At 46.8% G+C, this 71,515-nt stretch overlaps 2 protein-coding genes across 2 annotated transcripts in view; both read left to right on the forward strand.

The window, feature by feature from the left end:
• The first annotated feature begins 588 nt into the window (after nt 1-588).
• HTR3B (5-hydroxytryptamine receptor 3B) lies at nt 589-44,647 on the forward strand. The gene is made up of 10 exons (XM_070427066.1): nt 589-655; nt 9,839-9,898; nt 14,088-14,248; nt 32,140-32,184; nt 32,507-32,616; nt 33,254-33,423; nt 33,907-34,064; nt 43,011-43,221; nt 43,355-43,537; nt 44,355-44,647. Exons 1-10 carry the CDS (start codon nt 589-591, stop codon nt 44,588-44,590), a joined length of 1,401 nt encoding a protein of 466 aa, XP_070283167.1. The 3' UTR covers nt 44,591-44,647.
• Nucleotides 44,648-66,713: 22,066 nt separating this feature from the next.
• HTR3A (5-hydroxytryptamine receptor 3A) overlaps nt 66,714-71,515 on the forward strand; it is a 12,925-nt gene continuing 8,123 nt past the window's right edge. The window contains exons 1-3 of the mRNA XM_070426951.1: nt 66,714-66,780; nt 68,754-68,920; nt 70,182-70,226. Of these exons, the coding sequence (XP_070283052.1) occupies nt 66,714-66,780; nt 68,754-68,920; nt 70,182-70,226 (279 nt within the window). The remainder of the gene's footprint in view (nt 66,781-68,753; nt 68,921-70,181; nt 70,227-71,515) is intronic.

Below are 71,515 nucleotides of genomic sequence, written 5' to 3' on the forward strand. Positions count from 1 at the left end.
GCCAGTCTGTGAGGCCGCAAGCACGCTGCCTGCCTGGCTTCCGTGTAGCACTGCTGGGTGGCCCAGAGGCCCACGGTGTGCCCTGGCTTGCAGCATCTGGCCACGCTCACTGCATCTCTGTGTGGGGACTCCGGCACCATGACTCAGGCAGTGGGGGGTACACAGGGGTCCATGGGCCCAGGTGCTGCCCAGGGCCCAACGGTCAGCTGGGACTTGCCTTTCCACACCAGATGCTCGTGCTTTAATCACCAGCCAGGCCTAGACACCGCACCCATGCATGTATTTTGTGCACCAGGCCTCTAGTAGGTATAACATTGATTTCTTCACACTGGACAGCTATTGCTGTTTTGGCTGTTGTCATTTATTTTATCTAAAAATCTAAGGAAAGAGAGGTCAATGTTGCTGACTAAATAGTCAGGTATTGCATGTGGGACACCAGTTGAAAATCACTGATATAATCCTATATAATAAAAGCCTAATATGCAAATTGTCCCCTCAGGCAGTGGTTTGACCGGGAGTTCGACCGGGAGACCAGGAGTTTGACTGCTTGCTATGACGTGCACTGATCACCAGGGGGTGGCGCAGAACATGGCGGGCATTGGTGACGCGGCGCTGGCAGCAGGCGGCAGTGCAGGTGCTGCTGGCCCTTATGAGAGTGGGCCTGCAGTGGGATGGTGGAGCAGGTGAGTGGGCGGCACCAGGCCAAGGTGGGTGCAAGCAGAGGCCCGATCACTCCACAGACAGTGATCAGCAGCGGCAGGGGGCGGGGCCGCCTCCTGTCTCCCAGGTGTTGAGAGAGAAAGGGCAAATAGCAATATTAAAATATTTCTTCTTGCCAAAACCGGTTTGGCTCAGTGGATAGAGCGTCAGCCTGCGGACTGAAAGGTCCCAGGTTCGATTCCGGTCAAGGGCATGTACCTGGGTTGCGGGCACATCCCCAGTAGGAGATGTGCAGGAGGCAGCTGATCGATGTCTCTCTCTCATCGATGTTTCTAACTCTCTATCTCTCTCCCTTCCTCTCTGTAAAAAATCAATAAAATATATTAAAAAAAAAAAAAAAAAAAAAAAAAAAGAGAAAGGCGTTGCATTTAAAAAAAAAAAAAAATATTTCTTCTAATTATTTCCCTTTCAATGTGCACAAATCCGTGCACCGGACCACTAGTAAAATATAAACTACATTGTTTTCTGGGGCTGCAGGCACGACAGCTGCCACAAGGCGGCGCTCTGACTACATTCACTTTGTTTCCACCGAGCTTTCCACTTCCCCACTCTGCTTGCAGTCATTAAGGGCTCTAACTAGAGGTCTGTCACCCTTCAGCCATAGTCAGCCAACCTGTTATTAGTGCCAAGCTTTCCTCCTGGAGCAATGACAGTGTGAATCTCAGCAATGGCAGGAAGGGGACAAATACAGCTGCTGTGCATTTGAGAGTAATTGCTGCAGGCCATTGGGGGACAGCTTTATAATCACAGCACTTACACAGACACAGACAGTATTTCACTTTTCTATTTATTTCCCTCAACACTTGGTAACATGAACTTGTTAATCCACTCAACTCATGTCCATCTGGAGTTACCTGCTCCCCTCACCCCCCAATTTTCCAAAGTGAGGCTTGCCAGTCTCCTGGAGGTGCGATGCTCTCCTCTCACCATCCTGCCTTTTCACACGCTATTCCTGCTGCCAGAGCTCCCCTCTCCCTCTCCTCACCTCGGGTTTCTCTTTACCAAGCACAGCTTCCCCTCACCTGCCCCAAGCCTGGGCTCCTTTTCTTTGACCCTCATCTTCCCCGGGTCGCTCACCTGCTGGCATTTACCTCGCTGTGTTCTAAGCATTTCCTGTCCGTCACCTCCGCCCCCGGCTCCTTTAGCTTTCTTATCTTTACATATCCCCAGTGTCTACCACAATGCCCCACACAGTGAGCGGATGAATGAATAAATAAATGCATCAAGCTCGAAAGGATCAAAGAGTGTGCCCCATCTTAAGTCCACAGCTGAGATGGAAATATCCAGAACTGCAGACCTGGACCAGAATATCTTATTGGCTGCTGTGGTTGACAGTATCCAGGCCTCTCCAGAGACAACTCCTAAATGGGCCTAATGGCCCTGGGCCCTGCAGTGCGCACTGAGAGGGATGAGCCCCAGCACTGGCACAGCAAGGCCCGCCGGCCTGCGATCTGTGCAGGGGCCTGAGCAGCACAGTTCACTGGGTAGGACTGGCTGCCTCGGTTGCAGCCTAAGCACTTTGCTGAACGGATACAGTGGGAGGCGTAAACAGAAGCAGGAAGCCCACGTCCCTGTTCCTCTGGCTTTCGGGGGGACATCTCACTCCAGGCAGCTATGAGATCCACACCCTCAGAGAGAACCAGAGAGGCAGGAACTGCTGGTTTCTGTGTCCCATGTTTGTCCTTTGCACTGCTTGCTGGCTGGCTGTGCAGCAACCCACACAAGAGCAGTCTGGCTCTGAACCCAGGCTGTCATGCTCACCCGGCCTTTGGGAGAACGGTGGTGAAAGGAAGGCGTGTTGCATGTGGCCGTGGGAAAGCTAGACCCTTCATTCAGCGGGCATCTTTCGTGCATAAACCAAAGTTCCTTCCTGCCCATTTAATTACTCCATCCCTCCCTTCCTTCTATTCTTCTCAAACATTCAGTGGGCACTCACCAGGTACCGAGCCCCGGGCTGCAGATACGAAGATGAGTAAGATACAGTGCTCTCCCTTCAAGGAATTCACATGGCAGAGCTGGGAAAGTAAACACAGTCACAACGCACTTGAATGCGTGCAATAATCGGGGTGCCCCCGAGACCTGGTGCTTTCCAGGAGTGACCAAGGTGTGCTGCAGATGGTTAGTGAGCAGGGGCTGGAGCGGCCCGATGCGTAGTGCTTTCCGATTTCCGTGTGGCACATACTCCCATCATGGCTGACTCCAAGCTGCCCCCCTGTTGTCCCTGAGCACACTCGGGAGGGGTGGGCACCAGCTCACCACGTGGCTTCTGCCTCCGGAGACCCGCACAGAGGCCCACCCGTGCTGTGCCTGGGCTCGGGCCCTCAGAACGGGGAGCTGATGCTTGAGTTCAGCTGCTAGGAGTGTGGCAACTCATTATGCAGCCATAAGCAATGAACCAGAGCCTGTGGCACTCTTTTTACAGGTGTGAAAACCAAGGCTTAGAAACAGTAAGCAATTTGACCAAAGCCATGAGCACCTAACAGTGAGCTGGCAGGGAAAACCAAGTGTGTCTGACTTTAAAGCCTGGGACCCCAGCTCCTGTGTCCTGGGACCTCTCCCAGAACATGCGTCATGTAGACCCTGAGGGTCAGAGTCACGGGGGCTCTATTTGTACACTTATTTTTATTTTTTTAGGGACCAAAAAATGTGCATTATTATTATTAATGAAATTCTGAGTCAGAAGAAAATCAAATATTGAGTGTGGCTTTGGACTTGAAGTGCTGCCCGTGGTTACCTGGGTGTTTATTTCAGAAGACAATGCTATGGAGGAGAAGGAATTTCACATGGGGCTCTCCTCATTAGTCATTTGAGTTTGGCGAGAGGGTCCATGTCTGCCTTTTTCCTCTGGCCTGACCAGATGTGCTCAGAAAATCTGGTTCCCTCCGAGTATGTACATCTGTCAAAATCTCTGTCACTTTGAGCAGGGCTGCCAAGGGAGCAGACAAAGAGAGCTGGCGATTAACTTCAAAGAACTTTGTTGGAGAGGAATAGAGATATTTAAAGGCCTATTTTATGAACTAATTGCATTTGCATATTTATAGGATTTACTGATATAGCAGTAATTAAAAACTATTTAGTAGTCTTAAAGGACACATAACTCAGTTGCTGTTTGCATAATAAACACTTCCTTATTATATTTGCATAATAAACCCTCTTCCTCTGCTTCCTCCAAAAGACACTGCTCCATCTAAGGCAGCGGTTCTCAACCTGTGGGTTGCGACCCCTTTCGCGGTTGAATGACCCTTTCACAGGGGTCGCCTAAGACCATCCTGCATATCAGATATTTACATTACGATTCATAACAGTAGCAACATTACAGTTATGAAGTAGCAACGAAAATAATTTTATGGTTGGGTCACAACATGAGGAACTGTATTTAAAGGGCCAGAAGGTTGAGAACCGCTGATCTAAGGGGTGCCATATCTTACTTGAAAGCGATGGAGAGCCCTAGCCGGTTTGGCTTAGTGGATAGAGCTTTGGACTGCGGACCAAAGGGTCCCGGGTTCGATTCCGGTCAGGGGCACGTGCCTCAGCTGCAGGCTCCTCCTTGGCCAGGCCCTGGTCGGGGGCACTTGTGGGAGGCAACCAATCGATGTCTCTTTCACATCGAAGTTTCTCTCTGTCTTTCCCTCTCTCTTCCACTTTCTCTAAAAATCAATGGAAAAATATCCTCGGGTGAGAATTAACAACAACAACAAAAAGAAACCAGTGCATGGGCTCACAGGTGTGTGTGTGGGGAGGAGGCGGGGGGACCGCAGAAAGAAGTTCGTACCAGGTACTCTCCTAATGACAGGCCTGTCCTGAACCATGGTCAGAGAAGGGCAGATCCAAACCTCAGATTAAGAAGTCTTTCTTTCTCCCAGGTGACAATTCTAGTTGTTTATTTAAACACTAATCTGCTTGAAGGACCCGAATGGAATTTCCCGCAACCCCAATATTCATGCTTCCTAAGGAGATGTATACGGTGTGTGTGTGTGTGTGTGTGTGTGTGTGTGTGTGTGTGAAATCTTTGACTAAGGGAGTATAAGAAACAGTGCGAGTTAAAAGTGCCATATTTAAGGAGTGAGAAACAACAATTTTCATGGAAAAGTGTAGGTTGAGCAGAGGAGAGATACCAAATTAAAAGGCACCCAGTAAACCAGCCACATGCAGACAGGATCGTAAGCTGGAAAAGGAAGACCTAAGCCTGGTTGTGTGGGGCAGGGTGGCTGAGGAAGGACCAGGAAGCATCTATATACAAAGCACTTTGAAGACAAGTCGCTCACACAAAGCCTTTCCCCTCTTGGCAGAACAATCAGTCAATAAGGCGCTATAATGGGCAGGAGCGCCAGACTGTTGTTAAATTAGCTAATGAAGGTCGTAATGTACCTGTATTACACATCATTAGCAAAGGCCTTCCCGTAACAGATGGGTGTGCGGGGAAGTGAGGAGAAATGGGAGGGTTTGATTTAGAGTCGTTCTTACTGGCGAGAACGTAGTGTCCATCATCGTCTCAATGAAACCTCTGCACAAAAGGCAAGCTTCTGTGCTTTCCCATGGTGCTGCCCGCATAAAAATGCTGCCTGCAGCTTGCCTTCCTCTGGTCCAGACTCATCTCATAGGTAGAAGCCAACAGTTCGGAGAACTGATGGGAAGTGCTGGGACTTTGATGGCCAGATCAATCCCTGGTGATCTTACCTCTTTTTTTTTTTTAATTTTGTTTTATTGCTTAAAATATTACAAAGAGTGGTACATATGTCTCCTTCCCCCCCCCCCCCGCCCTTGACCTTCCCCCAGCCTCCCCTACCCCCCAGTGTCTGTGTCCATTGGTTAAGCTTATATGCATGCATACAAGTTCTTTGGTTGATCTCTTACCCCCGCCCCCCTCCCCCAACCCTCCCTGGCCTTCCTGCTGTAGTTTGACAGTCTGTTCAATGCTGCTCTGCCTCTTATCTATTTTTGTTCATCAGTTTATAATGGTCTTTATTATCCACTAGAGGCCTGGTGCACAAAAATTTGTGCACTCAGGGTGGGGGGGGGGGGGGTCCCTCAGCCCGGCCTGTGCCCTCTTGCAGTCTGTAACCCCTCAGGAGATGACCACCTGCTGGCTTAGGCCTGCTCCGAGGGGGATTGGGCCTAAGCTGGCAATCAGACATCCCTCTGGCAGCCCGGCAGCCCTTGGGGAATGTCCACTTGCCAGCAGGAAGCAGGCCTAAACTGCAGTTGGACATCCTTAGTGCTACTGAGGAGGCAGGAGAGGCTCCCACCACCACTGCTGTATTGGCAGCCATCAGCCTGGCTTGTGGCTGAGCAGAGGTCCCCCATGTGGGAGCGCACTGACCACCTGAGGGCAGCTCCTGCATTGAGCGTCTGCCCCCTGGTGGTCAGTGTGCATCATAGTGACCAGTGATTCCCAGTTGTTCTGCTGTTAGGGTCAGTTTGCATATTACCCTTTTACTATATAGGATAGAGGCCTGGTGCACGGGTGGGGGCCAGCTGGTTTGCCCTGAAGGGTGTCCTGGATCAGGGTGGGGGTCCCGCTTGGGTGCCTGGCCAGCCTGGGTGAGGGGCTGATGGCTGTTTGCAGCTGGTCACACCCCCTTCAGGGTGGGGGTCCCCAATGGGGTGCCTGGCCAGTCTGGGTGAGGGGCTGAGGGCTGTTTTCAGGCTGGCCGGCAACTAAAGCTCCCAGCCTCTCCTTTTTTTCTTTTTTTTTTTTATTCTGAGATTTATTTACCTTCTATAATTGAAACTTTTTTGCCGTCCTGCTTGCTCCCAGCTCTGAGGCCACAGCTGGCTGAAAGCAGGTATCTGGGGTTTGTTTGGCTTCTATAATTGAAACTTTGTTGCTTTCAGAGCTCAGAGCTGGGCCGCGGCAGGCGGGGAACCTTGGCTTCCTCCATCACTGGAGCAAGCAAGCCTCCTGCTCGCTTCAGCTGTGTGGCTGCCAGCAGCCATCTTGTTTGGGTTAATTTGCATATCTTGCTGATTAGCCTATGGGAAGCGTAGTGGAGGTGTGGTTAATTACCCTTTTGTCTTTTATTAGATAGGATAAATGAGTGAGATTATTTGGTATTTTTCTTTCATTGACTGGCTTATTTCACTTAGCATAATGCTCTCCAGTTCCATCCATGCTGTTACAAAGGTAAGACTTCCTTCTTTTTTATAGCAGCATAGTATTCCATTGTGTAGATGTACCACAATTTTCTAATCCATTCATCTGTTGATGGGCACTTAGGCTGTTTCCAAATCTTAGCTATGGTAAATTGTGCTGCTATGAACATAGGGATGCATATATCCTTTCTGGTTGGTGTTTCTGGTTTCTTGGGATATAGTCCTAGAAGTGGGATCACTGGGTCAAATGGGAGTTCCATTTTTAACTTTTCGAGGAAACTCCACACTGTCTTCCATAATGGCTACACCAGTCTGCATTCCCACCAGCAGTGCACGAGGGTTCCTTTTTCTCTGCATCCTCTCCAGCACTTGTCGTTTGTTTGATCTTACCTCTTGATGAAGCCCCATTTACCTGGTCACCAGATGAATAAATCTAGAGATAAATATCTCTGATGAGTATTTCTCCAATAAACTTTCTATAACTTTGTATCAAAATTCCTCTACCAGGTAACATTTCATTTTGTTTCCTTCGGAAATACCTTCAAATGCACAGAACATTGGAAAAACAGTACACACCCCCACCTCTACCACCACCAACCACTTGAGAGTAAGTTGCCATCTGATGCCTTTTTGCCTGTCACGTAGCATTTTATTCTTACAGGCAAGAATATTTTTATATACTCTCAACATAATCAAAATCAGAATATCATTACTGTTATCTCAACCACAGATTCCATTTGAGTTTCACCAATTTCCCCCCAAATGTTCTTTATAATAACAGGATCCAATTCAGAGTCATACATTGCATTGAGTTGTCATGTACTTTTTGTTTTTTAAGGGAAAGTGAGTCATGATGGTTTTTAAAAAAATATATGTTTTATTGATTTCAGAGAGAGGAAGGGAGAGAGAGACAGAAACATTGATGAGAGAGAAACATCTCCCTGCTGGGGATCAAGCCACAACCCAGGCCTGTGCCTTGATTGGGAATTGTACCAGCGACATGGTTCAACACAGACAATGCCCAGCCAACCAAGCACACACACATGGGCCTGGCTGTCTTGTATCTTTAACCTGCTTTTGTTTGATGCGGTTTCTTAGTCTTTCCTTGACTTTCATAACTTAGGCTCTTTTGAAAATTACATTCCTGCTGCTTTGTAGTGTGTCCCACATCATGGGGTGTCTGGTATTTTCTCCTGGGTAGACTCAAGTTTATGAATTTTTAGCAGGAGAACGGAAGTGCAGCTGTGTCTTCTCCATTCCTCCTACCTCGTGGCACACCATTCCCACAACTGGTGATGTTCATTTTCATCACTTGATTAAGGTACTGCCTGCCAGATTTCTCCACTGGAAGGTCCGCCTCCCCCCCCCCCCCCCCCCCGCCCCAATCTTTGTAATTACTGTCTTGGGTAAATGTTCTGTTCCTCATCAAACTTTCCCCGACTAGTTTTTATCATTGGTGTTTCTTGAGTGAATTATTACTAGGAAGATCCATCATTCCTTCTACACTTACTAGTTGGCATTCTAATTTAAGAAAAGCCTTTCTTTCTTTCCATTTACTTATTTACTTAAATCAGTATGGACTTGTGGATTATTAGTTATTTAGCGCATTATGATTTTTCACCATCATTATTGATTTTGATGCTTGAAATGTCCCAGACTTGGCAATTGGGAGCCCCTTCAAGTTGGCTCCTATGTCCTTTTATCATGCCCCCATCATTCCTTTAGCATTTCTTTACTTTATGATACAACAAAATATTCTAGGCTCTTCTACCATCCCCTTCTCAGCCCTGGCATCCGTCGTTTCTCCATTTCTTCCTTTTAGGTGATATGGTATTTAGAAACTAAGATCTGGGGACTAGCTGTCCTCGTTGGGCTGTGTGTGTATGAGCATGTGTACACACACATTTACATTTGTATTTATTTCTATATTGAGCTACATATATTGAGAACCCTGAGTTCACACTGTTCTGCCCCAAACTGACTCAACACCACAGGGGTCATCCTAGTTTTCTCCTTTTCCATATTTGTAAGTCTTCACCAACAGGAGGAAACCCATCGGGCTCCATTTTATTGGTAAATGAAAATTAGGAAGAGAACTCCAAGGATTCTAAACAAAGGGACTGAATACTTAGGAGAACAGGGATCAGGTATACCAGGTATATCCCCCCCCACACCACCACCCCCGATTTGCTTGTAAAAACGTATCTCACACTTGTGCCTCTACAATCTCATTTATAGTAAAAAGAAGGCAGCTTTTGAAAAATGGTATGAAATGCAGTATTTGTTTCTAGAGCATCTAGGAGTCTACTACTGGAAGATAGAGATATTGTATAGAATTATGCAGCTTTTTTTAAATAATGAAGAGATAATGGGCACTCAATCAAAAAGTGAAGAAAAAAATATTAATGAAGTTAAACTTCAGCAGTTCTCATGTCCACTACGCCTAGACTGCCCTCTCTTACATAGTTACTTTCTGGATTGTGGGCAATGGGAATTTAGAAAGCACTCCCCCTTACCAAAAATCAACATCTCTCTTCATGAGAGGGGCTTAGGGAAAACAAAAGGCCCTTCACACTGCATGTCAGCAGCTGTTCTTCATGAGGCAGTACACCGAGGGCCGATAACCTTGCGAAGGCTGAAGATATTACTGCATATTTGGAACGGCGATTTGGGCCTCAGTTATTAATGAGATTAGTGTCCTGAATGTTAGCAAGAGCATTGCCTTAGGTAAAGGCTGCCAAGGAAATCATATTAGTGTGGAATTTCCCATCCTCAGGGGCTCCTCTTAGATTTCATTATTCACTTAGAAACCTCCTGTCGGGGGGAATGGCAGCGCTGGCCGTGATTGGATCCTAGGGCAGAACCGAGCGGAGAAGTTCAGGGCTATCGCGGTGGCACCAGTTCCCAAACATTTCTGTGGTGCTGGTACTGCCTCTGGTTTCCATTCGGTGTTTGCAAAGTAGCAGCAGCAGGGACAGCAGCAGAGAGCAGCCCAGTGGAGAGGAGCCCGCTCGGCAGGACTGAGTGCCATTCCTGGCAAGTGCGATGGCTCCTCTGTGGCCCTTCACCCTGGTGGCTGCGGCAGGTGAGTCCTCTGGGGATTTAACAGGGCGGGCACTAACTCTGAGGAACTAGAGACAACGTTTTCTACTTGTGCCATGTGACTACCTCATCTGCCACAGGCCGGTCCTGTGAAGCTCCATGGAGACCCTGCTCCTGCAATTACACACACGGGCACACACAGGACCCCACAGCCAGGCGTTCCCACAGAGCGAGCGTGGCCTCTGGGTGCCCTGTTTGCAGAATCTCTGCTGTCCTAGGACCCCTCTCTCTGCTGCAGTTTCCATGGAGCGTGTGGGGCGTTCTTTCTCAGGTTTGCTTTTGTGTCTGAAGGGAACATTTTTGTTATTCAAAATGGTCTTGGCGTCATCATAAGCTTCTAGTAACCTAGAGAGAGAGGCCCTTGGACGCACTGTGGCTACAGACGCCTGAAGACCATTTTGGTTTCAGGGGCTTCCATCCACCCACACAGTCTGTGCAGGCGAGTCTGCGTCCAAAGACCCGCGCTGTCAGCTCACATGTTTTGGGTGCACAATTCCTCTTAAGATTAGGAAACAACTCCTCTTAGAAGCTAACGTATTTTTCCCCCCCAAATTTTGGAACTGAACATCCACGGTGCCAGTATTAACTCTACTGGATTAAGCCATTTTAGTAGGACACAACTGATTCTTAGGAAACATGCACAAATAAAGAATTTATCTTGATGCTGCTGTTTCCCAATAGCCCCCTTTCTTGAGGGTTCTCCTAGAGCCCATATCTGAATTTCCATGCTTTAAAATATAACTGGAAGTGGAATGAGTCAATTATGGAGATGAGGAAGGAATTTGGTAGTCAAGAAGCTGGAAATGATTTTTTTATTCAGTGGAGGAAAAAAGTAGCCACTTATCATTAAAGTATAAAAATCCTGATTATTGAACTTAAAGGATAAAAGCCTATCTTAATTATAAAAATGAAAACAGAGGAAATTTCATTAAATGCCAAATGGGTTTCTTAGCAGAAAATAATTATGAGCATTAAACTAAGATAAAAAAGAAAAATGAAGGTAAGAAAACAGAAGAAATTCTTCTTAACAACGTCTCTTCCTAATGTTTTGTATTGTGCTTGATTTTTGTTCTGAATGTTGCAGACAAAGGTGTTTTAACAGTGTCTAGTAATCTGTGCTTGAACATAAATCCTACTGAGCACATTAGTTGCAGAAAAATCCACCCTCGGGAACTCTAACGGGTTAGTATCAAGAGGATTTGTAAATATGAGATCACGGAACTGGCCGCCACTTCATGGCTGCTGCTGGAGGCGGTGTGCTGGGCAGACGGATGAAGAGAGCCTGCTGGTTCCTGCTCCGCTCCTCACCAGCCAGTTGACCCTGACGAGTCAGTTAATCTCTTAGAGATTCAGTTTTCCTGCAAGTTAATGATTTAGTTTGTATGTTCATGAAGATCAGACAAGGCAGCATGGTGAACTGGAAGGTGCAACGCAAACAGAAGCTATGATTGGCCTGAAAACACATTCGCAAAAAAATTACAAGGGGCTGTTTCTGCTCAACAGTGTACAATGCAATGCATCGGTCTCTCTTTGCAAAGGCTACTCACCGCGGTGGCTAATCTTTTCAGGAAGCTGGGCCACAGATCAGTTGTGGTTAAATCCCAGCCTCTTTGCTTGCAAGCTCTATGACCGCGGGCGGTACTAACGTCACCAAGGCCGTAGCCCTTCACCTGTAATAATTGTGATGCACAGGGCTGGAGAGCATGTATCTCACAGGCTGTGGCAAATGTCAAATGAGAGACTTCATGGGAAACACCTTTAGCCTAGTGCCTGACATATGCAAGTATTCAATCAGTATTAGGTATTCCATGGAAACACACACCTAAACTTCTATTTCCTTGTAACCTCTCAGATGTATGTATACTTTGCAGAATCCTAAAGGTGGTATACTCACTAAAGCCAGAATAGCTCTTCTAATCAAAATGCAGAACACTGTAAGATAGGTGTGTGTCAGAGAAACTCGTTCAAATAAGAAAAACAAAGGAATTATTCTACTGTATTCTTATCTTTTAAAAAAACCCCTCTCTTCACCTAAAAGTGTTTCATATCTCAGTTCCTATCACATTCCCCCTTCCCGCGATCTTGAGTGAGTTATTTGAAGCTGGTTGTTAGGAGGCGGTGCTAGGAGCACTCTGCTCGGTGTCTGCCAAGAGAGTCCATCAGTGTCTGTTGAAACATCACTTCACTGTGAGTCATTTAGCGCTCGTGTGAATGTCACATTAGCTTTCAAGGGGCATAATTTACTGTTAATTAATGGTCACTTAGATCCTTAATCTCCCTCCTGTTACAGATCTTTCTCCTCAGGCAAATTTGCATCCATCATAGAAATGTAATTTATTATTTCTTCCCATTTTAAACAAAGAACCCTTTCCTCTTACAGTTTATGTAAGCCGGCTTCCTTTTGCTTCTTCTGTTTCTCCTATCAACGCTCGTTTCTCTTTTGTTCCTAGTTCTGGCTTCCAGAATTTGCTCTTGTTACCCAAAGACCTTGACATGCTCTGGGAAATATGTGTTTATCCAAGGGGACCTGTCAATTGCCTCCTAGAAAAGACAGTAGCGGGGAATCTGAGTCTTTGTGAGCAGAGGGTGTAGGGAACACACGCTCATTTCTCAGAACTGTTTCAATTCTGTCTCGGGCAGTTGACTGTGTTGAAACATGCGATTTCAGTATTTCCCCAACTGGGACTGGAACTGGGAGCTTCCGAGCGAGGTAAAAGTGAGGTCGCCCACAGCAGAGTTCGCAGGGAAAGCACCAGACCAGCTTGTCTCTGTGCTTCTGACTTCCGTCCCCTGGGGTATGCCAGCAAGAGATGGCTTCAGGTGGAGAGAGTCACAGCGCATTCTTTGACAATCAGAGTTCACCAAACACCCTAAACATGATGCCTGATGCGAGCCACGCACCTGGGTCTGCGCGCCTGAATAGCTCATTGCCACTCCAGGCACCTCTCAGGTGAGCAGTTAGGGAGTTAATATTCTCATTAGGCTCCCAGTTCCGCGGGTAATGAAAGTGAATATTCCACTGCCCGCGAGGAGTCTGGAATTGCACCTCCAGCATCGTCGTTAGCATTTTGGTCACAATGACATTGATAAATCATAGAGATTGCTGCCTGTGGCTGCAAGTGACATGACATCATTCATAGAGAAATGGGTATAAACAGGATTGTCGCGCAGGGAGAAGATATCTCATTTACAGTTTCCTGCTGGATCCTGCACACCTTCGGCAGCTCATCAAAATAGCCATCAAAACCGCTGAGCGCCCGCGAATTCACAGGCAGGACACTGCAGATAGGTTTCACTCACGCGCTGTGGCAGGAGGCGCGCAATTTGCTTCAGTCCAATGACTTAGCGAGGCTTTGAATCCCCCGAGGGCTGGCAAAGCTTGTGAACAAAATATCTTTCTGCAATTCAGAGAAAACCCTCACAAATTTGTCACCTCCAATTGTTAATGCTCATTTCTCTTGCTTCTTTTCCCCTGGACTCCCCTCCCCCAACACCAATCCCTGCTCCTCCACAAATCAAGATTCCTGGGCCGTAGGAAATGGGTGCTCCCTGGAACTAGAGAGAATTTCCCCAAATGAAGATCTCATTTTCTGACAAGTGCATTTTATTTAAAGACAGACCGAGTGAGAGAAGTGATTTCTTTTTTAGGAGAAAGGAATTGGAATCTCATTAATCCCATTATTTAGAAATCCACACAGCTCTTTGGGTTCATTGGTTGGTCCATGTTTTTGCCTGGGTTTTCTGTTTTAACTGTTGAATTAAAAATGGAAAATCAAAAGAAAATCCGGGGGGGGGGGGGGGAGTTCAGTTTTGACTAAGTGTGCAGGAAGGTTGTCTCATGTACAGGGAGAGGCGGTACAGGAGCAAGGAAAGGAATCGTCTCCAAGATGCACGATTGCTTAAAACTGAAATTGTGGGTGCAGCTTGGCTTCCTTGAAGATGGAGTTGATTTATTTATCTTTGCAATGAGATTTCCCTATTGGGCACAGAGGCCATCAGCTTACTGACATCAGTTGTTTAAAACTGTCTTCCAAAAAAACTACCAGCCGGCTATGGACTGATCGGGGTGAGCTGAGGCTATATTCTGCTAGGAGTTTAGAATAGTCTGAACTCTCCTAAAGATGCTGAGTTCCTCTGATTTTCAACTTCACAATGATCGTTTTCTTGTTCAGGAATCCTAGCCATAGATACATCTCATCCCAGGAATTCTGCTCTGTACCATCTCACCAAGCAGCTACTGCAGAAATATCAGAAGGATGTGAGACCAGTTCACGACTGGACGGAGGCCACCACTGTCTACCTGGATGTGTTTGTCCGTGCGGTCCTGGATGTGGTAAGGACCACCTACCCTCCCCTGTTCCTGCTGCCCCGGTGTGAAGGGACTTGCGGTTTTCACAGGAGCTTAAGAATATCATTTTGTTCTTGAGACTCTTAGTTGAAATGGTAGGGGGGTTGTGCTAGGCTCAGTTTTGCAGTGAGCATGAGGTGGAATATTTATTAGGAAAATCATGCTTTCTAGCCCCCAACTTACACGTGAGGGGGCAGATAATCTAGTAATATGTATTTCACAGAACAAGATGTTTCAAGAATTCTGGTCATAGATCTGGTGCATATTTTATGAGTATTGCTGAAACAAAGAATGGTAATAGGTATTCCAACCCCGCCCTGTGGTTCACATTTCTTAGTGATAGTATTCCCTGAAAATTTAAAAAGAGAAAAAGGTGCTTTGGTGTTGAGTGTCTAAGGGGACTTATACCTAAGGTTTTTGCTAAGGCTGGTGGGAGAAGATTTGTTTATTAAAGCACGTCTTTCCTACCATAACTGAAAAATGAAAACTCAAACATGAGGGAATTCATGTGGGAATGAGAAAAAATCATGTGAATAAATGATGGTCTTGATGATTATTTTTGCTTCCTCTTTCTCCTTTTTTTTTAAAAAAACAACAACATATTTTTTATTGATTTCAGAGAGGAAGGGAGAGGGAGAGAGAGATAGAAACATCAATGATGAGTGAGAATCATTGATCAACTATCTCTTGCATGCCCCCCACTGCAACAGGAAATTGAACCGTGACCTCTGGGTTCATAGGTGGATGCTCAACCACTGAGCCACTCCAGCTTGGCTCTTTCTCCTTTTTCTTAATTACAAAGTCTTCAATACCAGTAGGTCCCAGATTTATTTTTCTCTTATTTTAATTTATGTTTTCAATACAGTTGACATTCAATATTAAATTATTTTCAAGTGTACACCATAGTGATTAGACATTCGTGTATCTTATGAAGTGATCCACCCTGATAAGTCTAGTACCCCTCTAGCACCATACATTGATTTATCTTATAAGCAGACTTTTATTGAGCTTGTTTTGTTAAAGTAGTTTAATGATTTTTTTTTCAATTTACTTCTAAAAACTATTTTTTTCTAATTGAAATATAAGATACATATATTGAAATGCATAGATCTTAAGTGTACAATTCAATGAGGTTTGATAACTGTGTGCACCCATATAATCCATACCTATCAATTATCAAACATTTTCATCACCCCAGAAAGATCCCTCATTTCCTTCCCAGTCAATCCCCATTCCCTCCATCCATAGAAACAACCACTATTCTGATTTCTTTCGTCATAGATTATTTTTGCCATATTTAGAACATCATATGAATGAAATTTTATTCATCTATTGCAGTGGTTTTCAACCTTCCTAATACTGCGACCCTTTAATACAGTTCCTCATGTTGTGGTGACCCCCAACCATAAAATTATTTTCATTGCTACTTCATAACTGTAATTTTGCTACTGTTATGAATCATAATGTAAACATCTGATATGCAGGATGTATTTTCTCTTTTTTTTTAATTAAATCTTTATTGTTCAGATTACATTTGTTCCTCTTTTCCCCCCCCCCCTATAAAGCTCCTCCTCCCAGTTCCCGCCCCACCCTCCGCCCTCACTCCCCACCCACTGTCCTCATCCATAGGTGCACGATTTCTGTCCAGTCTCTTCCCGCATCTCCCATTCCCCTTCCCCCCGCAAGAATAGTCAGTCCATTCCCTTTCTATGTCCCTGATTCATTGTAATCACCAGTTCATTCTGTACATCAGATTATTTATTCACTTGATTCTTAGATTCACTTGTTGATAGATGCATGTTTGTTGTTCACAATTTGTATCTTTACCTTTTTCTTCTTCCTCTTCTTAAAGGATACCTTTCAGCATTTCGTATAGTACTGATTTAGTGGTGATGAACTCCTTTAGCTTTTCCTTATCTGTGAAGCTCTTTATCTGACCTTCAATTCTGAATGATAGCTTTGCTGGATAAAGTACTCTTGGTTGTAGGTTCTTGGTATTCAGCACTTTGAATATTTCTTGCCATTCCCTTCTGGCCTGCAAAGTTTCTGTTGAGAAATCAGCTGACAGTCGTATGGGTATTCTCTTGTAGGTAATTGAGTCTCTTTCTCTTGCTGCTTTTAAGATTCTCTCTTTGTCTTTTGCTCTTGGCATTTTAATTATGATGTGTCTTGGTGTGGTCCTCTTTGGATTCCTTTTGTTTGGGGTTCTCTGCGCTTCTTGGACCTGTAAGTCCATTTCTTTCACCAGGTGGGGGAAGTTTTCTGCCATTATTTCTTCAAATAGGTTTTCAATATCTTGCTGTCTCTCATCTTCTGGCACCCCAATAATTCTGATATTAGTGTGCTTGAAGCTGTCCCAGAGACTCCTTACACTATCTTCATATTTTTGGATTCTTTTTTCATTTTGCTTTTCCAGTTGGGTGTTTTTTGCTTCTTCGCATTTCAAATCTTTGACTTGATTCTTGCGCTCCTCTGGTCTGCTATTGGGTGTCTGTATAATATTCTTTATTTCAGTCAGTGTATGCTTAATCTCTAGTTGGTTCTTTATCATAACATCGAGGGTCTCATTAGATTTCGTGAGGGTCTCATTACATTTCGTGAGGCTCTCAAGTTTATTGGCAGCTTGTAGCACATTATTGGAAGCCCTCAAAATTGCGTTTTTTAGCTCTATATCCTCCATTTCTGTCATGTTTTTTGTCTCCGCATTTTTTATGCTTTCTTGGTGCACCCCCTTGTGGTCTTTGTACGCAGTCTTGTTCTAGTTAAGCCTTGATTATTGTAGTTAATACTAGAGGGATTTGACCACCAGGCTGACTGGCTGTGAGAATCAGCTGTGTGGAAAACTTCTGTCCTCTGGGGAGGTGCTAATCTAGCCTTTGCCTGAGGCGATCCGGCAAATGGCTCTGCGCAGGGCTTGGGCAGGGCGGGGTCAACAGGGCAGGCGGAGAGAGCAGTTATGGCTGCTCTCAGTCCCGTTCCTAGAGGCTCTGCTTCTCAGAACCCCGGCAGCCGCTGCAAACCTCGGAGAGAAAGCTGCCCTCAGATTCCAACTGATGTCGGACAATCCCGCTTCTCCCGTCTGAGTCTGAGTCCCTAGAGACTCGCCCAGATCTGGAGCCCAGAGTCTGAGACTCACTCCTGACTGAAAATGACAACCGCACCCTCAGCCACCAGCCCGCTTTGCGCGTGCACCTCTGCACCTTTAAATTTTCCACACTGCGCCTCCTCTAAGCCTCGGCACGCTGCTGTCTTTCCTTCTAGTTGAAGCCTCTCTCCTCAGCCAGCCTTCCTGTGGTTCTGGGTGATGTCCGTTCCGTCTTTTAGTTGTATTTTTGAAGTGGTTGTTTGCGGCAGCAGTCTCCGGTGTTTACCTATGCCGCCGTCTTGGTCTTCTCCGCTCTGCAGGATGTATTTTCATTGTTACAAATTGAACATAATTAAAGCATAGTGATTAATCGCAAAAACAATATGTAATTATATATGTGTTTTCCGATGGTCTTAGGTGACCCCTGTGAAAGGGTCTTTCGACCCCCAGAGGGGTCTCGACCCACAGGTTGAGAACCACTGATCTATTGTGTCTGGATTTTTCCCTGAGTGTAATGTTTTTGAGGTTTACTCATGTTGTTGTTAAGCAGTATTTGGCTATGGCTATACCATGATTTATGTATGTACTCTTCTGTTGATAAGCATTTAGGTTGTGTCCAGTTTTAGGATATTATTAATGAAGCTGATATGAACATTCTTGTACACGTCTTTTGCGTTCAAATGTTTTCATTTCTCTTAGGTAAAACCTAGAAGTGGAATAACTGAGAAGCTGCCAGGCTGATTTACAGAATGGTTGTCATTTTACTCTCCGACCAGTCAGCACTGAGAGTTCTCATTGCTCCACATCCTCATCAACATTTGATACTATCAACTTTTAACTTTTAGCTACTCTGGTAGGGTGTGGTGGTATATTATTGTGGTTTTACTTTACATTTCCTTGGCGGCTGATTTGGGGCTCTTTTTCATGTGCTTATTGGCTACTTACATAGCTTCTTTGTAAAGTATCTATTTAATTATTTTCCTTATTTTTATTTGGCTATTGGTCTTTTTATTATAGACTAGAGGCCTGGTACATGGATTCAGGTACCAGTGGGGTCCTTTGGCCTCGCCTGTAAGGATCAGGTCACAACCAGCTCTCCGACATCCCCTGAGGGGTCTTGGATTGTGAGAGGATGCAGGCCAGGCCGAGGGACTCCACCAGCACATGATGGGGGCTGGGGAGAGACTGCAGGAGGGCTCCAGGACATGTCCAGCCATCACGCTCAGTCAGGATTGGCCAGACCTCAGCAGCAAGTAACCTACCATTTGGAGTGTCTGCCCCCTAGTGGTCAGTGCATGTCATAGTGACTGGTCGAAAGGTCAAACAAACAGTTGGACACTTAGCATATTAGGCTTTTATCATGTAGGATTTATTGGAGTTGTTTACATATTCTGGACACAAGTTCTTTGTCATATATGTACTGTGAATGTTTAGTCCCAGTCCGCAGCACATTGACTCATCCCTTAATGGGTCTTATGACAAACAGAAATTTTTAATTTAGTGAAGCCTATTTCTATCAATTATTTATTTATGGTTAGTGCTTTCAGGTACCAAGAAACCTTTGTTACTCCAAATTCATGAAAATATTTTCTTCCAGAAGGTTTATAGTTTTTAGCTCCTTAGATTTAGTTCTATGATCTATTGAGAATTAATTTTTGTGATGCTATGAGGTATGGGTCAAGGTTTTTGATGTTGTTTTTGTGAGGGTTTTTTGTTTTGTATTTCTCTTGAAATAAGATAATATAAGTCCTTGGATTTTGTTCTTTGTTTTTAAGATAGTTTGGCTCTTATGACATTAGTATTTCTTCATACATTTTATAGTCATCTTGTCTAACATTCTCTCTCTCTCTCTCTCTCTCTCTCTCTATATATATATATATATATATATATGATAAAGTTTATTTAGAAAGTTTCAGAGGTAGAAAAGGTGAGCCAGCTGGGCTGTGTGGCCTCAGGAAACAAGTTATAGAGGCAAAGGAAGGACCTTTGAAGCTTAAGAAAAAGAAAGGCAGACAGAAGGAGCCTGGGGAAGGAGAAAGGTGTGGGTGTGCTTCAGAGAGAAGCCGCCATCCATTTCTATTTAAACATTAAAAAAACACACACCCTGCTTAGAGTTTGTTTAAAATGATGTGGGATCTACAAAGATATTTAAGGAAGGATTGATTTTTTCCATTGATTTTTAAAGGACGGGGAGAGACAAAGACACACACACACACACACACACACACACACACACACACACACACACGATGTGAGAGAGAGAGACATCGATTGGTTGCCTCCTGCATACATTCTAACCAGGGATTGAAGCCACAACTGGGGTATGTGCCCTGAGCAGAATCGAACTGCCACCTTGTGGTGTATGGAACGATGCTCCAACCAACCAGCCTGGGTTATGATATTGCTTTTTTATTCTTTTAGTGTCCATGGTGATATTGTCTTTTACATTTCTCATATGAGTAATTTGTGTTTTCTCTTATTTTTCTTTGGCCAGTATTTCCAAAGGTTTATCAATTTTTATTTATTTTTTTCATTGATATCTGCTCATATCTTTTTTTCTTTTGCATTTAATTTTTCTTCATCTAGTTGTTTTTAAAGTAGAAACTTATTGATTTTGATCCTTTTTCTTTTCTAATTTTGCATTGAAAGTTATAATTTTCCCTCTAACCACTTCTTTTGTTGCATCTTACAAAATTTTGAAACATTTAGAACTGAGGTATAAATTACACAAAGTGAAATTCATCTTTCTTAAGCAAATCTCTTCCTTCTTTCCTCAGTCTCTGGAAGTGACTGAGCTGTTTTTCTCATTATAATGTTGCCTTTCCAGAATGCTGTATAAATTAAATCATACGGCATTTTCCACTTTGTTTTTGGCTTCTTTCACTTAGCATAATGCTATTGAGATTCGTCCATGTTGTGTTGTTGCATATATCAACGGTAGTATTCCACTGTACAGATGTACTGCGATTTGTTTATCTATTTAACAGTTGTTGGATATGTGGGCTGCTTCCAACTTGTGCCTATTATGAATATAGCCACTATAAACATTTGCATATGTTTTCACTTCTGTTAGATAAATACTTAGGTATGGGATTGCTGCCTTGTATGATAAGTCTATATTTAACTGCATAAAGGTCTGCTAACTGTTTTCCAAAGTGACTGTATCATTTTACAATCCACCTGCAATGTATTAGAGTTTCAGTTCCTCACATGATGACCAGCATTTGATGTTGTCAGTCTTTTAACATTTTAGCGGTTCTGGTAGATTTGTAGTGGTGGCTCATGTGGTTTTTAACTTTCATTTGACTACAGACTAATGATATTGAGCATCTTTTTGTGAGCTAATTTGCCAATTGTGTGTTTTGGTGGGTAAAGTATTTGTTAAAATCTTTTACCCATTTTTAAAATAGGGTTGCTTATTATCTTATTGAGTTACAAGCATTGTTTACATGTACTTTGGGTCTATTTCTGTCCTGTATTCTGTACAACTGTTCAATATGTTCCTCCTTACACTAGTACACTGTCAATTACCGTAGCATTCCAGAAATCGTAAAATCAGGTAATGTGTCTTACAACCTTGTTCTTCTGTTTCAAAACTCTTTTGACTCTTCTACATCCTTTGTATTTCCATATAAACTTTAGAATCAATTCATCAATTTCTAGTGGAAAGAAACCTGATAGAATTTCTATTGGGATTACATTAAATCTACAGATCAATTTGAGGGGAATTGACATCTTAATAGTCTTCAATCCATGAATACAGTGGACTAGTATCTCATTTGTTTATTTCTTCTTTGATTTCTCCTGGTAATATTTTGTAGTTTTCAGTGTTTTGTACATATTTGATTAAGTTTATTCATAAGTAGTTTATATTTTTAATGCTATTATGGATGGTATTTTAAACGGAGTCTCCATTTGTTGCTAGCATACAAACAAAACAAAACAAAACAAAAAAAACCCAACAATTGATTTGTACATTTTGGCCTTGGATCTTATGATTCTACCATCTCTTATTAGTTTCAGAGGCTTTTTTGGTAGATGCTTTCAGATTGTCTATGTAGAAGACCATGTTGTCTGTGAATAGAGATAGTTTTACTTCTTTATTTCTGCTTTTTAAACCTTTCCTTTTATTATTGCCTATTGCATTGGCTTGAACTTTCAGTACAGTGCTGAATAAAAGGATATACTGTTCTATAAATATCAATTTAATAAATATGTTTGATAGCATTGTTAAAGTCTCTTCTAACTTTTAAAAAATTTTGTTGTTGTTCCATTAATTTTATAGTGAGGAACGTTAAAATCTCCAGCCCTAATTGTGGTTTGTCTATTGTCTGCTCGGTCCGTGGGTGCATACACATATAGGGTTTCATCTATTCTTGACGAACAGACCCTTTGATCATTATGAAATGCCCCTCTTCATCTCTGGTAATATTCATTTTTCTTCAAGTTTTTCTTATGCTAACTTTTGCATGGTATATACAGGGATAGGCAAAATTAGGTTTACAGTTGTGAGTACATGAAGCACAGAGTTAATAAAGCTATTGTAATAATCATAATCTGCATGTCTTTTTCCATATGAACAACTGAAAACCTACTTTTGCCCCACCATGTATATTGCCATTCTTTTATTTTCAGTCTTGCTGTGTCATATTCGAAGTCATTTCTTGGTGACAGCATGTAGTGGGTCTTGATTTTTTCCCAACTTTTTATTTTGAAATAATTATAAATTTATAGGAAGTTGTAAATCAATTTACAGGGAGGTTTCGTGCATCCTTCACCCAATGTCTCCCAATAGTAACATCTTGCATTAATATAGTACAGTGTCAATACTAGAAAAATAACATTTGTGCAATCCACAGAGCTCATTCAGGTTTCTCCAGTTTTACATGTATTCAAATTGGTGTGTGTGCTTCTACGTAATTTTATCATAGTGTAGTCACCATCACCACCACTTCAAGCTATGCCGTCGCCACCACAGGGCTTCCTGGTACTGCTCCTTCCCAGCCCCGGCCCTTTCTCCTCCCAATCCTTAACCACTGGCAACCAGTCAATATTTTCTCTCTTTATAACTATATTTTCAAGTTATAAAGAGTTATAACTATATTATAATGGAACCACTCAGTATGTAACCTTCAAGACTGAGTTTGTTCATTCAGTCTAATTCCCTTACTGTTCTTCGAAGCTGTTGTGCGTATCAATAGTTCATTCCTGTAACTAAGCAGTAGTCCAGGGTATTGCTTTTTTAAACCGTCAATCTATGCATTTTTATTGAAGTGTTTCACCCATTTACCAATGCCATCTTGTTATTTGTTTTCTAGTTGTCCCATCTGTTTTGTTTTATGTTCTTCTTTTTCTCATATTCAACCTTATTTTAGGTAAATTTAAAAATTTTTTTTTTAATATTTTAATAATTTTTATTTCTTAAAGTATTACAAAGAGTATTACATATGTCTCCTTTTTTCCCCCCCTTGACATTCCCCCGGCCCCTATCCCCCGCCCCCCCCCGCCCCGTGTCTTGTGTCCATTGGTTAATCTTATATGCATGCATATAAGTCCTTCAGTTGGTCTCTTAATCCCCCCCCCCCCAACCCTTCCCAGGCTTCCCACTGTAGTTTAACATTCTGTTCAATGTTGCTCTGCTTCTGTATCTACCCCTGTTCATCAGTCCATACTGGTCCCCTTTATTTGTCCCAACCTCACTGGAGTAGTCTCAACCTCACCAGGGCCGTCTGAGCCTCACCAGGGCCGTTTCAACCTCACCGGGGTCGTCCCTACCTCACGGGGGCCGTTTCAACCTCACCGGGGTCGTCCCTACCTCACGGGGGCCGTTTCGACCTGACCGGGGTTGTCAAATTTAAAAATTTTAATATTCAATTTTAGTTCTTCTATTGGCCTTTTAGTACTCTTCTTTATATTGTTTTATTTTCCAATGTTGGCTTACAGAGTTCCAGATCCATTATTCACTTAATATAATGTACTTAGAATTAATGTTATTACATTTCACATAAAATGTACAAGACTTACAGCAGTAAAATTCCATTTACCTGCTCCCCATCCTTGGTACTACTTTTGCCCTCAATTTTACATTTACATACATAATATGCCTCACAATTCAGTGTTATTGTTTTAATGTACTTATATTGAATTAAGTTAAAATAACAATAATTCCTCTTTAAATTATTTTAATGGAAGTGTTTTTCTCTCTTTTCTTTAAATTTTATTTTTCAATTACAGTTTACATTCAATGTCATTTTGTATTAGTTTCAGGTGTAACAGCATAGTGGTTAGACAACCATATACTTTACAAAGAGGTCCTCCCAATATTTCAAATACCCACCTGACACCATACATAGTTATTACAATATTAATGACTATATTCCCTATGTTGTACTCTACAACCCTGTGACTATTCCCTAACTACCAATTTGTTCTTCTCAGTCCCTTCACCTTTTTTACCCAGTCCCCCCAACAGCCTTCCTCCCCTTAGGCAACCATCAGTCTGTTCTCTATGAGTCTTTTTATGTTCTGCTTGTTCGTTTATTTTGCTCTTTAGATTCCACATATGAGTTAAATCATATGGTATTTGTCTTTCTCTGTCTGACTTATTTCACTTAGCATAATGCCCTCTAGGTCAACCCACTTGTCTACTGATGGGCACTTAGGTTGCTTCCCTATCTTGGCTATTGTAAATAATGCTACAATGAACATATGGCATATATTTGCATATATTCTTTCAAATTAGTGTTTGGGGCCTCTTTGGCTATATACCCAGGAGTGGAAACACTGGATCATAAGGCAGTTCCATATTTAAGCTTTTGAGGAACCCATGGAGGTGGTTTCTAGGTAAATATCTGACTGCTATGCTATGCATTACAGACTCTGATTTTCTGATTAAGAATTAGACATTGCAATTGATAAAAATAATTTGAAACTAAAAGTATAATGGATATGTTATAACAGGGTTTAAATGATTATTTTTGTCTGATGCAAGTTATTATAGAATATTTTCCTCCAGCTTATATCCCCTGTAGTCATTATTTCTTTACAAACAGGAAAGCTAAACTAATAAAAAAAATCCCCCTTTTAGCAACCAATTTTACTTTTCCTAGCTTTATTTTCTCATTCACACTAGTGAAAGTACTGGATCTAAGATCCTAGAAAATGTTGTTTAATTAAATGCCAGGAAACACCCACCTCTGCTCCAAAAGGCCTCCTGTTACACAAACTCCAACAGAAAACTTCTTTAAATCTCTTTCCTAATTGGATATTGAGTTAGAATTTTGGAAACAATTTCCTGGGGCTATATCCTTACCTACTTGAGAAATATTAGTCCTTGCTGCTTAGTTGTCAGTGGGTTATTATCAGACACCATACAATGAAAAAAGCATGATTTGAATAGACACATGATGTGAACCATGTGATGTGAAACCTCGGGGCAGAGGAATAACCAGCCTTGAGTAGGGGATTAAGTACCTTCTAGATCTCTCTTCCTCCTACTTTTTAAATTGATTCATATAGAGTAAAATTGCTCAGACTTTCCTTTAGAGGCTTTTTGGAGGTAAATATAGAAAAGGAGAATGGTTTTTACATAAATACCCAACGCCGCTGTGCTCACCAGCTGTCAGCCCAGCTTCTGGCTGAGCAGTGCTCCCCCTGTAGGAGCACACTGACCACCAGGGGCAGGTCCTGTGTTGAGCATCTGCCCCCTGATGGTCAGTGTGCATCATAGTGACCAGTCATTCCGCTGTTCAGTCGATTTGCATATTAGCCTTTTATTATATAGGATTTCCCCTTAGAACAAACATATCAAATTGAAAACTTTTACGTAACTCTTTCTTCCTACCTTAATAAGAAAAATGAAATCAGATTCCTTATGGCAACTAAGGAGAACACCATTATTTTTTCAAAGGTGTGTTTTTCTCCACTGTTGTGGAATATATTAATTTTTTACTAGAATAGTTAGACATATCATATTATTGGGCATGGTAATCTTCCCTTATATCCCTTTCCTCTATTTTTATCCCTATCTGCTGTCTTAGCTTTATCATCTACATGTGCTCAAGACTACATTGCAACTGAACCCCTTGTTGTTTCCTGTTTGTATGCCATTCATTCTGCTATTTTCTCCACGAAATGTCTTCTTTTCATTCTCCATCTGCAGAATAGTATAGTCCTTCAAATCTTAGCACCTAGTGTAATTTCCCCTCAATTCTCCAAGCTGACAGCAGTGTCTCCTTTCTTTAAATCCACTGAAGTCTGTGTATTTCTCAATGCACATAGTTGTTAAAATGTCACATACCCTAATTTATTAATAAACTACTTGAGGGAAGGACTTTCTTACTCATATTTCCCCCAATATGCAACACTATATCTTTTTTAAAATTTAAATATATTTGTATTGATTTCAGAGAGGATGGGGGAGGGAGAGAGAGAGAGAGAGAAACATCAATGATGAGAGAGAATCACTGATCACTGCCTCTTGCATGCCCCCCACCAGGGATCAAGCCCACAGCCTGGGCATGTGCCCTTACTGGTAATGGAATCCATGACCTCCAGGTTCATAGGTTGACGCTCAACCACTGAGCCACACCTGCCAGGCAACACAATATATCTTACTTCAAAGATAGTGGATAGATGTTTGCCTAAAAAACTAATTAATTACAATGTATAACTACAAATTCTAGGATTGCTTTCATGACTAATATGCTTGGCAAATGTCTTTATGACATTCAGTTGGGCTCAACCTAAAGTTCATTCCAGAGTCAAGGCCAGGTTTGAAGGACTTGATCAGATTACGCACAGATTCAGCTCAAACAAGGACACTCCCAACGTGAACAGATAACTTGTTGGATGCATCTGCCGGCAGCTGAACTGCTGTCAACTTTTGTTCGGAGAAAGAGCTTCCAGCCCGGTTTTCATCATAACACCTCGCTTTCATTATAATGTTCTTCCTCTTGTTCTGTTTCTATGAAAGATTACAGACTCATCTTAGAATTTCTGGGTATTATGAGTACCTTAGGGAAATCTGATTATAGAGATAATCTACTCAACAGTGAAAAGTTTCCATTTGTTTCTATTGAGTTTTGTCAATTCAGAATCCCAGATACCTTTGTATTCCAGTACACTGAGTAGAGCCTCCCAGCCAGACGCTGAGGCATCTGTTTCTATAGTCTTCGGGACTGGGAAAGAGAAATAAGAATGTGAGGGAATTATCTATATATTTGCTAACCACCAATTTAGATCTAAATAGACTCCCTCTGTTAGGAAGACTAATGAATTCCAATTCTCTGAAATATCCTCTGCTTTTAACAAGCAAGATGGAAGTTATCTGAAGAGAAAGAGAGAGAGAGAGACAGAGGGAAAAGCTGTGAATAATGCCACTAGAGAACCAATTATGTTCACCAGCTGGCATTGAGAAACTTGTTTCCTTTGACAAAAAAGATTTCAGTTTCAGCCTCAGACTCCTTTTTGACATTGTGTTCTTTAGGGCTGAATGACGAATCCTCCCACACACCCCCAGAAGATGTTAGAGAAGAAATTCTGAACACTAGTATTATATATCATATGACAAAGCAATGGGTAAGCAGAGAAAAATGAGCTAAGGTTTCAACATGGTACTTAATAAGAATCAACCAGAAATAAAAAGTAAAGTGAAAACCATAGAGACCTTCTCCCAGCTACATGACTCAGTCAACAAGATTCCTGACTTGGCATGGCGGTGATAAAGAAACTGCTGAAGGCATTTCCTAGATGTAGAAGTGTATTTGTGGTAAAAGAGTAGTTAAGAGCTGTATTTCTCAGTGAAATGAACTGCACTTGGACTTGCTTTTTCCCCTGTTAGTGGGGAACCCTTGTTGATTGCAACTAAGCCTAGAGGCTTTTGTGCTTTCCTGGGTGAGACATGACTAATTTCAGGGTCTCTCAGCTGGTAAGACTGGAAGGAAGTGGAGTCACGTAACCTTGAGCTCTCCACAGAGGGCTTTTTTTTTTTTTTTACTACCAGGCCCCATGCATTGCTGATCTTGGCTGGGCATCCCCTCTGTTTCTCCTCCGAGCTGTTCCTTGTGGAAAACCTTGTGAATTCAGTTTTTTCACTTTGTATACTACTTTATAACCAGCCTTTTCCAAGTATCCATTTGGAAGTCCACAAAAATCTGTACAGCAAGTTCACTCAGGCTAGACCCTGTCAAGACCCATAAAACAGGGCTACCACATATCTGCTCACAATCCTTTCTTCTTTCTCAAGATGCCTAAAAATGCCTATTCATTAGCAACTTGCTTTCTTGATTGCATAAAGGGGGAGCTTTAATCTAAAAAGTTCATTGTTTCTCTTCCAAATGATGCCATCCTGTGCATGTCTGTATAGCCTGTGTACTGCACAATTCCAGGTACACCACCTGCATGGACTAAACAGCAATGGTATCTCCCTATCACCTACCAAACATAGACTGAAGAGAGTAGTGGTCTTGACCTGTGTACAAAAATTATACATTTTTGATGTGGTTGGATAATTTAATACATCCTGTTCTAGGAGGAAAATTGAGTTGCTATTTGCTTTTTGACACCAGTCCCCCAAACTCTATTATTTCAATAAAATTTGATATTTTACTAAATACTACACAAATACAAAGGATATCTAAATAACTTCTCAGCTCTGAACCTAAATCATCAAGGGAAACATTTTACACATTTTATTTCACATCTTCTGCTTGACTTTTCCATTTCTCTTTTTCTTGTTCTAAGAATGCAGTTTTTATACATGGATTAGTCAATCAGACTGCTGTAACAAATATCATAGACTGGGTGGCTTAAACAACAGGAGGCTGGGAAGTCCCAAGATCAAAATTCTAACCAATTTTGTTCCTGGTTAGAGTTGTCTTCCCAGCTTGTAGATGGCTGCCTTATCACTGTGTCCTCATGTGGAGGAGAGAGAGATCTTACTCTCTTTCTCTTCTTCTAAAGCCACCAATCTTATTGGGTTAGGGTCTTATCCTATGACCTTATTTAACCTCATTACCTCCTAAAGCCCTATCTCCAAATAGTCACAGGAACTTTGGAGGGACACAATTTGGTCTATAGTAGTGACGTTGATCATCTTCTCATGTGCTTATTAGCCATTTGTATAGTCACGTGCTGCATAACAATCTTCTGGTCAATGATGGACTGCATGGATGGTGGTGGTCCCATCCTATATAATAAAAATGTAATATGCAAATGGTCATTACACATAACAACTAGATCACGGATCAGTAGGAGGGTGGGGCAGTGAGCTACAAGCGGGCGGCAGAGAGCTACAGGAGGGAGCAGGGCAGCAAGCTATTAGGGGTGGCCGGGGTGAGGGGTGGGAGGAGCTACAGGAGGGTAGAGTAGCGGGCAGAGAGCTTCTGGCAAACTACTGGCGCAAGGATTCGTGTGCAGGGCTACTAGTAAGATTATAATGGGAGCTGAAAATTTTCTCTCGCCTAGTAATATCATAGCACAACCCATTACTCACGTGTCTGTGATGATGCTGGTGTAAATAAACTTACCGCACTGAGTCGTATAAAAGTATAGCACGTACAATATGTAGAGTACATAATACTTGACAATGATAATAAACAACTATGTTGCTGGTTTATGTATTTACTATATATACTTTTTATTGTTACTTTAAAGTATACTCTTTCTACTTATAAAAAAGTTTGCAGTAAAACTGTGTTATGCTGTGTTATGCCGGCAGCAGCCTCATACATCTCATGTTTACTGCATTTGATTGCATCATTTCCTCTTGTGTTTGATTTATTCTCCTGTTATTTTGTATAGTAACACGCTGGACAGGCTGTAGTCTAGGACCAATAGTCTATATCATAAGCCTAGGTGTGTAGCATGCTATACCACCTATGTTTGTGTAAGCGCACTCTATGATGTTTGCACTATGATAAAATCACCCAATGACACATTTCTCAGAAATTACCCAGTTATCATCAGCGTATGACTACATATATTCTTTGGAGAAATGTCTATTCAGTCCTTTGTCCATTTTTTTCTGTAAGGTATTTTCTCATAGAGAAATTAAATTTTGTCCTTACAGTTAAAAAGAAACCAGTTGGAATTGTGTATTTAACCAGGAAGCCAATAAACATTACATAAAGCACATAGCTTTCAAAGCCTTTGTAGATATTCTTTTGTGTGTTTTATTTTGAATGTTGAAATTTTCTTATGAAATACAAAATTTCAGATTATTTTTACTACAAAGCTTTCTCTTCAAATTGTTATATTGTTTATGGTCAAATTTAATTATCATTTGGAAAGCTAATGTTGTATTGTAAGTAGCTACTTACAATCAATGACTTAGAGTGCTTGCAAAAGCCCTTAAACATTTATTATGATTGAAAATCAAGTTGTTATTTTGTTTTCTTTTAAAAATATTTTACATTTTAATTTAATAAAACTAAAAACAAAACAAAACACCTCCCACTCTCTACCTCTTGCAACCACCAATCTGTTCTCTTTATCTATAAACTTGAATTTTGTTGTTGCTGTTTTTTATTTTTAGGTTCCACTTATAAGAGACATCATATGGTATTTGTCTTTCTCTGTCTAATTTATAACTTAGCATAATACACTCAGGGTTCATCCATGTTGTTACCAATGGCATGATTTTATTCTTTTATGGTGGAATAATATTCCATTATATATGTAACACAATTTTTTTATCCATTCATCCATTGGTTAACACTTAAGTTGTTTTCACAAATTGGCTATTGTAAATAAATGCTGCAATAAACATGGGGGTGCACATATATTTTTGAATTAATGTTTTCATTTTCTTTGAATAAATACCCAGAAGTGGAATTGCTGGACCATAGGGTAGTTTGATTTTTAATTTTTGAGGAAAGCCCATTCAGTTTTGCATAGTGGTTGCACCAATCTGCAGTCCCACCAACAGTGTACAAGGGTTGGTTCCCTTTTCTCCACATCCTTGTCAACGCTTGTTATTTCTTGTCCTCTGATAATAGCAATTTTAACAGGTGTGAGGTGATATTTCACTGTGGTTTTGATTGGCATTTACCTGATGATTAATGATGTTGAGCATTTTTTCATGTACTTATGTGTCTTCTTTGAAAAAATGTCTATGCAGATCTTCTGCCCACTTTTAATTAGATGTTTTTTGTTATTGAGTTATATACATTCTCTATATATTTTGGATATTCGACATTTATCAGACATATATCAGATATATATTTAATATTTAATAATTATATTCTTTCATTCAGTGGGTTGTCTTTTCAGTTTGTTGATGGTTTCCTTTGCTGTGTAAAAGCTTTTAATTTTGATGTAGTCCTGTTCCACTTGTTTATTTTTGCTTTTGTTGCTTTTTCTTTTGGTGTCAGGTTTTAAAAATCATTGCCAGGAACTATTTCAAGGACCTTACCACCTATATTTTCTTCTAGGAGTTTTATGGTTTCATTCTTTAACCCATTTTGAGTTCATTTTTGTGACTGGTATAAGATAGTGGCCCAGTTTCCTTCTTTTGCATGTGGCTGTCCAATTTTCCCAATGCCATTTATTGAAGAGACTATCCTTTCCCCACGGTATATTCTTGGCTCCTTCATTACAAATTAATTAATCATATATGTGTGGGTTTATTTCTGGGCTCCATAGTCTGTCCCATTGAAACATGTGTCTATTTTTATGCCAATACCATACTGTTTTAATTACTATAGCTTTGTAATATAGTTTGAAATCAGGGAGCATGATGCCTCCAGCTTTATTTTCCTTTCTCAAGATTGCTTTGGCACTTTGTCCATTTTTAATTTGGGTTGTCTGTTTTGTTGTTGTTGAGTTATGAGTTATTTATATATTCTAGATACAAGGCCCTCACCAGATAAATAATTTGCAGATAGTTTCTTCCTTTCTGTGAGCTGTCTTTTTACTTCTTGATGATGTCCTTTAAAATGCAAAAGCTTTTATTTTTGATAAAGTCTCATTTATTCTTTCTTTTGTTGTTTGTTCTTGTGGTGTCATATCTAAGAAGCCATTGCCTAATTCAGAGTCATGAAAGACGACTCCTGTGTTTTCTCTAAAGGTTTAATAGTTTTAGCTTTTAAATTAAGATTTATGATTCATTTCAAGTTCATTTTTATATGGTATAAAACTTTTAAATCTCTTAGGACATAGTAGTTATAGACTGTTTTTTACTAGATTAGATATAAAAATCAGTAAGGAGGTTTTATTTTGGTTGTTCTTTTTGGGGGTCTATTAAAAAATCACTGACTCATTGCAGACATGGGAAATCATCTATTTATATCATCAAAAATACCTCCTTTGCATATGCTCATTTAGTCTGTTTATAAGAATGGAAATCCAAACATAAGGTAACTGAGGAATGGCTGCCAATAGTGACTGAGATAACAGGCATTGAAAGGCATGAATAATATCTTGATTACAAATATAAGCTTGGTCTCATCCTTTTAGCCCAGAACTTACCACGACTACATATCGTTTTTTAGTCTGATTAATGGCAGAGTAACTAATTAGAGTGGGAAAGAGATTAGCAAATCATTCAAGATGTCAAGTGCAGTCAACGTGCCATTTTGTCATAGATAATATAGTAAAGCTCACAGTGACAGGTGTATGTAATAAATAGGAACTGAAAATACTCCGATCTTGAAGAGTCAAGATAATGTTTCTAAAATCAGCGTTATTTATTTACATTTGATTTTCTTCCTCTGAATTGTCGTGTTGTTGAACTGGGCTTTGATTTGCTGACATGCTAATATTTGGTGTGTATTTTCTTTGTGCTTTGCAGGATGCACAGAACCAAAAATTAAAGACAAATGTCTGGTACAGTGAGGTAAAGGACTGTTTCCTTCTGTGCATGCTGCCCTCCCGGTCTTGACCTGTTGAAACATGTTATTACTCTGAGGAATAGACATTATCTCTGTGTTTACAGTTCCTTAGATCTGCAGCAAACCTAACTTGTTAGAATCCATGTAAGTGGAGGCCATGTTTCCTGGTTAAGGCTACCATCTTTTGGTGTTGGATGGGAAGTCCTCTGCCCCAACAGTACCAACAGGCTGATCCGTTGGGTTATTTCTCCAAATCTTTTTTCGGTTCTTTGGTAAGGTTGATATTGCCCCTTTCTGATAAGTTTCCTTTCTGGCTGCTCCTAACAGGTTTGGGACGATGAGTTTTTATCATGGAACTCCAGCATGTTCGATGATATTAGCCAGATCTCCCTACCTCTAAGTGCCATCTGGGCCCCTGATATCATCATTAATGAATTGTAAGTGCCTTGGATGTATTTCTGTGGGGTATCGACGTCTTAGAATATTCAGGATAGTTTCTGCTTACATTCACTCATTGTTGCTATTTTTTGTTTCTGAACTTAAAGACCAGCATATTGTTGGGAATATTAGGTTAAAAGTACCATAAGTTGACATTGTTTTACAGCGGTTCTCAACCTGTGGGTCGAGACCCCTTTGACGGTCAAACGACCCTTTCACAGGGGTCGCCTAAGACCATCCTGCATATCAGATATTTACACTACGATTCATAACAGTAGCAACATTACAGTTATGAAGTAGCAACGAAAATAATTTTATGGTTGGGTCACAACATGAAGAACTGTATTTAAAGGGCCAGAAGGTTGAGAACCACTGGTTTAAGATATGGATTTGGTTGCTAATGCTTGAGGTTACTCGTGGAGTTTGTTTGTATCGTAATAGTAGCGAGTTAATTTATGAGGTGTCATTGCTGAATCCATCTTTGCTAGGGTGACTCATCTCGGGGAAAGTGACTCTGTCCTTGCGCTTCTAGGTTAGTCCTGGGTGTCGTCGTCACCACCATCTCACAATCATTTCTGCGCATTGGAATGACTAAAGCTCTCTCTCTAACAACAAATTCTCTTGCATTTCATACAGCGTGGACATTGAGAGACTCCCTGAGCTTCACTATGTGTATGTGAACTCATCTGGGACCATTAGGAACTCTAAGTCCATCCAGGTGGTCTCTGCCTGCAGTTTAGAGACATACGCTTTTCCATTTGATGTCCAGAATTGCAGCCTAACCTTCAACAGCATTCTGCACACAGGTAAGCTAGGAGGGGTGCAGCCTTCTCGGGGGGAGCATGCCTGTGCTGGCTTGTTGGCACACACCGGTGTAATGATATTATGCCACTCTTCAGGTCCATTTCATTCTTGCACATAATTAACGTTCTGCAAACCTAAATTTCTTCCTGCCGTTATTTGGCTTGTGCTGTATTCAGACCAAGTGCGGCGCTGGGCCCAGACGCACAGCCCAGTGGCCGCTCTTTGTTTGGGAATACAATATTAGCCTTCTACTGCCATTGGGAATGGTATAGAAGTCACAGGGGCAGCTCCATCACTGTATGGATAGTGGGATCCAAGCCCTAAATTCATAGATGCTTTTTCCATGGCTAGGAAGATTTTATCCCACACCTCTACCCCTAATTCAACACGGTTATATCAACTCCATCTCAATAAGGCTGGACACGGCGGGGCAGGAGTGAAAGGAAGGATTTTGTGTTGGTGCCCACTGTTTCTGTTCTTCTCAGTGGAAGATGTAGACCTGGCTTTCCTGCGGAGCAGAGAAGACGTTAAGCACGACAGAAAAGCATTTTCCAATGACAGTGAGTGGGAACTTCTTTCTGTGTCCTCCGCCTACAGCATCCTGCAGAGCAGCGCTGGAGATTTCGCGCAGATTCAGTTTCACGTAGGTCCTTCCCTTCCTGTCGCTGCCGCCCACTTCTCCGCACTCTTTGGCCTTCTCTGCTGGGCCGAGGGGTCTCTGCTCTGTTGCTTATTCTCACTCATTATCATTCGGAAACAGCCCATTCAGCTCTGGACGTCCACTGGCTTTCAGTGTTTCAGAGGCCAGAGGGGGAGGCGCAGACCCCGGGCTCCTGCTGTAGCCATTCCCCACGTGAATATGAAGAGAGTGGTTTTCAGACTCCAGAGACATGAGCCACCACAGCAGGCACTCAGGCCTGTTAGTTCACACCAACACCGCCACCTACAATCCCCACGGAGAGGAACCAAAGAAAACCCACACACAACAACCAATTGGGAGAGAGTGCCTCTTCAGCGCTATTGTCCTGTTTTTAGTTGAGTAAATTATTAATTAATTCCAGGTGCAGGTGCATAAAATTACCATATTATTAACTTGGATATCTGGAGGGATTAGCTAACAAATCACCTGCAGGATCCGCAGAGACCACTGGTGGTTTCCGGATCAGAGAGAACAACTGCCCTAAAAGGGTGTGATGAAAACCCGAACTGCTCAGACGTGCCACCCCGAATGCTCTTGGCTGCCTTGTTCACGGAGACATTTGTACAGCAGGGCTGGGGGGGGTAAAGGTGGGGGTGCAAAACAGTGCAGCCTGCTGCTCTGCACTCCAGAGAGCCATTCTCCCCTCCCTGGCCCTCCTGGCAAACCACCCTGAGTGTGAGCAAAAGCAAGTCCATGCAACCAATAGACTCACATCGTTAGTATTCAGCTCTGCTTTCCTGCACAGAGTCAGCCAGTGGTGGTGGCAGTTTGGGGAGTGGTAGGAGGGGGCCTCCTTTATGTCAGGTAAGGGATTCCATTGAAAAATAGAGACTACAGACAGACCAGGATACACAAGATGAATTGTCCTGGAAACAAGCCTTTTGGATAAGAAGGAAAATTCAGACCAGACGAAGGTGCTATGGTTACAATGGATAATTGCGTGTTAAGGGATCGTGGCTGTGAAAGGAGCTGTTATTGGGGGGCACAGATGCCCCTGCATTGGTGGAAAGGTGCCTGCAGCTCTCAAGGAAAGCTCTTGTTAAGTTAGAACCTCTTAGAGACAGCTGTTCTGTGAACCTGGCCCATGTATAACCCTGGGCACTGGCTGATCGCAACTCGTACCTTCCCAGTGGTGGGGTCTGGGTTCTTGCCTATTCTGCTTGGTTTTTAGCAAAGCCTGCATTGTGGCTCTTTTGTCCACTTTTTTTAGCGAGGGAAAGGGAGTGGAGAAAGAAAGCTTTTTTAATTTCAATGAGTTTCTTGGCTCAGAGTAAACACCTCATTAATTTTAAAGATATCAGCCCGCAAACATTATTAATGCAGCCGAATAATGGAGAGCATTAAAGGGAAATGTGAGGGAGCAGCACATGCAAGGTGGGACACAGGCACCTACCAAACACCCCGCGAACACTGCACACGCCATTACCTACACTGCACGGAGAGAGACGAGGGAAAGCAGGAAACGGGTAGGTAAACACACACACTCTCTCCATAGGCAGCCATTATCGGTACACACATGTCACCCTTTGCCCTCAATAGTAATCTGTCATCTCAACAGTGGCTGAGGCCTGTCTGTGCACTACGATGACCAGCGGTGTGAAAGATTGTGTACGGAAGGAGAGGCTTCTGGGTCTCTGGAGCCATGGTCCTGGCACTTTATTCTCCACTCACAGTGTTTATGATGGGCGAGCTGAAGGCGGGCAGAGATAAGGTTTCAGGCTCTGAGAGCTTTTCCCTGAGGCCCTCTGCCCGGGGCCCAAGGTGGGTAATCTAGTGGGGCTGGCGGCCACCCTGGCCCTCCAGAACAGACTAGAGCAAGAATCCTGAGTAGACGCACAGTGATCTGTGGTTGGGCAGGGAGCTAGACTCAAGAGCTTAAAGGAGATTTGGTGACTATCCCAATTCTGTCTCCGTTGGCCTCTGCCAGCCCCCCTGCCTCCCCATTTCTGCTCTGTGCACCGTGGCTGGGCTCAGGTGCCCTGACTTCCTGCCACGCATCCTACCTCTGAATGTAGCAGCCGAGGCACGTGTCCTTCAGCAGCCCATGGCCAATGACGAGACATTGGGAGCCCAGTTCCATTCAGACATTGCGCTGCTGGGGTCCTGGCAGCAGAGTCATTGCCCTCTGAATCTGATCACCTGCTGTGTCCCAGTCCAGGCTGGGACAGCAGGGGGTCAGGGACAGGTGGGGCAGGCAGGAGCTACAATGATCTGTTCTAAATACATTGTCACCTGGGCCTGAGGTACACTGTTGCCATCGAAACCAAATCCAATGTTCTGGCTGCCCCGCTCGTTCCAGCAAATGTACAATCATATGTGCCAGCCCTGGGGCACGTACTGCAGAAGGCTGGGGTGAGGCTGCAGCCCCAGGGGCCCCAGAGCACAGCCCCCTGCCTACGAGGATGTCTGTGAGCAGCTGGCGCCAGAGCCAGCAGCCACCGGAGGGGAGGTTTCTTCCAACACCCCTCGGAGGTGCTAGTTCCCAGAAACAGCAGGGCCAGCATTCGGTGTCGGTATGGTGGCCTTTTGGTTTTGTTTTTTAAAGAATAAGGGTAGAAGGGGAGGAGGTAGGAATAAAATTTAAGAACTCACGTTGGATAGAAGAGGCTGGTCACGGTGGGAACGAAAGTGAGTCCAACCACAGAGCCACATAGTGAGTAAATGCTTATTCAGGCAGGAATGGGGGTCCACAGGGGGCGTCCAGGAAAATGCAGAGGGCCATTTGAGAAAGAAAGGTGCCTCGTCTTCTTTTCCTGACATGATTTTCATTTCTAGTTTAGGATAGAATTGTTTTGTTCAGCTATCTATTGAATGCAGCTCATAAACTTGATAGAAGATCCTTTTGAGCACCACCAGTTCAAGAGTGGGAGAGATGGGGATGGGGGCGGGGAGAGAGAGAGAGGGAGGGAGGGAGAGAGAGAGAGAGAGAGAGAGAGAGAGAGAGAGAGAATATGAATTTAGAGCCCTAGAAGTCTTTCCAGGGTCACTCAGGTAATCCCAGAATCACGGACTCTGCTAATCCCGCTGAGCCATGGTCCAGGTTTGAGAAACTCCCACTGGGTGGAAGGATCTTACTTAGATGGCAGCCACTTTCCCATTCTTTCTGAATTAGGACTGTGGAGAGGGGCTTGGGAGAAGAGGAAAACCGGCTTCAGTATGAAGCCGGAGCCTGGGCGTCAAAATTCCAACTATGTCATAAAGACGGTCATGCAAAATTGAGTGCTGGTGGGGTCTACCATCACAGAGGCAATTAGAGGCTAACCTTGGGGCCTATTCCATCTCCAAGGAGCTCTCCACACACACATTCTGAATTAGATTGATCTCTTTCATTAACAACAATAGGCTCCAAATACCTTTGTGTACTTATTATTACCTGGCTTTAATGGATAATGAAATTGTGGCATAATATTGCTAACACCTGAAGGGTGTCTAATGGAGAACACAGACTGAAACTAAAGTGCTTTTCCTTCCCTTTCTGTGAAATTTAAAGGCACCAGCTCCCTTAGTCCATTAGAAATGATGGGCTCTAGGTAGGGGCAGCTCCGCAGAGAGCAGCGTCTCACTGAGCTGGTGACGTACCTTCCCCCAGAATTAGCAGGGCTGTTGCCTCTGGTGTACCCGAGGAGAGGTAACCCTCAGAGGGCTGACCTCAGCTGCAGAGCCCCCATTTGGGCTACTCCCAGGATCCCACCCCATTGAACTAAACATAGAATTATTAATTGGCTACAATGCAACTCAACAAACATCTTTCGAGCTCTTCTCTGTGTCAGGCTCAATGGTAAGCACCGAGGACACAAACATGAATAAAACAAGGCTCCTGGGACCTGTCATAGACCTCACAATCGCCCAGGGAGACATACTAACAATAACCACGGAAGTGAACGTTTACTCTGTGTCAGGCACTGTTTCACGAGTTTGTACATGTAACCCTCACACCTCTATGAGATAGGTGCTCTAAGTGTCTGTGTTTTTACAAATGGATGAGCTGGGCTGCAGAGAAGTTAAGTAATTTACCAAGGTAATGGGGTGACTAGTGGAGCCTGGACTTGAGCCCAGGCAATCTAACACGAGAAACTATGCCTAGTCCTATGTGATGATGATACAGCTAAACATAATGCAGCATATTCCAGTCCATTCTTTGGCATCTGTGCACTGTGTATTACTGGACAAGTCACCCGTATTAGTTTCCTAGAGCTGCCATAACAAAGTACCACAAACTGTGTGACTTAAAAACAACAGAGCTGATTCGTCTCCTAGTTCTGGAAGCCAGAGCCTGAAATCAAGGTGTCAGCAGGGTTGGTTCCTTCTGGGCTCCAAGGGAGAATCGGTCCCGTGCCTCTCTCCTGGTTTCTGCTGTTGCCGGCAGTCTGCAGCATTCCTTGGCTCGCAGATGTAGCACTCGAATCTCCGCCTTCATCTTGACATGGCCTTCTCCTTTTTGTGTCTCTTCTTCGTAAAAGGACACTAGTCATATTGGATGAAGGGCGCATCTTCCCCAGTGCGACCTCCTCTTAACTAATTACCAAGTTCGGTGGCTTGATGAACTTCCAGGAGGGCATGGGTTCTTGGACTCATTATTCAACCCACTGCAGTCTGTCACCCTCTGGCTCCTGAAAATTTGTGTCTGTTCCAAAATGCATTCACCATGTCCCAGCACCCCCAAACATCTTACCCCATGCCTGCTCCAACTCTAAGACCAAAATATCATCTTAATATAAACTCAAAAGAATCCAAATCTCACCATCTAAAGCAGGCACAGACTCTGGGCATGGTCCATTCCTCTCCCTCTGTAGACGTGGGAAACATCTAACCGCCAGAGTCTGGTTCCTGACCCCATAAGATGGGGAAGTTTCCTATGAACAGTCCTGACTCCAATATTTAGGATTGAGTCTGACACTCTGTTTATGCTCAATTAAGGTCTCTTGAACAAGGGAATAAAGGGCTTTGAGGATCAAAAGAGAAAAAAACCCAAAACATTTCTGAAAACTGGGTGATAAGATTAATATTTCTTTAGGCTAATCCTCCTCGGCTTGTAAAGAAAATTAGCCTACATAGGTAACATTGCCCCTAAATCAACTTAGAGGAAAAGGCGGCTCCTTCGCTCTTGAAGCAAATCCAAACTATAGGCCAGTGATGGCGAATCTATGACACGCGTGTCAGAGGTGACATGCGAACTCATTTTTTGGTTGATTTTTCTGTGTTAAATGGCATTTAAATATATAAAATAAATATCAAAAATATAAGTCTTTGTTTTACTATGGTTGCAAATATCAAAAATTTTCTATATGTGACATGGCACCAGAGTTAAGTTAGGGTTTTTCAAAATGCTAACACGCCGAGCTCAAAAGGTTCACCATCACTACTATAGGCACTATTTGGTCTTCGGAACGGGAGCATCCTTGCTAAAGGTAGGAAGATGGATGAGGTCGTTGTGGAGGGCCTGTCTAGATTCACAATTTTATAAGCCAAACACAGACAGGAGTGGTTTCTGCTCTACGTTACGTCATAGCTGTCTCTTTCTGTGCCCACCGTTTTCCTTCTGCTTTCAGCTACTGTTGGCCCAGAGAGGAATACCCTCCCGACAGGACTGGCTACAGAATTTGTGAGGCCTTAGTGCAAAGTGAAAAGGCAGGGCCCCTTGTTCAAAAATTACTACGATTTTAAAATGGCACCAGCAGAGCATTAACAAAGTGCACGGGCTCCATGCCCTGGGGACCAGCCTGCCTCCCAACCTCTTAGCTCTTGCCACAGCTCTCCCCAGCAACTGCACCTTCCTGGAACCAGGGGCCGGAGGAGCCACGCTGCCATCCTTGTGTCTGGCCCTGGTTTACCCTCATTCCCTGCAGCCACCTCTGGCTGGAGAGCTCCTGCTTTTACACAGGAACTCCACTGAAAGAGTTCTACGGTAACCTCAACTGCATCCAAGATGTTCGGCAAGGCTACAGTAAACTGCTCTTTTAGAAAGGGAAAGCAGCCTGGCCTGTGTAGCTCAGTGGTTGAGCACTTACCTATGAACCAGGAGGTCATGATTCAATTCCCAGTCAGGGTACATGCCGGGGTTGCGGGGCTCTATCCCCAGTGTGAGTGGGGTGTGCAAGAGGCAGCCAACCAATTATTCTCTCTCATCATTGATGTTTCCATATCTCTCTCCCTCTCCCTTCATCTCTGAAATAAATATTTTAAAAAGGGAAAATCAGGTATGGAGAGGTTAAATACCTCATCCGGGACCACTGAAACCAGCACATGTAGGATCTAGGGCCGAGGGCTCTGGAGCCCTGTTCCCTGGACTACGTCTGGACTCTCTGCTTACCCAGTGTGCCACCTATACTTTTCTTTTCACCCTTCACGTAACATCCACCATGAAGTCTCTAGGGCAGTGGTTCTCAGCCTTCTGGCCCTTTAAATACAGTTCCTCATGTTGTGACCCAACCATAAAATTATTTTCGTTGCAACTTCATAACTGTAATGTTTCTACTGTTATGAATTGTAATGTAAATATCTGATATGGAGGATGGTCTTGGGCGACCCCTGTGAAAGGGTCGTTTGACTGCCAAAGGGGTCGCAACCCACAGGTTGAGAACCGCTGCTCTAGGGGGTCTTCTGCTTCTACCCACCAGAGACAGCAGGCTTGGTCACCTCCCACCCGTATGTCCAGATCACCAGTGGGCTAGCCTGGGCCCACACTCCAGGACCCCATGGACTCTGCCCACTGGGCACCCCGCTCACTGCCCTATCTAACCACAGTCAGGCGCAGCGTGATGACAGGAGCTGGGGTGGGGGGGGGCGGGGGCAGGTTGACGACAGTTCATTTTGTTGTTGTTTTGCTGTTGATTGCACTTTGGTACAAATGTGTTTTAACCAAATTATTGCAAAGCAGTGAGTGCTGCTCTGGTTTAGGTATCTGCAGCCAATTATGTTTAATGTGAAAGACAACAGCCAGACTGCAATCCGCCAAACACTCGGGCCTGTCAAGCACCACTGAGACGGAATATGCTCTCAGACCCAATGGCGGGCTGGAGGGGGAGGGTCCCCGCTCTCATCAGCAAGGTGCTGTCTGGCCTCACCCAGGCAAGCTCTTGCCCTGCCACTGTCTGCGCCGTCCCTGGCCTCTGTCTTGGCTTATTTCTCTGTGGTTCTCTTCCAGAACAGGAGACAGAGAGCGGGGAGAAGAACCCTAAACTCAACTCAGAGGTCTGGCCAGATCAAGAGTTGTAGCTACACTGTATGAAAAAGAACCCTGGGCTTCGAATTGGGAGACATCGGGGCTCTTCCCAGCTCTGCCGCCAACTCACCTCACGGAGGGGCCGAGCTTCATTTGTTAAAATCTATAAAGCAGGCCTATTAAATATATTTTTTATTGATTTTTTACAGAGAGGAAGGGAGAGGGATAGAGAGTTAGAAACATCGATGAGAGAGAAACATCGACCAGCTGCCTCCTGCACTCCTCCCACTGGGGATGTGCCCGCAACCAAGGCACATGCCCTTGACCGGAATCAAACCTGGGACCTTTCAGTCTGCAGGCCGACACTCTATCCACTGAGCCAAACTGGTTTGTATAAAGCAGGCCTATTAGGTTACCTGCCAGCAAGCTCGCAGCGAGGATTAAATAAACCACATCATGTGCCTCAGACCACCCACCAAGCACACCCTCTGACTGGAAACCCTTCTATTGCTTTGAGACTCAGAGAAACGGGAAATTTCAGACACTGTTGTTTTTTTCCAAACCCCAACAGTAAAGTCCCAAACCGTTCATTTGACCAGCAAGCACTCATGGAATACCCGCTACAGAATAGGCGTTCCTTCAGGCTGTGTGCGAGGTTTAACACGTTGCTGTTTTCACCCTCAAAGGGTCCACCGTCTGGTGAGGAAAGCAGCCCTGTCATTCCCTGGTTTCTCTCAAGGGAGGAGACTAGTTTGTGTTTATTAAAGACATCATCCCAGAGAAACGAAAAAAAATGGCAACAACAATCATAGTGATTTTATGAGACTCAGATTTCCAGCTACAAAACCCACTCTGCACTCTGCATGCCAGCCCCGCTGCAGGCCTCGCTGGGCCTCTTCAGTCGGCCTGTGGCGGGTCCCCTCCTGCCCCTGCTCCCTGCTCCCGAGACTGAGCTGTGGCCTGCAGGGACGGGAGCCCTGGCCATGTTTGGCCAATAGGGGCAGAGGCAGTGATGGGAGTGAGTGGTGCTTGTCTCTCCATTCTCTTTCTGTGGGATCGCAGCCAGGCTGGCTTTGTCCCTAAGAAGAAGGCACAACTGTTGCAGTCCTATCCCCATAGCTTCGCTCAGGTCCCTTCAGGCCTGAGGGATGGAACAGCTCACCAGTGCCCCCAGCCCATGGGACACTGCCCTCCTTCCTGTGGCTCTCCTGTGCCCTGCCCGCACCCTGTGAACCGTCTCTTTACCAAGCCCTCCTAAGATTTCCCAGTCAGTTATGCTCTGTTCCTGCCCAGACTCCGACGGATACACTCACAGGTGCTAAGAAGCTCGAATTCCAAGTAAGAAGACAGACTAGACCCCATACACACAATATGTTGCATCGCACGTGGTCTAAGAGGAAAGATTTTAGTGTAAGCCCTGGTTTTAAACAGTTTCTCACTCACCAGCTATGTGAGCTTACACAAGCAATTTCATCTCTAGGAATCTTGGTTTCCTTGTCTGTAAAACGGAGATAACAATACTCAGCCCTGGAGTTGCTGTGAGGATTGACTAAGATTAAAACATAGGAAACACTTCGTCCAGTGCCTAGCAAACAGCAGGTGGCTCTAAACCACAAAATAGTCTCCTATTTCTAAGTCCTATTTAGGACTTCTTGGCTTTGGTTTTGGCCAAATGTTAGATCATCAGCTTAGACCCTCTTTTCAACAGATTTCTTGTCCCTGTCCAGGTGGTGATTCGCAGGCGCCCGCTGGTCTATGTGGTGAGTCTGCTGATTCCCAGCATCTTCCTCATGCTTGTGGACCTGGGGAGCTTCTACATCCCCCACACCTGCCGTGCCAGGATTATATTCAAGACCAGCTTGCTGGTGGGCTACACCGTTTTCAGGGTCAACATGTCTGACGAGATGCCACAGAGCGCAGTGAGCACCCCTCTGATCGGTGAGCAGCCTTGGGGTCTCCAGACATTGGTCTTGCATGTTTCCTGGCAAAGATTTGCTGTTGCGTTTCAGATCTGGGGAGGGAGAGGCCCCCGAGACTCCAGCTAACCCCACCTCCTGGTTCCTTCCCCCAGGCGTCTTCTTCACCGTCTGCATGGCCTTCTTGGTTCTCAGCTTGTCTAAATCCATCTTGTTGGTCAAATTCCTTCACGATCAGCAGCACAGCGGGCAGGAGCGGCCCCTCCTAGGCCTTGGAGAGGACACTGATGCTGATGGGCTTATAATGGATCACAGGACCCAGCTTGTTGGGGTGACAGGTTTGTGAGAAGCGGTGAGGTCCCTACCCTCAGCACCCGTTCCCACTGATGGAGCACCGGGCTGCGTGAAAAGTCTGAAACATCTGCTCGTCGGCCTCTGTGCCGCGTTTTACATGGCCCTTCTGGGGACTGAAGGCCACCAACTCCTGCTGGCTTCCCAGAAAGTCTCATTTCAGCTTGGCGGTCAGGTCCTCAATTCCCTTAGCTTGTTTTATTTCCTACGTGCCGTGTGCACAGGTCACACACACACACACACTGTGTAGGTGTAGCTTTGGATTGCAGTTGCTTAATGTGCAAAGGTTTAAAAATCATCTCTGCCACAAAGCTCTGCCTGGGTCAACACGGGCTGGCCCCAGCTCAGAAAGCCTCCTGGATGGGTCTAGCCTGGACACCCCACATAGATATGCTCTCTGGGGCTCCCTTCAGCAATTGCATCTCTAGGAACCTGGGGCTCCTTGTCTATAAAAATGGAGATAAGAATATCCAGCCCTAGAGTTGCTGTGAGGATTGACTAAGACAAAACATAGGAAAAACAGTCGGGTGCCTAGCAAACAGCAGTGGTAAAGAAATGATAGCTTCTTCTACTAGTTATTATAATTATTAGTAATATTGCTATTAGTTCTATGTAAAAACTTAAAGGATTTTTTCTTCATTCTAAACCCCTCAGCAGGTGGGAAGAGAGTCCCAACCCCAACTCAGCCCACTGTTCAGTTTCGCCTACAACCTGCCTTGAAGGGTGAGGCCATCAGCCTCAGTGGGAAGTCCACGGGGCCTTGGCCGTCCCTGGTTGACTGAAGCGTTCTCCTCTCTCACGCAGAGTCCCCTGTCTGTCGAGAGCACCAGGCCCCCTCAGGGACCCTGAAGGAAGTCTTGTCCCAGCTTCAGTCCATCAGCAACTACTTCCAAGCCCAGGACCAGGCAGCCCAGCAGGAGGTCGGGTGGCTGGCCCTCCTGGAACGCGTTGACCGACTGCTCTTTCAAGGCTACCTTGTGATGTTGGGACTCTACGCCATCACGCTGTGCTCCCTCTGGGCTCTGTGGAGCCGCCTGTGAAGACGGGTTTGGCTGGTCTCCATCAATGTGCTCTCGCAGCAGGTGGAGGCTGAAAATTTTGTGGGGAGATTAGAGGAGAGGAATGGTGGGTTAAAAGCTCTCCAGCCCCTGTTGCCTCTTTTCATTCAGTCCAGGTATGCACACCTAATGAGAGATTAAATGACCCAGGAGTAATGTAGTCATGATGAAAATGCATAAACAGTTTGGGGCATACAGGGAAAGTGAGCAATCTCTTTCAGAAAATCCCTAAGTACATCCAGCATGCATGTATGTTTCAGCAGGTTTATTTAAGTGTAAGATCCTTCCATCTCTCAGCCCTGTCTTGGTCACTTATATAGTCATTCAACAAAACCTTTATTGGGTGTCAAATAAATTCTAGGCATTGTATTAAGCACACCAGAAAATACAAAACAAGTTAGTCACAGCTCATCCTTCCCTTGACTGGATTCCTGAGGTCAACCTTGCATCGACCTTCAGTTCCCTTAAGTCCAGACATCTCCCTGCCCTGTTCCCTGGCTCACACTCCATCTCAGCAGCCTGAGCCTCTCCACCATGCCTGTATCCTGAAGCTCTTGTTCCACTGTGAGTCCATCTTCCTCTGCTGCCTCAGCAGTCAGTGCATCATTGTTGGAGGGAAACCAGGTGCCAAGGCTTCCAGGGAAGTCTAGGTCCACACAGCCAGCGCACACCACGTGCAAGGCACTGAGCTGGGGGACGGGCTCAATGCATGGCCCTTGGGTTCAAGGAATTTATCATCTATCCTGCTTCAGTCTGCGTGGGCCGCCATAACAAAATGCCACTGGCTGGGTGGCTTAAACCAAGATTTATTTTCTCACAGCTCTGGAAGCTGGAAGTTCAAGATCAAAGTGCTGGCGGAGTTGGTTTCTTCTGAGGGTGCTCTCCTTGGTTTGTAGATGGCTGTCTTCTCCATGTATCCTCATGTGGTCTTTTCTCTGTGTGTGTCTGTCCAAACTTCCTCTTCTTATAAGGACACAGTCATATGTGTCCTCATGACCTATTTGACCTCATGTCCTAATGACCTCATTTAACTTTAGTTACCTTTTAAAAGGCCCTATATCCAAATATAGTCATTTTGTAAGATATAACATATACATTTTGGGGAGACACAATTCAGCCCATAACTCTGATGTGATTATGGAGGCTGGCAGGCTTGAGACTCGGGGAGAGTTGTAGTCTGAGTCTAAAGGCAGGGTTTCCTCTCGGGGTAGGTCCGTCTTTTCCTATTAAGGCCTTCAAATGATTAGATTAGATGAGGCCCACTTACTTTCTTGAGGCTAATCAGTTTTATTCAAATTCTACTGACTTAAATATTAACCCCATCTAAATAAATAAATTCACAGGAACATCTAGAATGGTACTATGGCCTGGCTAAGTTGACACATAAAATTAACCATCACCACCCCAATGGCTCCTTAGCTTCCTATCTGTACCCACAGCTCCTCATCCTGAACAAAGGAGCCCTGATCACCTGGCACCTAGGTACCCAATCCACTTCTGGCTCATACTCTTTCATAGCCAAATCTGCATTGATTTGCCTATTTTGTGGCAGTTCCAGTGGCTTCATAACCTGAATCCAAAGATTAGAATTCAAGCCTTCCACAAAATTTCCCTCCCCTTACACTTGACTCTCTTCATTTCTCATTGCTTCCCATGACAGTCCTTAGTCCAGCCAAGCGGGCCTGCTGGCCACCTTCCTGGGGAGCCTTACTTCCATCTAAGCCTCTCGCTTCAGTTCACTAACCTGAGTGTCACTGAGAGTCCTGTGCACAGCAGCCTCCTTCCCCCAACCGTTGTCACTTTGTCACCTCATGACCCTGCCCTCTTCTCTATCTTTAGTCTTACATTACCCTTTACCCTCCTCCCTTTGAATGTTTTGTGTGTGTGTGTGTGTGTGTGTGTGTGTGTACGTCACTTGTCAAATAGATCACACATTCCTAGGGCAGTAATCCTGTTTTCTATTTCTAGTTTATCCCTCATCTCTGCCCAGGTCCATACCGAGTTTTGCTTATGGCAATTCTGCAATAACTATTACAGAGCAACTCGTTCTAACTCACTGATGGTGCACATATTCCCAGTGTGTCTTCCCAAGTCTGAGGGACAGCATCTGCCTAAGGTCCAACACCCAGTCCCTCCGCGTCTCTCACTCCAAGGCAGCCACTGGGAGTTGGTGGGTAGGAGCGCACGGTGGGCTGGATGACAGTCATCACTCCTAACGCTGCCACAGAGGATGCAAAAGTCCAAAGCTGTTTGCTAAAAACTTTTCCAGCACTCAAATTGCCTTTTAAAAAAAATCTGCCTCCCTCCTTCCTCCTGCCCCCAAAGAAAAAGAATTTAAATTCAAACAGCCTTTACCTGCATCCTTTCTCTCTCATTACCTCCCAGTTAGTGCTCAATGCCAATTGCCCATGAAATTCCACTGCTGCTGTTAATGAAATGAGGAGCATAAGAAGTTTGTGAACAGGAAGTGTCCATGCAAGCCTCCACCTGTCTCCCTCCCCACTTCCTACTTTGTACCACTGGCTTCCTCTGCCTCGACCAGCTCAGTGAGCCTCTAAGCCGATCCCTCAATCCCCCTTCACTTCCTCCGTTGCTAGAGGAGGAAAAAGCCACGAACTCCCTGCTATGGAGTCTCCTTCCTTTCCAGCCGTGTCTTGGAGAAAGCACCTGGTTTTCGTCCTGGCGCCACCACTGTCTACGGGGGGACCTCGAGCTTAGCTTCTCAGAGCTTCAGCTTTAACTACAGTATTTGACATTGGGGCTGCTTATACTTACTCTACCCACATCACAGAATTTTTAAGATCAGAATGAAGCAATGTACTCAACAGCACTTTGAAGAGTAAATAATACACCACAAACTAAAAATACCTGCTTGCTGTGAGCAGATGGGTTCCAGTTTTGAGTCTTTGGTGTGGGGTCCCATTCCAGCCACCTCTATCAGAACCCAGTTATTGTCTCTGGTACTCCCGAAGTGCTTTATTCCAGGATCCCAAGGTCAAGGCTGAAGCCATCGCATGCCTCCTTGTAGGGGACTTGGGAGGGGAGGAGCTGCAAAAGGGACTTTCTATCCCACTCCCATTACAGCTCCTTCCTTGCTCCCTTCCCAGAGAAGGTCTTTCAAGCCCTAGCCGGTGTGGCTCAGTTGGTTGAGCATCGTCTCATGCACCTACAGGGTCACTGGTTTGAATCCTGGTCGGGGCACATGTCCAGATTTTGGGATCCATCCCCAGTAGGGGACATGTAGGAGGTAGTGGGTCTCTCTCTCTCTCCCTCTCTCTGTCTCCTCTTTCTCTAAACTCAATTAAAAATATTTTTAAAAAAGAACATCTCTCAAGTTTTTTACATAGCCCATAAGCAGCAGCCCTTTAGGAATGAAGATTGGCCGATAAGCTGGGCTCCAGTGTGGCCTCCTCTGCTCATGTCCAAGTGATGTTGATCTCAACATGGCAAGCAGGCCCAGGGCCAGCTCTACCTCCGGAAGCAATGTCATTACTAACAAGTGGCACCTGGCCGGCATGGCTCAGTGGTTGAGCATCAACTATGAACAGGAGGTCACAGTTCGATTCCTATTCAGGGCACATGCCCGGGTTGTGGGCTCAATCCCCAGTGTGGGGCGTGCAGAAAGCAGGGGATCAATGATTACCTCTCATCACTGATGTTCCTATCTCTCTCTCCCTTTCCCTTTCTCTCTGAAATCAATTACATATATATATAAAGACAAGTGGCACAGAAGACCTCCTCCCTGGCGGCGTCCCTCCACCATGGGAGGAAGATGGGGTGCCAGGAGCCCGTATTTACAGAGCAGCCTTAGCTCAGCCCCTCCAAGTGTTTATAAATCTCATGCTGCCTATTTCACAGGGGAAGGAAACTGAGGAACAGAGCAGAAATGGGATTTCCCAGCTGTGAGTGCTCCTGCCATCTGCTCTTTCCCAGAACCAAAGGTAGTTTCCGCACTCACCAAGAAACCACACTCCAATTCTGGGGACGCTGGCGTCTGGAATAGAGGTAGTTAAGCACAGCCGCCGGCTAGACAGGCAGCCTCTGTTCGTCATTACGTCTCAGAATAACTGCCGGTGTTGCTCGGTTTCTCGGAGCCTTTGCAGCCTTTTTTGTGGCCATTCATTCGGTGGCAGAGGGTCTCGCTCTCCTCCCAGACACCCCATCTCCTTCCTGGGTTGTGCAGAGGAGAGGAGCTTTAGTGGGCAAGGAGCTGAGCCCTCGTCTCTCCCATGTCCAGGACCCAACCATCTGCGGGGTCTGGCTTTAAGCCTGGACAGGTCAGACCAGGAAGCCAATGAGAGAGCTACCAGCATGAGACCGCCCGGCAGATAGCCCTCCCCTCCGCACTGGGCTCCCCAGGTCCTCTCACTCCTCAAGGATCTACGCATCCACAGGAGAGGCCAGGAGCAAGGGCTGGAGCTTACAGCGTTGAGGCTGCCCTGAGGCCCTGAGGTGTCTAAAAACTCCAGATCTTGGGTGTGCAGGTAAGGAGTTTCTCCACCAGTTCCTGGACGGTGGATGGTCACCTCGGGGCAGAGGCCTCGGTTCTATGTTCCCTCCAGGAAGGCTGTGCCTCCCTCCCTGCAAGTCCAGGCACCTCCCTGCCCCGATCCTGGCTCACACTCCATCTCAGCAGCCTGAGCCTCTCAGCCCTATTATTTACCTGCCGAGGGAGGCGGTACGAGCTTCGTAATTAGCGGAGCAACAGCATGGAGGCTCTTATGAGCAGCCAGGCCCCCGCCACACTCTGGTGTCTGTAATTGAAATGACCCCCGCCAGCGGTTAGATTGGGGGACTGAGCAGCCCAGTGTGCTGCCCCGGCCCCTCCCCTGTCCTGTCAGGGGGGTGATGTAGTTAAGTTTGTGCTTCATTTGGCAGAGTCTGTAAGTAGGAATCGCAGGGAGGGCCTCCACAGGTGGGGGAGGGACTGCTGGACAGAGGGAAAGCTCTGTGACAGGCCTCAGACTCCAGATCTGGAGGTGGGGGGAGCCCCCTTGGCCTCACTACCCCTCCCCGGCCTAGTGCCAGGCTCCGAAGACCCAGAGTGCTTCCAGGCCCAGGGGTTCATCAGCCCCTCTTGGTGCCACTAGGGACCAGGCTGCCTGCGGACAGCCGGCCCCTGGTCAGACTCCACTCCCGGTCACCCTGCGAACCCTCTCGGGAGCGCTCCAGACCGAGAGCGAGGAAATCGAGGTGCTATTGATAGTCCTTTTTCTTCCCACCTCCCAGCCCAACCTTGGCTCCTCAGCTCCTCCCACCACAAGCTCCCCCCCACATCTCACCCTCCTGCTGCCTCTTCCCACCATGTGGCCCTTGAGCACCAAGACTGAATTTGGTCAAGTTTCACAATAGCCGAAGTTTGCCTACATTTCTGCCTGCTCCCTCCTCTTCCCTGCCCGCGTCCTCCTAGGGACCTATGCCACCACACTGACTGGAGGCCCTCTCACTGCTGTGCTCTGCCTAAGTCTTCCTTCCCCAACACAATGCACAAAACCATCAAAATCCCTCCACTTGCACCAATTCCTAAACAGTCAGCTTTCCTCAATACTAACTGGTGGGAGGGGTCATGTCAGATACTCAGCTGGGCACATGTACCCCCAGAAGGGCACAGCGGTGTGCCAGGTGCACTCAGAGGGGCACAGAGGTGTGCCAGGTGCACTCAGAGGGGCACAGAGGTGTGCCAGGTACACTCAGGGGGGCACAGAGGTGTGCCAGGTGCACTCAGAGGGGCACAGAGGTGTGCCAGGTGCACTCAGAGGGGCACAGAGGTGTGCCAGGTGCACTCAGAGGGGCACAGAGGTGTGCCAGGTACACTCAGAGGGGCACAGAGGTGTGCCAGGTACACTCAGAGGGGCACAGAGGTGTGCCAGGTGCACTCAGAGGGGCACAGAGGTGTGCCAGTGCACTCAGAGGGACACAGAGGTGTGCCAGGTGCACTCAGAGGGGCACAGAGGTGTGCCAGGTTCACTCAGAGGGGCACAGAGGTGTGCCAGGTGCACTCAGAGGGGCACAGAGGTGTGCCAGATGCACTCAGAGGGGCACAGAGGTGTGCCAGGTGCAATCAGGGGGGCACAGAGGTGGGCCAGGTACAGTCAGAGGGGCACAGAGGTGTGCCAGGTGCACTCAGAGGGGCACAGAGGTGTGCCAGGTACACTCAGAGGGGCACAGAGGTGTGCCAGGTGCACTCAGAGGGACACAGAGGTGTGCCAGGTGCACTCAGAGGGGCACAGAGGTGTGCCAGGTACACTCGGAGGGGCACAGAGGTGTGCCAGGTGCACTCAGAGGGACACAGAGGTGTGCCAGGTGCACTCAGAGGGACACAGAGGTGTGCCAGGTGCACTCAGAGGGGCACAGAGGTGTGCCAGGTACACTCAGAGGGGCACAGAGGTGTGCCAGGTACACTCAGAGGGGCACAGAGGTGTGCCAGGTACACTCAGGGGGGCACAGAGGTGTGCCAGTGCACTCAGGCCCAGAATGAACATGGCTCATAGATCATTAGTTTTACTTAATGTGGTATTATTAGAAAAATGAGAGACCTGGTGCACGAAATTCATGCACGGGACAGGGGTGGGGGTGTCCCTCAGCCCTGCCTGCACCGTCTCCAATCCAGTACCCCTTGGGGGATGCCCGACTGCCAGTTTAGGCCCTATCCCGCAATCCAGGACCACTGGCTCCTAACCACTCACCTGCCTGCCAGCATGATTGCCCTAACTGCTCCCCCCTGCTGGCCTGATCGCCTTCTAACTGCCCCCCCACTGCCTGATCACCCCAACTACCCTCCCCTTCCAGCCTGATCGCACCTAACTGCTCTCCCCTAGTGGCCTGATCGCCCCTAACCGTCTTTGCCTCTGCCCCCGCCACCATGGCTTTGTCCGGAAGGACGTCCAGAAGATGTCTGGTTAATTAGCATATTACCCTTTTATTAGTATAGATTACTTACTTCCCTATAAAAACAAATACTGATATTTTGATGAAGAAGCAAAAAATTAGAGTTAAGATAAACCTTCAGACTTCATGGAATTGGGGGGAGTTCTTTAGTTATGCTCCTGCCTCTGCTACCAGGACAGCTGGGCCCGCCAGGCACTTGCAATCACTGTGCTCTCCACAGTCCGAACAGTCAAGCACTGGTGCCCCCGGGCGGCTGAATTACGGGCTGTGGGCAGTGGTGGAGCTGGCTCTGTGTGTGCCATCCGAAGAGAGAGGGAGTGAAGAGAAAGGAAGGCCCTTCCACTGCCCCCCTCCCCTGACAGCACCCTCTTTTCTGGAGAACCAAGCTGCCAGCACCACAGACAGGTACCCCCTTTTCCCTCAGCACCCACTCGCTGCGGGGGGCAAACGCTGAGCCATCCAGCCTGCTGTGTCATGGCCTGTGTCTCCAGGGACCTCTGTGGGAACCCCTCTCCTTGTGTGATGTGCAGATGTAGCCCTTAGTTCAGCCAAACCCGCTCCTCTCCCCCGAGCTCACACTGAGAACAGGGGGCAGAGGCAGGCCTGAGACGGTCATCCTTCCTGTATCTATGGCACCAGTACCAGCCTGGCCCAGAGAACGGGCACAGGGGGTTTAGATGAAGGAACATGTGCCCCAGTTTCCCGATCGGAGGCCAGCAACCTGCAGTAGGGGAGGCGCCTTGCTGCCGTCTCACATCACAGCATTGGTGTGGGTGTGGGTGTGGGTGTGGGGGGGGGGGGGGAGGGAAAGAGCTCCAGGTGACAGGGTAGGCCGGCTGCTGCCACCAACTATTACCCTGAGCCACTCAGTGAAGCCGGCATTCTGTCTCCTTATCGGGTCCCCAAGGCTGCCCAGTGGCCTGCTCTCCCCGCCACCTTGTCTCGGCCCCAGTCCCCGGGAGGGATGAAAGCTCTCTCCATCTCAGACCTGGCCCTGCTGGTGAGCTTTCAAGCGCCCATTAGGTTTTATGGGCGCTGCTTCCCGGACTGCAGGAGGAGATGGCTCTGGGGCTGCAGTGCAGGCCCCCAGGTCTCCCTACAGCCTGCCCATCCTTCTGGCCACTCAGCGCCCCCTCTTGCCTTTCAGCTACCAGGACACTCTCCTGACACCTGGGCTTGCCGCTGGGGTACCTGGGCAGAGCCCAGGCTTGCCCCTGTGGCTTGGTAGGCCTGGGGTCTCCTGGCCTCTTGGGGCAGCAGGGTGGGCATGTGTGCGCACATGTGTGATTGAGGTGGCAACTCAAAGTAGGAGAGGAACTAGACCAGCTCGTTCAAAGCTCTCATTTTGTAGATGAGGCCGAGACAGGATAGCAATAAGCCCGAGATGACGATAAGACGATGGTAATGATGCTGATTGCTGAAGCCACGGCCTGTGGGACGCTTACTGTGTGTCACGCATCGCATGGGGACTACCAATATTGTGTCTAATGTAGCCCATGGCAGGGCAAACGTGCAGATACAGAAACCAAGGCCCAGAGAGGTTAAGTAACTTGCCTAACGTCACACAATGAGAAAGTGAAAGAGTGGAATTTGAACTCAGGGTTATCTGACGTAATATCTAGTGGCTTTGTTAGTATCCAGATGCGTCCAGCACCTCTAGTGTTTAGAGAGGAGATGGTAATAACAAGTGCCTCTGTCCCAGGGGCGGTGGCAGTTAAATGAGCTCCCGTGGAGGTGGGAGCCACAAAGGTAAGGAATTATTACTCTCGACTGCCGAGCCTGAGGAGACCTGGGGTCTTCTGCTTCCCGATGCAGTTTGAGGTTTGTCCTGCTGGAAAGATGCCCCACCCCAGTGCCCTCGAGGGTCCTGGATCAGAATCCTGGGGGACCCCATCTGCTCCCGGCCCAGGCTAAAGAGAAGCACTCAGCGTGGTGATGACAGATGGAGCTGCAGAATTCGGAAGGTTCCCATGAAATGAGAGAACATGCTCTGCAAAGTGCTGCTGCTCTCTGGGCTCCTGAAACCACCTCCAGGGGAGCCAGAGGGGAAGGAGTTTCTAGGATGACAATCAGGGGCAACAGCTAATGTGCAAATGTGATGTGTCAGCAAATGGGCAAAGCGCTGTGCAGTTCTGGGGGCCGCTTCATTTAGGGCTAATCAAATACCCGGAAGCAGGAAGCCAGAGGGTCCTCTCGGGGAAGCTACTCCAGGCCAGCAAGACCCTTCAGAGCCTAGTTACAGTGTTTGGAAAGCTCCAGAGGAGATGGAAGTGGGTGGCTCAGCTCGGAACCACACTCCAGAAGAGAAAACTATCAGGGTGAAATCACTCGGGAGGTTGCAGGGTCCTCCTGCCCCAGCCTTGGTTTCTATGGTTTTGTATGATGTGAGAAAACAGACCTGCGTTTGTGCCCAATGAATGGCATTACTCATTTCCCGTGGTTGCTGTAACAACTTACCATAAACTTAGTGGTTTAAAACCATACAAATATAGTATTCTCTCACAGCTCTGGAGGTCACAAGCCCAAAATCAGTTTCACTGGATTAAAGTCAAGATGTTGGCAGGACTGGTTCCCTCTGAAGGGAGAATTCATTTCCCAGCCCTTTCAGTGTCTAGTGGTCACTCGGCACATTCCTTGGTTTGTGGCCCCTTCCTGAACCTACAAGGCTCACCATTCCAGTCTCTGCCTCTGTCAGCACATGGCCTTCTCTCTGCCATCAAATGTCCTTCTGCCTCCCTCTTACTAGGCCACAGTGCTACCGAGCAGCAAAGACATGTCATGTAACCCATCCCTCTATTAACAAATGTCTGTTCACACAACTGTGTCCTGTAGGAGGTGATTCAGAACTGGGGCCCTGCTGGGTTCTCTGAGTAAGACATCCATTTAACAAATGTTGATTGAGCCCCTATTAGGTATCAGTCTCTATGACAGGTATTTGGGATACAAGTACCTATAACAGACAAAGCCTCCAAAGCTCCCTGCCCTCGTGGAGCTAACATTCTATTGGTGGAGGAAGAGAATAAAGAATCAATGTAGCCGAAGCCGGTTTGGCTCAGTGGATAGAGCGTCGGCCTGCGGACTGAAAGGTCCCAGGTTCGATTCCGGTCAAGGGCATGTACCTGGGTTGCGGGCACATCCCCAGTAGGAGATGTGCAGGAGGCAGCTGGTCGATGTTTCTCTCTCATCGATGTTTCTAGCTCTCTGTCCCTCTCCCTTCCTCTCTGTAAAAAATCAATAAAATATATTTTTTTTAAAAAAGAATCAATGTAAGTTAATCATGTGGAATGGCATGAAGTGAAGAGGCCATAGAAAAAAATAAAGAAAATAGGGCAGGTTAAGAGGGGTAGGGCCAGGACAAGTGAGGGGATTAATGAGTAGTCAGGGTAGCCCTCACTGAGCAGGTGAGATTTCTGCAAAGATTCGAAGGAGGTGAAGGGGAATTAGCTAAGTGGCCATGGGTGGGGGCAGAGAGCTCCAGGCAGAGGGAAGAGCTAGAGCGAAGGCTGTAAAGCAGAAGATGCCTGGTTTGTTAGGCACAAGAAGAAGGCTGATGGGCTAGGAGGGCCCCTGTGGAGCCAACCAGGCCAAACCCAAAAGAAAAAGAGAAGATAAAGCAGCTCCAGGTCTCTGAACTCTCTGGTTTGGGACTCTGGAAATTCTCTGAACGGGGCGCTGGTTCTGTGGTTAGGAATTGCGTGACCTTGCTGATGTCACTGGTTCCCCGTGAGGTTCACTTTCCTCTTATAAATTGTACCATCCACTCACGTCCCTCATCCGTTCATTCACCCAACTCCATCACCACCCATGAGGTCCCAGGCAAGCGGCACAGCAGCCTCATGTGCAGTGTGTGTCCTCCCTGCCCAGGGCCCCTCCTGCTCCAATTCTCTGCTGCAAGAACTGAGGAGCATGGCCTGTGGGCAAGAAGGCATGATGACGGAAGGACTTCTCATCGACAAGGAATGGGACTTCTTCTGAATACACCCAAAGGGGAGCACTGAATGGGTAGAAGTTTTAAGGAAACCGATCTAGGGAACAAAATAAGACAAATGTCTGCAAAAATAAAACGGGCTGTCACGGGAGAGCCCCTTGTCCTTACAGGTCTACAAGCAAAGCTGGAAAGGTTATTTTCTGGGGACGTGAAGAGGTTTGGGTGTTGGATGGAGGCTGGACTAGATGGTTTTAAGGACTGAGGGGGTTTTCTTTGATATCTCTAACTCTAGATGATATTGATACGAGAGTAGGTTATGTCTAAACACTTTAGTATGGGACTCTGGAAAATTCTCTGAACTGGGCACTAGTTCTGGGGTTAGGAATTGCGTGACCTTGCTGATGTCACTGATCCTCCCCGAGGTTCACTTTCTCACAAGTTGAGACTCTGTCAAGCACCCCTGAGAGGTCCCAGGCACACGGCTCAGCAGGTTCAAGGTGAGATGTGTTGAGGGCCTTGCTGAGGTGAGTGACACAGTGGCCCCTGAAAGCAGGAGGGTCATGTGACTTCCTTGGTCAGTCCTGCTTCTCCTCTGCTTCTTAGCTGAGTCCTTCCTATGAGGGCTTACTGTCTGCTCCGTGTCAGGAGTAAGGCTGGGATTTCTCTCATGCCTGTGCTGTCCATGTTGTCCCATCTCTCTGCTCACACAAGACTACAGCTTCTGTGCCCTAGAGTATCTGCTCTCTCTGGGTAATGGCAGCTCAGGGGATCCAAATGTTCCCCATTCCAAGGAAAGCATTACTGCACAGGCCTGCCAGTGCCCAACCTCAGACCCGAGTCATGGCAGCGGTGGGACAAGGACAGTCTGCAGAGTACATCCCGGAACCAGGGGAGGCAGCCAAGGACCCAGCTCCCACCTCAGTTCCCAGGTCCCTGAGGAACCAGGAGGGCTCCATGGCACATGTGGATTTCACTAAATACTAGTGCCCCTATACTAGTGCCTCTCATTCATTCGCCCAACAATATTTATTGAGCACCTACTATGTGACAGATACTCTTCTAGGGTCTGGGAATTCAACAACTAACAAAACAGATCCAATAAATGGTGTTGGGAAAACTGGATATCCACATGCAAAAGAATGAAACTGGGCCCCTGTCTTGAACCATTCACAAAAATGAACTCAGAATGGATTAGGGGCTTAACTGTAAGACCTGAAACCATAAAACCCCTAAAAGAACACATAGGAAAAAAGCTCCTTGACATTGATCTTAGCCATCATCTTTTGGATATGACACCAAAGGCAAAAATAAACAAGTGGGACAACATCAAACTAAAAAGCCTCTGCACGGCAAAGGAGCCATCAACAAAGTGAAAAGGCAAAGTATGAAATGGAGAAAATATTTGCAAACCATCCATCTGATAAGGGGTTAATATATAAAATATATAATGAGCACATGCAATTCAGCAGCTTAACTTAATAATCTGACTTAAAAATGGGCAAAGGACCTGAATAGACATTTTCCCAAAGAAGATATGCAAATGGCCAGCAGGTAAGTGAAAACATGCCAACATCACTAACCATCAGAGAAGTGCAAGCCTAAACCACAATGAGCTGTCACCTCACACTGTTATAAATAAGAGAAGAAATACATAGTGGCGAGAACATGGAGAAAAGAGAAGCCGTGCGCACTCTTGTAAATTGTAAATGTAAATTGGTAGAGCTATCATGGAAGATAGTATGGAGGGTCCCCAGAAAGTTAAAAATGGAACTACCTTATGACCCAGCAATCCAAAATATGGGCACATCTCCAAGGAAACAAACTCAGGATCTCAAAGAGATGTCTGCACTCCCATGTTTATTGCAGCATTCCTCACAGTAGCCAAGATCTAGATGGACACAAGAGAAGAGCCTGTCCATGGATGAATGGATAAAGAAAATATGACATATCTCTATCTAGAGATATAGGCAAAATAGGAATATTTATTATTCAGCCATACAAAGGGGAAATCCTGACATTTGCAACATGATGCTAAGTGAAGCAAGCCAGAGAAAGACAAATACTATATGATATGACTTATATGTGGAAATTTCTTTTTTAAAGTGAAACTCAGAGAGGCAGAGAGTAGAATAAATGGTGGTTGTCAGAAGCTGGAGGAAATGGGACAATGTTGGTCAAACGGCACACATTTTCAATTATGAGTAAATTCTGGGGATTCAATGCACACACAGTGATTACGGTTAATAATACTGTGTTGGCCCGGCTGGCGTGACTCAGTGGTTGAGCACTGATCTATGAACCAGGAGGTCACAGGTTCGATTCCCTGTCAGGGCACATGCCCAGGTTGCGGGCTCGATCCCCAGTAGGTGGTGTGCAGGAGGCAGCCGATCCATGATTCTCTCTTATCATGGATGTTTCTATCTCTCTCCCTCTCCCTTCCTCTCTGAAACCAATAAAAATATATTTAAAAAAATAATAGTACTGTGTTGTATACCTGAAGTTTGCTAAGAGAATAGATCTTAAGTATTCCTTCTCTCACACAGGAAAGATAACTATGTGAGGTGACAGATATGTTAATTCATGCGATTGTGGTAACCGTGTTACAATGTATCCGCATATCAAATCATCACTTTGTACAGTTTAATATACATAATTTTATTTATACCTCAATTAAGCTGAGGGGGAAAATAATCCCTGCCTTGGTGGAACTTACATTCTCCTGGGGAGAAACAGACAATACACAAGATAATTAGACAAAATAGATGGTATGTTAGATGGTGACATTGCTATGGAGGAACGTAGGGAGTGCTGGGGTGTGATTTAGGAATGTTGGTCTGAGAAGGTGACCTTTGAGAAAGGTGACAGCCACTGGGGTCACAGATAAGCTGTTCGCTTCCAGTTCTCCCCTCCCCTCTTTCCAGGCTCCGCGCTTGGGCCCCTGGGCCAGGCTGCTGTGGAACAACCCCTTCAGGTTTTATTGCTGTGTCTGACTGTCTGAGAGTGTTCACAACCCACTGCCTCACTCATTTACTAATCCTATTGATCCCTTCTATTTGTAAAGGGGAGGAGACCAGCAGCTATGGAGTATGTACTATGGCCTGGGTGCCCTGCTACATGCTTTACATCCAGCAATTCATTTCAACCTCACCATGACCTGTGGGTAAGTGTGGTTAGACCCACCTTAGACATGAGAACACTGAAGTTAGTTACTTTAAGCATCTTTTTTTTTTAGTTGACGAGAGAGAGAAAGGGAGAGGGAGAGGGAAAGAGAGAAAAACAATGTGAGAGTGAAACACCAATCTGCACACACAGAAATTGAACCCAAGACCTCTCAGTGTATGGGAAGGTGCTCCCACCAACTGAACCACCTGGCCAAGGCTGCCTTAAGCATCTTGACCAGGACCATATAACTAGTAAGGAGCAACTGAGATTTGAGTTCAAGTCAAGTCTGACTCGAAAGACTTTTTTCCCTCATAACACCATAAATTATGTTTTTTATAATTGTCTGTATTATGGGGAAGAGGGAGCAGGTATCAGAATATCTGGGAGCAGGGACACATAAATCAAACCCAGTGATGCTGATATTGCCTTTCTTGTACCAGATTAGTACTTGCTGAGCTATATTATTCTCAAAAAACAATCCTACAAAAAGAGGGAGAATGAGGGACATCTGGAATACTGTCAACATTTTTTTTTAAAGTCCTGTGGATTTGGTAGGCAGGTGAATTTAGTAGGCAGGGCCATTATTGCTTTATTCCCATTTTATAGGTGATGAAACTGAGGCCTAGACAGTCTCACTGGTTTACCCAAGGCCACACAGATAGTTTTCAACGGAACCAGGACTAGCATTGGCTTGTACTCCATTCTTCCCATTGCTTATTTTTAAAAACTGACTTAACTTTTTGTATAGGTAATAGATTTACACGGTACAAAATTTAAAGTGTTAACATAAAAACATTCAAACCTGTAAAGAATTTTTGTGAGTTTATTTGAGCCAAACTGTCGACATATGCTGGGAATTGAGATAATGCTCCGGAGATTGGCAGGTTACATCTGTATTTATAGATTGCAATCAAAGGAAGGGATGTAGGTGAGTTATGTGAAATCCATGTTGATAGACTAGAGAGGCGGGAGAAAGCAAAGCAGGGAAACCCCTGGGATTGGATAAAAAGTAAAATGATGGACACGCCAAAACCGGTTTGGCTCAGTGGATAGAGCGTCGGCCTGCGGACTGAAGGGTCCCGGGTTCGATTCCAGTCAGGGGCATGTACTTGGGTTGCGGGCACATCCCCAGTGGGGGATGTGCAGGAGGCAGCTGATCGATGTTTCTCTCTCATCGATGTTTCTAACTCTCTATCTCTCTCCCTTCCTCTCTGTAAAAAAATCAATAAAATATATTTAAAAAAAAATGATGGACACATACTTATGTGGGTGCAGGAACAATGAACATAACAATGAAGGAATTTGTGGTATCTGTCCTGGTGCCCAGGCACATTAGGTTGTGCCCCAAGGGGTCCAGAAAAAGGGAAGTTACAAGTTACCCATACTTTTCATTTCGAGGATATGTTATCATAGATGCAAAAAGACAATAGGCTCAGTTAAAGTAAAGGTTGACCTTGTCAGAGAAGATACCAGCCTAGGACATAACTACCCACCATAACTGCTTTTAGTTAAAGTTTAATTTTAGACCATCCTTTGTGGTTACTTTATGTCTCTGAGTTTGCAAGACCATCATGCAGGCCTTCCCTGGGCTTGTCAGGTCAGCATGTGGCCCCTTTCGTCCACAAAAGGCATAACTGGGTAGATGGATCCCCCAGATCCATCATTTCATTTCATCCTCACCATGACCTGTGGGATAAGGGTGGTTATGGCCAACTTAGATGTGAGAACACTGAAGTTAGTTTCTGGTAACAGGCAACAAAAGCAAACATAAACCAGTGGGACAACATCAAACTAAAAAGCTTCTGCACAGCAAAGGAACCATCAACGAAGTGAAAAGGCACCCCCACCCCCACCCCCAGAGGCAACGACCATTAAGTTTGTTGTTCTTTCCTCCGAGTATGTCTCCTCCTGTGAGATGACACTTTCTCACTTCTTGCTCCTATGGAAAAGGAGAAGACAGGATCAGATCTCACAGGGCTGCCCTTGCTGGGTGCAGGGCTCTAACCAGGCTTTGTCACCTATTAGCTGAGTGACCTCGGAAAAGTCACCAAATGTTTCAGTGTCATGGCTCTTCATCTATAAGACGGAGATCATTTCACCTACCACCGCGTTTCAAAGTGGAAGCGAGAACGTGCATGGCAGTTCATTTTAAAGCGCTCAGTGATGTGTGTGCAAAGGCCAGTGAGTGTAACTGCTCTCCGCCTCGGCGTCCTTCTCTCCGGGAGCCCAGGCGCAGCCACTACGGTCTCGGCCCCTCGCAGAGGCTGTGGGGAGGACAGACAGGACATGGTAGACGTTTCTACAGGATAAAAGGAAATGACTCCAATTTCGCCAAGAGCACTTAAAGTTAGATATCAGAAGAAACTTTGTTTTAAAATCCCAAAGGGACTTGTGAGGTTTCTTTCTTTGAAAATTTCTCAGAAAATTCGAATAACAACATATTAAGACGCTAATATTCCCAGAAGCAAGGGGATAGGGATGGATGGAAAGAACTTTCCAGTCCTTTTCTCTCTGGAAATTAGAATTAGAAGTAAGAGAGAAATTTAAGCCAAATTATCTTCTGTCCCAGGTCCAGCGCTGGAGTGGCCACATGGACCAATGGCCACTCACCAGCAATGAGATGGCCTCTCTGGTCCCTTCCTTCCTGAGTTTAGTCATTCTCTGGAGGGAGAGAGAAATTTAAGCCCAAGGACCTTCTGTCCCAGGGTCCAGCTTCGGGTGAACCAGACGGGCTCATCCCCAGCACCATCAGGCCTGGCCTTTGCGACCAGCTTGTTAACACCAGGAGCACTTGCCAGGGACCTGCCCCAGACACCGCCCTGGACTTGGCTCTGTTGTTTGTTTGGGGCCCAGAAAAAAGGGGTCCACCCTCAAAAAGGTTGAAAAGGCTAGACTTTGAGAGAGATTTGGGGGAAGGGGTGGGGGAAAGTGACCTCTCATAGGAGGAGACATACAGTACTCAGGAGGCTGGCGTCTCCCTTCGTGGGCACCTGCAAGGAATAGAGTGGGAGGCGGGGAAGTGGGGGGTGAAGGGCAGCCCCCCTGCTCCGCTGTTTCTCCTGCCCAAGATCCCCTCGTGGCTTGAGGGGAGGGTCGCCACCTCCCTTATGAAAACAAGTCCCCACGCAGGTCTCCAGGCTGGAGGGTCACCGTGCTTGGGTGCTTCTCTCTCTCAGACCATTGCCGCTGCCACCTCACTGGGCTACTCAGGAGCAAAGTCTCCCCTCCATGTGGAGGATGAAGGCTGGAAAGTGGAACATAAATACACTCAGGGACGAGACAGGGGACGTAGACTGAACCAGAGGCCCAGTTCTCTGAGGCCTGTCAACTCCTTCCCCGAGTCCGGAACCCTGTCCTGGAGTCCCGAGAGACCAGCACAGCTCCTGGCTTGAGTCGCCTCATTCCTTCTCCTCGCCTGTCTGCATGTGGAACGTGGAAGCAGAAGCACCCACCTTCCGGAAACGAGGCCTCAGGCATCTTGACCCTGGGGGTCAGCACCGAGGGAAGAACCCCGCTGTGCTGCTTCCTTCCTGATCTTGTCCTGTCCGTCGGAAGGCTAGAAAAGGCCTCTTCCCCAGGAGACAGGAGACAAGAAATAACCTTTCTGAGGAGGCCGCACCCCACGCACCCAGACTCAGCAGAATAACATACACCCCAAACTCTAGCATCGCTGCCGGCCACGAGGAGGCCCGCGGAAGTCCAGGTTCACCGTGAAGCCCCGCAGCTGACGTGTGTGGAAACGGCTTCGCTGGGACCAGGATGCCGGAGTGCAGTGTTGCCGAATCCACTCTGCCCTGGAAAACACTGCACGTAACGGCCCCTCGGGTCATTATTCTTACCTATGACACTCTCCAATAGCAATATCTTAATCAGCAGGCTAATGTGGGGTCCATGCAACGGGCCTGCCCTTTCGACAAGAGCAGTCACGGCAAGAACAAGCCCCATCTGTTCCAGGATCGGAGCCAGAGCCCAATCAGCCTGGGTCTCAGCCAAGAGGATGCTCTGGGACTCGGTGTAACCAGGTGGGCAGGAGCCGGGCTTCCGGGTCCTAAGACCCAATACCACACCCTTCACAGATTAGCTGTGCAATTCTCCACAGGTTGCTTCACTTCTCTGTGCCCCAATGTCCTCATGTGCAACATGGGAATAATAGCATGTTCTTCATAGGGAACAAAGATTAAGTATGATAAAGAGCTTAGCACAGTGTCTGCATGTAGTTCGTGCTCGATAAAAGGCAGGTGCTGTTGGGGGAGGGAGCAGAGCCCCGAGATCCCGGGGACCAGGCCCCTGATGGCACATGACGGCCTAGCAAGAACATTGCTGCTGCTCTCTTCTCCCTATAACAGCCACTCTGTCTCTTTGGCAGGGGAACTAGGAAAACTGAATCAAGCATCTTCTCATCCCACTGGGTTCTCCATGGGTAGACAACCCCTAAGCCAAGATGTGTCAGGTCCACGGAACTGGGTGGGGGAAGGCTGCACCTGTCTGTCCTCCCTATGCCATCCCAGAGCAGGGAGGGCGCTTCTCTGAGGGACTCTGAGCAGGTACTGAGCCTTGGGCCCAACCAGTGGGGCTTCATGGAGTCCTCTCCCCAAGGTGAGGGGAGGATAAAGATCATCTCCCGTTTAGCACCAGGATGATGCACCTTAACCCTCCCTTCCCCCGCTCCCCCCCCCCCCGCCCCCCCGGCTCTTCCCTAGCAGGTGGGCCCCTAGTTGCAGCCAGATGTTACTACGGATTGCAGAGTTTGAGGAAGTTTATAGGTTTTAAAAGGTCAGGTTCTTTGGTGGTAAAAGTTTTACAGACCAGTAAAAATTTACTGCAGAAGATGGGAGGCACCGCTGCCGTGGAAAAGGCTGGAGCCAGGAGTCTGGAGGCCTCCGCTCCGTCACGTCCACCGTGGGAAAGGGGCATGTGGTGTGGGCTCTCTGGGCTCTGTGTGTGAACCTGGGAAATGGGAAAGTGGGCAGATGGGTGGGAAGCTCTTGGCACATGTGTGAGTACAGTCCTCCTCCCCAGGGTGCTGGGAGCAGCTGGACACAAGGGGAGGCCCAGGCCTGCGGCTCCTGCAGGCTTGAGCTTTTCATTACGCTCACTGGATCGCTGCCATCTGCATGTCTGCCTCTGCTCCCTGGGAGGAGCCGGCCGTCTGCAGCCAGAGCTCAGGAATCAAATTAGCCCTGCCTCTGCCTTTCCCCGATCCCCACCGGCCCGGGGCAGTTCCTCACGGCCTGGAACTAATTCTTGTTTAAAAGGGGCAAAAGTGACTCCACAGTTTCATTGGAGGCAATTTACACCCTGCCACTGGCAACAACTCCAACTCCTCCCTGTCCGTTGTGCCATCAGATCCATTAATAGGAAATTTCTTCAGGGGAAACTTGATTGCTGCTCCATCCGAGAGGCACACAGGCAATACAGCTCCATGTGACGCAGGGCCTGCCTGGCTCGCTCTAACCCTGTTACCCAAGAAGCTAATTCTCTAATGCGCACACTGTGCGCAAGACGTCCTCTTCCTTCTCTAACGCAATCGAGCGGTCCCAGGGGGGCCGGGAGCTCAGTGCAGAAATAAGGGCCTGGTCCAGGGGACAGGGTGTCCAGGCTTCGCACTCCACTCCACAGCGTGGGGAGCCCTCCTTCCTGACCCCCATGGTGGGGAGGAGGGAGCCACATTCAGGCCACCCTGGATTGACAGCTCAGGCCCTTCTGCTGTTGTTGCCTCCCCCTCCCTTCTCTTCTCCCTTCTCTTCCTTTCTTCCTAGAACTTTCCTCTCTCTCTCCTTGCCTTTTTCACTTCTGTCTTCCTCTTCCTCCTCGCTTTCCAACCAATTTTCCTTCTCTTCTCATCTTCCTTTTATTTTTTACTTCACTCCCTTCTCCTCTTCAGATCCCCCATTTCCTGTAGTTTTACCTTCTGTTTCTTGTCACCTCTTCCTGCCCCTTTCCCTCCTGCTGTGGCACTGTCCCTTTCAGAACAAGTTTGGTGCCAGATGCCTCTCGCTGCTCTCTGTCTCCGCGGCCTGGCTCTGTGGAAGGAATGGGCCCAGGCCACCCACACTGCCTTCGGGGGCTTGCCTCATGGTCATGCTCAGGGAGCATTTGGGGGAGCAGTTAGTGTGTGCGGGGGCTGGGGAGTGGTTGAGTGCCTGTTCTTCGATGACGAAGCAACTATAACGAAACCCCAAGTGGGTTTGCTACTGCCATAGGAAGGGACCCCCTCAATAAGTGGGATGGTGCTAGATGCAGATTTCACCATGCAAACTGCCAGAGGAGAACACCCTCTAGAAATTCGCAGCCGATTTCTAAGTGGTCACGGAGGTGAGTGAGCAGGAGGCCAGCGTTTATTCATGGCTCCAATGTTGGCACGAGGCTGCATTTGGGAACCCACAGAGCCCTTCTGAGTCTGAGCCTCTGCACGGCTTGAGCCTGCCTGGTGGCCTATGGCAGCCCTGTCTTCCTGTCCTGCCCGTGCTGCGGCCAAGCCTGGAGTCGGGGCACATTCTTTCAGGGGACAGGAGGGGGATGGCTCTAAATTCTCTAGAAGTTTGGGGCCCTCTATTTTCTACTTTCCTACCACTTCTCCCCATCTCCATTCCCCCAAAGGGAATCCTTGGAGCTGATTTTCCTTGCTTTTCTAGATTGTGCAGTGAGAGAGTACATGGCTCGAAAGAAGGGGAGCCCAGGCTCCTTGAGCTTGAGTGAGCATCCCAGGCCACCCCCTGGCTCATGGCCCCTTGAAGGGACCCCATCAATGGCAGGTATAATGCAACAGGTAGATTTCACATGTACATGAATAAGAGGGAAGACCCAGGCAGAACCAGAAAGGACTTACTTCTGATCAAGGTGGGAGTTTTTTAACTTAACTAAAGTTCAGAAAATTCTTTCTCCTTGCAGTGTTCTCAGCCTATTCTACCCTTAAATTCAACTGGAAAGGGATGAAATGTTCTGTGGTTGGAGCTTGCATGACTGCACTTTGATGCAGGTGCATCTCACCTTGAAAACAGTCAAGATAGAAAAGTCTACATAGCCCGCCCGGCTGGTGTGGCTCCGTGGTTGAGCATCGACCTGTGAACCAGGAGGTCACGGTTCAATTCCGGTCAGGGAACATACTCGGGTTTCGGGCTCAATCTCCAGTAGGGGGCGTGATTCTCTCTCATCATTGATGTTTCTATCTCCCTCTCCCTCTCCCTTCCTCTCTCAGAAATCAATAAAAAACATATTTTAAAATAAGTAAAAAAAATTTTAAAAAGGAGAAGAAAAGCCCACATCTACACATCCATTCACATGGTAAGATGGGAGTGGGATGCCTCCAATTAAACCCGCAGCCATTGTTTTGCCAGACAACCTGGTGGCACCCAGTTGGGTGTCGGGGGAATAGATAAGTACCCATTTAACTTACAAAAAAGAGAAAGGCACTTCTTTCAAGAAAACCACATTTCAGGGAAAAGTGTTGTGACTGCAGGTGAAATGACATTAAGCAAAAAATGGGGGAGGATACAAATTCACATGCATGGTACACTTATTCATTGTGTACACATTCTAGAAGGACATTACAGAGAATATACACCTAAGTCTGAACGGTGGCCGTCCCTGAGCTGTCAGTAAGCCTATAGATGGTTTCCATTTTTCTTCATTTTTCCCACAGTGAGGATGTATTGCTATTGTATTTTAACTATGCACATTTACTTTGTATGATAGGAAACATACTTGCCGTGGGACAGACATGAAGGCAGCTGCCTGGAGCACCTCCCAGCAGACAGGGGCTCCCGTGGCCTCTGGACCCCAAGTCAGTCCTTGGGGAACTGAGCAGGGCACCTGGCAGCACAGAAGGACTGAGCTCCGCTGAATGACCCAGCTCGCCAGGCCCCCCTCTCAGTGGTTCCATCCTCCCCGCCCACCCTGAAACCTGACTCAAATGAAGGATTGATTGCAGGGACACTTGGCAGCTTCCCAGCCTGGTGGCTCGGGGCGGTGCGGGCAGTGCGAGGTTCAGCCGCAGAAGTGCCGGGAGCAGCCTGGAGAGGCAGGCGGCTGGGACACGAGGCCGGCAGAGGGCAGACAGGCTGGCCCTCGGCGGGGCTCTCCCTGCACGCCCGCCACCCAGAGGCGCCCAGGCCTCGGAAGCTCGCCATGCTGCCGTGGGCCCCACCAGCGCTGCTGGCCCTGCTTCTGCCTGTGCTCCTGACTCAGGGAGAAGGTAAGGCGGTGGGGGAATTGGAAACATGTAGGATGTGGCTGGCCGCCTCCCGAGGGGCGGTAGAGGATGCCCGATCCTGCCAGGGCTGAGGAAAGGTGGGTTTTGGAGTGGGTAAGGCTGCAGGGAGTCAGGCTTTCACTCCGAACGTGCATGCGAGCGTTTTGAGGCACTGGGGCCCAGCGGGGAGGTCGAGGCTGAGCCCCGTGAGGGCAGGGCTGCTGAGAGGGTGCAGCGCAGCCTGCTGCCTGGGACACATGTGGACGGGGCAGGAGCGAGGTCTCTGCTCTTTGCCCTAAACTCACCGAGAGCGTGCTGCAAGGCCCCTTTGTTCTCCGTGGGGATGCTGTGGTCCAGAGACGGGAATAATGTGCTCAGCTCACAGCTCGTTGGCAGCAGCGCCGACTTTGTTGCATGGGCTCTTGAGGTCTCTGTTTCCTAAAGTTTGCTTCCGGGGCTAACCTCCACTAACACCCAACCCTGCTCTGCACTCCCACCTGCCTTTCCTGCCTCCCCAGTGGATGCAGGGTGTTTTCGTCACAAAAGGATCGTGTCCTCTTGCTGCAGACAATACTCATTCATCTTAGACCGTTTTCTCCTCATCCAGAGCTGGGCTGAAGCTGGGCCAGGGTGCGTTCGGGTGGACGGGGGGCCGGACACGATGCGTTTCCTCCTGAGAGCTGGCGCTGGGGAAGCTCAGCAGGACGAGCAGGCCCGGTTGCAGGGGATGACTGGTCCGGGCTGCCTGGGCTGGGGAGCCCTCTGCCTCCCAGAAAATGCCTTTGCTCTGACCCGTGGGGCCCAGGCTGGTGCTCTCCAAACTGGCCCGAATCCCAGACGACAGGATCTGGGCTGTTGCCGCTATAGGGAGACACACAGGGCTCTGGGTTTGAATCAGTGCTATGTTAACGGATGTTATGCCCAAGGCAGCACTCCCTACCTGCTCTCCCGTCTCTCCTCTCTCTGCTCCTCTCTGCCCTGAGGGCAGCGGGGTGTGTATCAGGGACAGGTGGGAGGGGCAGGAAGGAGAATCTGTAGGATCGATGTGTTGTACAGGTTGCACACACAGAGCCAGGCCTGCTGAGACCTGCGCTCACGCTGCCAGGTCCCTGAGGCTTTCAGCCTGCACCCTGGCCCTCCCTCTCCCACACTGTTTGTCACCTGCATGTTTCTTGGCACCTTTCAGGAAGGGCTTCTGCTGTCCCAGAAGGGCACCTGAGGCGCACATGACATCCCAGAGGATGGGGCTCGGGCCTAGGAGTGGGGATTGCTCCTCACCATTTGGTCCTTGCAGGCCTCCTGCTCTGGGAACAATTTGCTGCTGCTCGCTCCCTCCACACCTCACCCAACCCTCTTCCTAACCCTGACAAATTGCCCACATAGCACCCTGTGAGGACCCGGCAACCTCCCCCAGGAGTTGGTGCGACCGGGCAGGTGGGGTGGCGGCCTTGGGGTGGGCTTTGCAGGAGGGAGAGGAGATGTCAGTTTTCACTGGTTGCCTCCCTCCTTCCTTTGTCAGTTGCAGGCTGGGGGCCAGGAGATGAGGGGCTGTAGGACACTGACATCTGACCTTGACTGAGGCAAACCCTCACGCAGACCTCTGGGCTGAGGAACTGTGCACTGGGGGCCACTTTTTTGTACCCCTCTCATCTCCCGGGGCCGGCTCCCCTTCACTTCCCGGAGCCCCTGGATCAGAGCCTTGCAGGCTGACCTCCTCCGAGTCCTCGGCCTCCTTCAGACCTCACCTGCCTTACGTCACCTTCTCTTCCAGTCCGGCTCCCTCTCTCCCATAAATGAGTGTGTAGGTTGCCCGTATGAGATGCACCTTTGAGTCTGGGGAGGAGCCTGCAGACACAATGGACATTTCCGTGGTGGGGCACCTGGAAGTTTTGTGCGGTGGGACTGGTGAGGGCACTTCCCTTTTCATAGCTTCAAATCAGGGCTTGATGTCCGCTTTGAACTGTTCTCCTTCCCAGCCAGGCGCAGGGGGGGCCTCCCGGCCCAGAACACCTCCGGGCCCGCTCTGCGGCGGCTGTCGGACCACCTCCTGACCAACTACAAGAAGGGCGTGCGGCCCGTGCGGGACTGGAGGAGGCCAACCACCGTGTCCATCGACGTCATTATCTATGCCATCCTCAACGTGGTGAGGGCTCAGCCCCAAGATGCCCCCAACTCAGAGGTGGGAGGCCCTGGGCACATGGTGGACATTCAGGTACCATCGTACCGGTGGCCGGCACCACGGCTCAGACAGGCTGCAGCGCCCCCATGTGCAGAGCTGCCCAAACCAGGAAACTGGGGCCACCTTTGCAGCCATCCCTCCCACACTCCTGCAGCCAGCAGGCCACTCACCATCTCCCTGTGCGAGCTGTGTGAGGGTTCAGATTGTCCTATTCATCTCTATGCCCTGTGTCACACAGGTCCCTGGCACGTGGTGGGTGTTACTCAATGGTTGTTGAAGAGTTCATCACAAATCAATTAGTTGATTCCTCCGTTAGTGACAGTAGTAGGTGGGGTCCACTGCCCAGCGCAGGGGGTTGGACACTGCAGAGATAAGCAGGAGGTGACTGCGGAGATGCCGAAATGGGGGCAGTGTGCTGGGCTAGGGTGGGCCGGACTGACACCACAGTCTCCGCTACAGTCCATGCCTGTTCGGGGAAGGGAAATTGGGGATTGGATAGGAGGGAGGGAGAGCGATGAATTTTTCACTCTATGTGGCTTTGTACCTCTTGATTTCATTCTAGCATAGGAGAGATAGAGATAGATAGAGATAGAGATAGAGATAGAGATAGAGATAGAGATAGAGATAGAGAGAGATAGAGATAGAGATAGAGATAGAGATAGAGATAGAGATAGAGATAGAGATAGAGATAGAGATAGATACAGTGGGGCCTTGACTTACGAGTGTCCCAACTAACAAGGTTTTTGAGATACCAGCTGTCTCTCGGCCGATTTTTTTGCATTGAGTTGATAGAGTAATTTGAGTTAACGAGCTCCTTAACGAGCTTGGTCTCAGAACGAATTAAACTCGTAAGCCAAGGCCCCACTGTATACACAATATTGTTAAATATGCTTTGTATTATCTTCTATTACGTTATGTATATCATATTTGTAAAATATAGATAACATAATAGACATATATAATATGCATGACATAATAGAAGAGAATAGAGGGTATATATACTTACATGCACATATAGTTTAAGAGTAAATCACTGTATTTCTTTCTAGATGTATCCTAGTAAAAGACCAACTTTTCCTGCTGCCCCTTCTCCTTGCCCCTTGGCTTCACCCCCACTTCCCAGGGAAATAGGGACACAGAGCAGTAGCTCCTTCTGGGGTTCGTGTGTGCAGAGTGGACCCACAACCCACAGGGCCACCTGTGCCAGCTCCCTTTCCTTTCCCAGGACGAGAAGAACCAGGTCCTGACCACCTACATCTGGTACCGGCAGGTGAGCAGCCCAGCCCTTCGCCCGCTGCCTCATTTCCTGGCCTGGGACTTATCCTTCCAGGGAGGGACTCGCCACCTGGAGTGTCAGGGACCTGAGATGCAGAAGCCTGGACTCCCCTCGCTTGGGGCTGGGGATGGAGGGGGCAGAAGGCTCGGTGTGGGAAGTCCTCTGGACCTGCTCTGGGTCCTGAAGTTCTCCAGGAACCCCCAGCAAGTGTGTGTCCCACCTCTCGGTCGAACACCTCCAGTGACTGGGAGCTCGGGGGGCAGCCTTCACTCTCACACAGCTCGAATGGCTCGCAAGTCTTCTTCCTATTAAGCCAAATTGAACAACAACCAAACTGGGTGATTAAAAGTCTTCACCCCGTGGCTATTGCCCACCTCTTCCAGCTTCCGGCGGGCATTGGTCAGGTGCTGGCGTGTGGAGTCTCTGAGGCCCCAGCAGCAGTTCTGGTTCGAAGCTGGTGGGGGAGGGCAGGCAAACAGGGGAGGCTGCTGTCCACCGTGTGTCCTAAGCTGGTAGCCCCGGGGCCCCAGGTACCTGGAGAAGGTGTCAGCATAGAAGGGAAGTCAACAACATGGCTGAAGAGAAGGGGGTAGGGACATGAGGGACTTCGGGGGCACGCCTGGCATACATGGGTCTCTGTTAAATCTCTCCCCCTCTCCGTGAGCACCCCACCACAGCCAGCTGGTGGGACAGGAAGCGGGGTAGAGGAAGAAGCCAAATGCTGGTTCCTGCGGTACTGCCTCTGCAAGATCCTCAAGTGCAGAACACACGCTGCCTCAGGGAAGGGACCCAGTGGGCTTCCTGGAGCTCTCTCCTGGGACACCATGGCCAGCTCCCACCTCTGCACCTCTAGGGTCACTCGTCTGCCCCAGCAGTGAGGGCATGCCAGTCTACTATGTGCTAAGGGACTGGAATTAGAGACACAAACTAGACTCAGTCCCTGCCCACAATGAGCTCACAGGCTGGTGCAGACCACACACACGTGAGCAGACAATTCCATGCAACCAACACAGCGGGCAAGACGTCAGCCATGAAAGCACAGAGGAGGCACATGAAACCCACGAGGGGATGGGGATCCCAGAGGTTCTTGGAGAATGGAATAGGCAGGTGCCTTGGTTAAGTCTTGAAGGATGAGTAAGACTCACCTTGATCAAGAAGATAGATTGCCGTATGGGAGAAGGAGCAGGGTTCAGAGAGATGTGGAGGTTCCAACAGTGACCATTCCAGGTGTAGACTCCACAGAGAGGCATGGCCAACACAAACAAACCAACAACAACAACAAA

Source organism: Myotis yumanensis, unplaced genomic scaffold (assembly GCF_028538775.1).
Source record: "Myotis yumanensis isolate MYYU_CA2020_CCGP unplaced genomic scaffold, mMyoYum1.0.hap1 SCAF_10, whole genome shotgun sequence".
NCBI lineage: Eukaryota > Metazoa > Chordata > Mammalia > Chiroptera > Vespertilionidae > Myotis > Myotis yumanensis.

Excerpts from the sequence above, each read along its gene's own strand:
- HTR3B (XM_070427066.1), top strand. The coding sequence starts at position 589 with ATGGCGGGCATTGGTGACGCGGCGCTGGCAGCAGGCGGCAGTGCAGGT. Across the intron at positions 32,185-32,506 it reads CAAATGTCTGGTACAGTGAG|GTTTGGGACGATGAGTTTTT; the intron begins GTAAAGGACTGT and ends TGCTCCTAACAG. Across the intron at positions 34,065-43,010 it reads TCGCGCAGATTCAGTTTCAC|GTGGTGATTCGCAGGCGCCC; the intron begins GTAGGTCCTTCC and ends GTCCCTGTCCAG.